This window comes from Lygodium microphyllum, chromosome 8, assembly GCF_053477565.2.
Source record: "Lygodium microphyllum isolate KBCC chromosome 8, Lygodium_microphyllum_v1.1.10, whole genome shotgun sequence".
Lineage (NCBI taxonomy): Eukaryota > Viridiplantae > Streptophyta > Polypodiopsida > Schizaeales > Lygodiaceae > Lygodium > Lygodium microphyllum.
Window position 1 is genome coordinate 146,753,524 of NC_141142.1, and position 60,910 is coordinate 146,814,433.

Here is a 60,910-nt window from a genome sequence, read left to right on the forward strand (position 1 = left end):
TAAGTGTAAATGTGTAGACTCAACTAACCAGGCCATCTATCATCAATGTCCACACGTGTTGAGCTTGCCATCTCAACACTCTCCCTCGAGCTCAATTGTATCTTTGCAACTCCAAGTAAGCTTCAAAATTTTTTTAAGCTTCTCTACATCCAATGTCTTTGTGAAAATATCAGCTATCTGATCCTATATACTAATATATACAAAATCAATCTCTCTTACAATTACATTATCTCTCACAAAGTGGTAATGCATCTCAATGTATTTTATCCTAGTATGGAACACTAGGTTTCTAGCTAATTTTATGCTACCCATTGTCAAGATTGTGGGAGAGAAGGAATGAGTCTCACTTGTAGCTTTCTTGCTTGCACAATGGTGGAATACACATAAGGGTGGAGGCTGAAAACAGTTTTCCTCTTCTTAGTTGTGTAAGCCAAAAAGAACTCTTGTACATAGAAATAGAAGAACCCTATAAATGGGTCTCAAACCAAACCCAACTAACTAAGGTGGCATACTAACTGAGCCACGAACTAGAGTAGATAAGGATAGCTGTCATCTAGCTATTATTCATGGGCGGTGTACCAACCGCATCTGCAACTGATAAGTCGGTGACATAAATGCAAAACGGTCACCCTGGCATATCACGAGTGGAGCTCGATATCTCAACACTCCCCCTCGAGCTCAATCCCAATTCCTGCACACCAAGCAGGTCTCTGAACTTGCGCAGCTTCTCTGTGCCTAATGCCTTCGTGAATATGTCAGCTACCTGATCCTTTGTGCTGACATAAACTAGATCAATAAGACCTAGTAAAACCCTCTCCCGCACATAGTGATAATGTACCTCAATGTGCTTTGTTTTAGCATAATAGACTGGGTTATTTACCAAGTGTATACTACTCATGTTGTCACAATAAATGACAACTGGCCCATCTGTAGGCTGATGCATATCATAAAGTAGCTTATGCAACCAAACTACCTCACATGCAGCCATTGCTGCACCCCTGTACTCAGCCTCTGTGCTCGACAAGGCAACTGTAGGCTGTTTCTTGCTACTCCAAGTGACTGCAGCACTCCCAAAAGAGAACACATATCCACCGGTAGATCGTCTATCAGAAATACTACCAGCCCAATCAGCATCAGTGTATCCATCCAACTGTATCTGAACCCCAATCTCATAAAATAGTCCATACTGCAATGTGGACTTCATATATCTGAGTATGCATCTAGCCGCATCCAAATGTGGTTTCCTTAGAGCCTGCATAAACTGACTTACCAATCCAACAGCATAGCTCAAATTTGGCCTGGTAATAGTCATATAAATCAAACTTCCTACTATGCGTCTGTACATAATAGGGTCTTCCAGAAGCTCACCTGCATCTGCGCGCTCAGCTTCACATTCTGCTCCAAAGGAACTGAAATAGGCTTACAGCCTATCATCCCATATTTGGACAGCATGTCCAATCCATACTGCCTCTGTAAGAGCCATATCCCACTTGGTGATCTAATCACCTCAATGCCCAAGAAATAACACAGCTCTCTCAAATCCTTCATCTTAAACTTCTACTTTAATAGCATTTTCACATGAAGGATATCTTCATCACTGTCACTTGTGATAATCAAATCATCAACATAAATGACAAGCAGCATAATACCTTTCTCTATTTTTCTCACATAAAGTGAGAAATCTGCCTTGGAAATCTGAAAGCTAATAGTGACAAGATACTGTCCTATCTTGTCAGACCATGCTCTAGGTGCTTGCTTCAAGCCATACAATGCTTTCTTCAACGTGCAAACAAACTGAGGATGAACAACATGCACATAACCTGGTGGTTGCTCCATATATACCTCTTCTTGCAAATCACCATGCAAGAAGGCATTCTTTACATCCATCTGATGTAAAGACCATTCCTTTGATGTAGCCATAGCAATGACTGCTCTTACGGTTGCCATCCTTGCAACCGGACTAAATGTTTCTTCATAATCAATGCCATATGTTTGTGCATACCCCTTGACTACTAATCTTGCCTTGTATCTGTTCACAGAACCATCTGCATTGTGCTTCACCTTATAAACCCACTTACAGCCAATTGCATTCTTACCTTTAGGCAAAGGTACAAATTCCCATGTAGCATTTGCTTCCAAGGTATCCATTTCTTCATCCATGGCTTTCTCCCATTTTTCTTTTCCCATGGCTTGCTCAAAAGAGGTGGGTTCTAGTTCTTGTATCACTTTGACCATATAGGCATAGTGAATGGCTGTAAATCCATCATATTTCAGCCCATCCATAGGATACCTAGCTCTGGTAGACCTGCGTAAAGTAGGTTCACTCCCAGGTGCTCTCAAAACATCCATGTTCTTCCTTACTCCAGGTATAATAATAGAAGGAATACCCAACTCATCATCAATGCTCTGTTCTGAGCCACTGGATTCACCATCCACATAAGAGTGACCTGCATTCACATCAAACATGGGCTGATCTACCTTCTCTTTTCGTTTTCGTGATACTCGAATACCACTATTTGCATTGCTTTGAGAAGATTCTCCTGATCTCAATCTGCCTGTCCATGGTGAAGAATGTGAACCACTACTAGAGGACGTTCCAGGTCCACTAATATTTTGTGACTACTGCTGTGAATTCTGTGCAGCATTACGATTTTGTGCATCTACATCATCAATCACATTTATTGGTTTATACCAGCTACTCATCTCATCAAAAACATCTCTGCTCACTGTAAACTTACGACTAGAAGGGTTATAGCATCTATACCCTTTCTGCTGCAAAGAGTAACCAATAAAGATGCACTTCTCAACTTTTGGATCCAACTTGGATCTCAACTCATGTGGCACATGAACATAGGCAATGCAACCAAAAATCTTCAAATGAGAAATATCTGGTTTCCTACCAGTATACCTCTCCTCTGGAGTCATCCCATGTATTGCTGCAATGGGAGTCCTGTTCATTATGTAGACTGCTGTAGCAACTGCTTCAACCCAGTAAAAATCTGGCAAGTCTTTTTCGTTGAGCATGGCACGAGATACCTCTCCAATATGCATGTTTTTCATTTCTGCAATTCCATTTTGTTGTGGGGTATGACTACATGAATATTGCTACTTTATGCCATGCTCCTGCAGGAACCTTGCAAACTCATTTGAGAGGTACTCTCCCCCTCCATTTGACCTTAGGCATTTTATTTGCAAGCCTGTTTCTTTTTCAACCATAGCTTTAAGAGTTTTGAAATGCCCAAAAACTTCACTTTTCTTTTTCATAAAATACACCCAAACTTTTCTGCTATAGTCATCAATAAAAGTGACAAAATAATGATAGCCTCCAAGAGATGCAGCTTTAGTAGTCCACACATCAGAGTGGATTAATTCCAATGGCTTCTTACTCTCTTGAACATGTCTAGGAAATGGTTTCCTTGCCTGTTTTCCAAATTGGCAGGCTTCACATACCTTATGCATTTCTGCAACCTTGAATTTAGGCAATCCTACAACAATATTTTGGGCATGCATTGATTTAAGTCGATGTACATTAACATGACCAATGCGTTTATGCCAGATATCAATATCTGCAACTACACCGGTCCCATGTGCAAACATTGATGCACTCAATTCAGACATGTCTGCATTCAACGTAAACATTCTGCCCTTCTTCTTCCCTTTTGCTATCAAGCGACCTTTATTTTTCATATCCTCAACAAAGCATCCATGAGGATTAAATCTGACCTGCAAGCCCTGCTCAACCATTTGACCAACAGAAACCAGATTCTTGGTGATGTTCGGGACATGAAATACATCGGATAGGTATTTCTTTTTCCCATCCTGCATAGATTAATGAATTTTTCCAATCTGCACAATAGGATGTGCAGTATCATCACCAGTCTCCACAAATCCTGGTTTTTTCATTTTCCTTGCATCCTCCATCCATTCTACATGACCTGTCATATGGTTTGATGCACCTGAGTCAACATACCATACATCGTTGCTTTCTTCTGCACTTGTCACAGAATTGTTCATGTGCTGTACTATAAACAAATGCTCATTTCTGTCATCACCCTGTCTACTAGAAGATGCATAATTTCCTTGTTGCAATTTTTCATTCATGATGTCATTCTGCTTTTTATAGCAGTCCTTAGCCATATGACCCATTTTACCACAGTAGTAGCATTCAACATTGCTGTTTGCATTTTGGCCTCTTTGCCATCCACCACGACCTCTTTGGCTCCCCCTGCCTCTAGAGTTACCACGTCCTCCTCCATAGGACTGGTTTTCTTGAGTTTGCTACATATTCTGATTTCTACCACGGTCTCTACATCGGCCTCCTCTACCTCTGCCTCTACCTCTTCCAGCATTTGAGTAGAAAACAGCTTCTTTTGAAGTTCCACCTGAAGAAGATGCACTACCATTTCTCTGCTCCTCAGAAATTAGAAGAGGAATCAACTCCTCAAAATCAGGAAATCTTTCACGGACGGAAATGGATGTTCGGAACTGTGCATAATCCTTTCCTAGACCATTCAAGGTCACAGAAACTAAATCATCATCTTCCACTGGCGACCCAATGGAAGCAAGTGCATTTGCAATCTTCTTCACCTTCATGTGGTAGTCATTGATGCTCATATTTTCTCTTTGCATATTATACAACTCTTGCTTGAGCTGCATTTTCTTGGCTTGCGTATTTGTACTATACATTTTTGACAAAGTATCCCATGCCTCCTTTGGCGTACTTGCATCTTGAATATGCACAATGATAGAGTCTGAAATGCTGATAGACAGCCAGTACATGACTTTCCTGGCTCTCTCATGCCATGCTTTAAATGCCTGCATTTGCTGTTGATTGGGAACATCAAGAAGAACTGGTTCTTCTTCATTTCCTGCAACAAATTTCCAATATCCTTTTCCCATAAGAAAATTTGTCATTCTAAACTTCCATGCTTGGAAGTTGTTCTTGTCAAGCTTTTCAATGACAATCTGTGAAAAAGAATCAGACGCCATTACAGAACACTGCAAAAAATTCTGTCACTGCAAAGAACACAGCTTCAGCCTTACAAGGGCAAATCTACAAAACTGACGAAAGTGGTATTTGACCACACAGTCACTTCCTAGTGACGATTTTGCATCAACAGGCAACAAGGTTGATTCTGTAACTCCTAATGTCTCTGCGCACAGGCATACGATGCAATTTCTACAGTAACTTTTCACCGACCTGTAGAACAGTGGTCGCACAGCATAAAACTGGGCCTTTTCTTGAGTGCGTGCGGAAAACTTCCGCCTCCAAAACAGGCCCCGAAATGGCCTCAAATCAAAAAAATTGAGCCATCGAGGGCTAAAGACCACTCCGCAACATATACTGCCCTCTTGCTACACCACGAAGGGCGTCTCAATCTGAGACAATGCACTCTTACACTTTTCGGCTGTGCTACTTGCAGAGACTTGCTCCCAAAACAGAAAAATGAAAGCAACACTGGTCCTCTTACCAGAACACCGCGAACTTGGCTTACTTTCTTGAGCTCCTTACCACGAACAAGGCTCTGATACCATGTCAAGATTGTGGGAGAGAAGGAAGGAGTCTCACTTGTAGCTTTCTTGCTTGCACAATGGGGGAATACACACAAGGGTGGAGGCTGAAAACAGTTTTCCTCTTCTTAGTTGTGTAAGCCAAAAAGAACTCTTGTACATAGAAATAGAAGAACCCTATATATGGGTCTCAAACCAAACTCAACTAACTAAGGTGGCATACTAACTGAGCCACGAACTAGAGTAGATAAGGATAGCTGTCATCTAGCTATTATTCATGGGCGGTGTACCAACCGCATCTGCAACTGACAAGTCGGTGACATAAATGCAAAACGGTCACCCTGGCATATCACGAGTGGAGCTCGATATCTCAACACCCATATTGTCATAGTGAATAAAAATTGGATTATCTCCTTGCACATCTAAATCACCCAATATCTTTTGCACCCAAACCACCTCGCGTACTACCATAGTAATACCTTCATACGTGATAAAGCAACTATAGATTGCTTTTTGCTACTCCACGTAACTACTGCACTACCAAGGAAAAACATAAATCCGTTGGCAGATATTCTATTAAACATGCTACCAACCCAATCTACATCTATATATCCAAACACCAAGGGAAAACATAAATCCAATGGTAGATCTTTTGTCAAACGTACTACCAACCCAATCTACATCTGTGAATCCAAACATTTGTATATCCTTACCTACCTAATAAAAAATCCATGATGCTAAGTGGACTTCACATACCTCAATATGCATCTAACTACATCCAAATGAGGCTTTCTAGACATCTACATAAATTGACTGACAAGCCAATAGGATAACTCAAATTTGGCCTTGTGATGGTTATGTAAGTTAGACTCCCTAACTTCTAACATTAATACTCAACTTCACATTTTGCTCCACTGGCACTGAAAGAAGCTTACATGCTATCGTACTAAGATAATATATCCATGCCATATTGCATTTGGAAATAGCCATATACGAACATTACATATGATCACCTCAATACCAAGAAAGTACCTTAGCTCACCTAAATCCTACATCTCAAACTTCTTCTTCAAAATTTTCTTGACTTCAACAATCCCATTTCCAAGGATCAAGTCATCCACATAGATGACTATGATAATCAAACCTACATCTCCCTTTCTCACATAAAGTGAGTGACTAGCATCAAAAACGTAAAATTCAATGTTGACAAGATGCTCTTTGATATTATCAGACCATACTCTAGGTGCTTGTTTCAGTCCATAGAGCACCTTATATAACATACATACATATGTGGGATTCTCTAAATCATCATAATGTATTGATTGCTCCGTATACACCTCTTCTTGCAAGTCACCATGCAAAAAGGTATTCTTTACATCCATTTGCTACAAACTCTAACCTTATTGCCAAAGCAATCACGCATCTAATAGTTGCCATCCTAGTAGAACTAAACTAAATGTTTCTTCGTAATCTATACCACATATTTAAGCATAGCCTTTTCCAACCAACCTAGCCTTATACCTACTAATAGAACCATCTACATTATGCTTTATTTTGTAGGCCCACATATAGTTAATAGCTTTCTTGCCTTAAGCAATGTACTAGATCCCAAGTCTTATTGGCCTCTAATGCAGCCATCTCCTCATCCATTGCTGCATCACAATAAGCATGACCAATAGCATCCTCAAAAAAAGTGGACTCAACATCCTCAATCACCTTTACCATATAAGCATAATGGTGAGCTATATAATCTTCAAAACAAAATCTTTTAAAAATGTATATGACCCTACTAGACATGTGTATCACTAGATCACTTAGTGGAGCCTTTACATTACCATGTGCTCTCTACACACCTAATGTTCTGATATGAGGAATACCAAGCTCATCATCCAAACACTCTAAACCACTAGAATCTCCATCAAACCCAAATGACTAGCAGATGCATCATTTCTATCTAACATTTTCTTCTTCCCTTTGTCTTTACCTACAACACTAGTAGATGTACCTGAAGATATGGGACTACTTCTTAGTCTCCCAAGTAGATGTTCCCGAAGATATGGGACTACTCCTTAGTCTCCCAAACCAAGGGCTAACTGTAGATGTAATACGAGATAATGTTTTTGGTCCACTAAGGCTCCGCGATTCTTGCTTTTCTTTTTGCATATAACTACCATGATCATCATCATCATCATCATCTAATGCATCACCACTAGATGCATACCAACTGCTCATCATTTGAAAAAATGCATCCCTACTCACTTTGAACTCGCTTGATATAGGATTATAACAATGATAATCTTTTTTCTCTAAAGAGTATTCAATAAAAATACATTTTCTAGCCTTCAGATCAAGCTTCTTTCATAGCTCATCTGGCATATGAACATATACAATACAACCAAGCAATACAACCAAACACTTTCAAGAGTGACATATCGAGCTTTTTTATTGTAAAAGATTAATAGGTATATGTATAAGATCTAGAAGGATATGAGTCTCTTAGGGATCTCTTAGGCAAAGCTTTCAAAGTTTGGATTACGTTTCTTATATTGACCTTTACCATTGCAAGGAAAGGGTGGAAGAAGTTTACACCAACTCTATTGGGTTCATGAGTGGATGTACCAATCACCTTGACGTTCATTATGAATCCAGTGTAAGAATAGCAAATACATAATCATCCATGAGGTGTTGGCTCTCCTCAAGAGGTTAAAGAAGAAGGAATATATATTCAAGATTAGCTCCATGCACCTTTAAAAGAGGTTTGGTATATGTTTGCTCTACGGGGGGTTTCTTTTTTAATACTCCAACCACATCTATCAAGATGCACATGTAATTCACGGTAGAAATATCAATGAATATTCACTTCACATAGGTTTTTAAAAAGGAAAAAAATAATAGCAAATACATTAATTGCAAGAAGTCTAAGTTAAACACCAATAAATCCTTAGCTCACACAAATGCTTTGGGGTTTCTCACAATTGATTTCTTCATGATTCAACAACCCATGAAACCTACCTTTGAACCTTGGTGAAAAACACTAGGAGAATGGTGCTTTGAGAATATTGATGTAAAGCAATAGAAGAATCTAGGTGCAGAGTGCCTAGTTCAATATTAAGAATAACAATTAGTAAAAAATCAACAATGTGTATCTCAAACATGGAAGGATGCACATGTATGCTTGGGAGTCGATCTCTACATCCCTACTCATGCTCATTTCAACATATGCCTAGCCTACATATGTATGTATGTATGTATATAAACATGTGTGTGCGTGCGCGCGCATGTGTATAACACACACCCCACCTATAGACACACACATATATATTTATGTATGTGTGCGTGTGCATGTAGAGAGAGAGAGAGAGAGAGAGAGAGAGAGAGAGAGAGAGAGAGAGAGAGAGCATTGAACACAAAATGTGTGAATCATATGTCTTATAAGTGATGGTCATAATCACTCATGCAATAAGTTTTTTTGCTTGAAGAACACCCATTGTTAACCCCCTCCTTGCCTTGTAGTATATGTTATTTATACATGTAGTAAGTTTTGGGAGACTAGGCCCACCTCATTGACTTATATGTTATTTATACATGTGCTTATCATGTTTGTTGCATACCTCATGTATTTCTAATTCACCCTTTCTCTTAGTGCATTCTTTTGTTTTGCAAGGCTAGACCTAAATATCTTGTAAGAAATGTGATAGTATCTCATTTTTTGGCTATGGGAGGCTAGACCTCATAAACTACTTGTATCCATGTTTTTTATGGTAGATAATAGGGGGTGGGTACCTATAGGGGCAAGATTCTTAACATATTTTCTTTTTGTAACCAAATTTTATATTATCCTCAATAAGCTTGTTAATGTATTGCTCAGGGTCTCGACCTGTTTTGTTGGCCGTGAGGGAGAGAGAGAGAGAGAGGAAGAGAAAGAAGAGAGGTGAGTAGAGAGAGAAGAAGAAGAAGAAGAGAGAGAGAGAGGGAGAGAGAGAGGAGAAGAAGAAGAGAAGAGGGAGAAGAAGAAAGAGGGAGAGAGAGAGAGAGGAGAAGAAGAAGAAGAAGAGGGAGAGAGAGAGAGAGGAGAAGAAGAGGGAGGGAGAGAGAGGAGAAGAAGAAGAAGAAGAAGAAGAGAGAGAGAGAGAGAGAGAGAGAGTCTCTTAGGGTTCTCCTTCCTTTCCCCTCCTTAGAGGGTGACCATACATGTTTACCCCCCTCCTATCTGCAAGCCTAACCCCTCGCATCGCAATAGAAGGAAGTCGCCCCGCACGCCATCTCTCCAACGAGAGAAGGGGAGAAGAGATTTACAAGCCAAAGTATGGCCCCAAAACGGAGAATGACACGCACCAATGGAAATCTTGCGTTCGGCAGTGGAGCCATTGGTCTGGGCGATACCATTAATTCGAATGTAACGTTGGGTATGGATAAGCCATCTTCAAATACCTAGGTATTAACTACCTTCTTCCTTATTCAGTCATAGGCTATATCACTTCGGTATGCGCATGAATTCATGCAAAAGAGTAGCTTGAACTTATTCCTATCATTATAATTTGGCATTCTGATTGTTTCTTTTAACCCAACTTAGTTGCATACGGCCTATTTCCTGAGAGCGCAATTGCAAGGAGGAACTAGTCAAGGGTTATGAACGGTATAGTCGCTAAAAGAACGACATTAGAAGATTGTGCATACAAGTGCTAGGTTAGAGCATAGTCAAGGGTTACAACTAGCATAATTGCCAAATGAATATGACATTAAGAATCGGGAATAGAAGGTTCCAGTTTAAAGTTTGGATTCTTCAAAAGTACTTAGCCTAAGAGCCCAAACATTAAGAAAAAATAGATTCTAGCTCAATGCAAGGCTCATTGAAGTTTAGTTACCTGAAATCATCTCACACTTATCTTATCAAGTATTTACACGTTAGGTCTATAACATGTTGATATATGGGAATAATTTCCCGTTGCTTCATGGCTTGACTAGCGCCTAGTACAAGAAATTAATCATAAGGATTGAAACTGAGATGTCTTAAGACCCCTCTGTTAACTACAACTTCTGTCAATCCAATGCAAGGTTGGATTATTGATTAATGTAAGTGACCTATAGAACTTACGTCGCATACAACGTTTGAGCCCTTAACATATGCCTTAGCCGAGGGAAGGAAGTGTTGCGAAACATTTTGCATAGTATCGGCCTTTGATCCTAAGGGGGAGAGCAAATGTGTTAAGGAAATGTTATCGCATCTATTCTTGCAATGTTTGGAAAGGAATACCATTGCTCTATTGGTTAATCTAACAACATGCTAAATGCTTTTACTATCAACAAATTTGTTGGATTGTGGTTTGGATGATTACTCCAAGTGCTTGTGATTGATGGTAAATTCATGGCGGGGGTTTGTGATAACAAATTGCCATGGGAAATAAACGAACGTTTTCTTGGAAGATGATATTAGGCTGATTGCCTTGATTGTACTTGAGTCTTAATTGGATTAATTAAGGAATGATATTTTGTGCAGGTGGATCATCTCCAAGGTCACGCTACATTTCAACTCAAGAGGGCATTGCTCGATTCATAGGCCGAAGGCCGAGTGGTGAAAAGGCCAACTACAGAAATTGTGTATTACTCTTAGGCCGCTTGGGGTCAGTTGGAGCTTTGGATACCCCTTGTCTAGTCTGGAACGGAGGTGAAGATTGCTGTGAGCCCAACGTCTGGAGGCGTTGGAAGATCCTATTCTAGATAATGGATGGAAATTATGGTGCCATGTGATTTGGATCGAGTACTTCTGTTGGACAGAAGGGATACATAATTTCTCTTGTATGGGCAAGAGGCAAAGAGTAACCTAAAGATAAGTTAAGGAACTTGTTTGAACTTGTTTGTCAAATTGCTTTGTATTTGTGTATGTGCCATAAATTATGCGAACGAGCCCCGTCATCTAAAAGGCCTAATTAAGAAAGTTGATTTTAAATGTCACACATAAATGCGAAAGGGCCTAATTAGATAACTAAAGAAGGCCTATTGAGGGAAGCGGGTGGGTAGAACCCTCGACGGGTTTGTCCTACGGCAGGATGGTCCCAAAGAACTGGGAGGCTTCTCACAAGGTTTTATCGTCGTTTGACCCTTAGATATGGTTAGGTTAGAACCCGATTCATGCCGTTTTAGGGGACCAGGATGGGACTATGCCCCACGGGCAAAGAGGTTGAGCGACGCATCCCTCTTGTTTCCCATTCTCTTTGAACCAAGTGTAGTATGGATTTGCTTCGGATCGGGTATCTCTGCGTAAAGTAGGATGTCCAAAACCTGATGCTAGAATGATGTCAAGAGACCTTGACCGTAGAAACCCAGATTTCAGGTTGATCGTAGTGGATTCGGCTGCGAACTTTCTGTTGTGCGAGGCGGACTTGGAAAACCCTAGGTAACAAACCTCGGAACATTTGATGGGAGTGCTGGACGGCGACACTTAGATTCGTTTCTCGATGGACCACTAAAACGTGCTTGGACAGCTGATAGGCGGGGGCACGTTACATTTAAAGCTAAAGCCTAGACAACTGATAGAAATGCAAGTTTTAGAGCCATGCCACACCTAAGTAAAATTCACTTGCACAAGTTTACATAATCAAATTTCAATACACATGATTGCTTTATTTGACTACTCTTAACTTGGTGCCAGGACTGTAGGGAGTTTATGGAGCATCTCTAGGAAATGGTGATACTCCATGAACTTGGAGAAGCCGAAAGACTTTTCATTGGTGGAAATCATCTACTCTCTCTTGCATACCTCTTTCTCTCTCCTCTAAATGGTTCTCTCTCACCTCAAATACCCTCTCTCTACTCATCGATACAAGTGGGATCCTTGCGTCTTCAATGTGTGGGTGGCCTTGGTGCTTTTTGTCACCCTTTAACTTGTTGAAGTTTGTGAACTGGTGTGGCATGGCTCTTAAGACATTTTTCAAGCAACCACCTCAAATCTCTCTCTCTCTCTCTCTCTCTCTCTCACTCTCACTGTCTCTATCTCTCTCCCTCTGCCCCCCCTACAATCAGGGTCGAGGGAAAGGTGGTGTGTTACGCGCGCTGTGAAATTCGTACGAGTTTGCGTTGAAAATCAGGGTTCTAGACAGAGAGAGAGAGAGAGAGAGAGAGAGAGAGGGAATGGGCTCCTCTTCTGCTCGCGAAGGCGATTGGAGGTGCGATGGCTGCGGGAACAGGAACTACGCATTCCGTTCCTTCTGCAATCGATGCAAAATCCCTCGCGTCTTGGTGGACTCTAAAACACCCTCGGATTCGAAATGGCTGCCCCGTATCGGCGACTGGATTTGTGCTGGTTTTCCCCCTCTCCCAACTCATCTTTCTTTTTTTCTTTGGAAAAACAAACCAAAAAAGTTTAATTCGTTTCTGTCAGAGAGATCAACTGTCCTTATGGTTGGATGCTTATAATAGCTGCCACAGCCAAGTTGCACAATGATTCTTTGTCTTGTGTCACCGTGTTTAAAAAGTTTTATTGGGAAAAAAAAATCCAATCTTGCTGTGAGACTGAGCTTTATAAATTCATATTGGACTGTGTTGGATCAACTGTCCTTTTGCTTGGATGCTTCTAATAGGCTAATTATTAGCTGACATAGCCAAATTGCATAAGGACTGTGTGTTGTGTGACTGTGTCTTTAATGTTTTCTTGGGTTAAAAAACAATCTTGTTCTTTTATAAAATCATATCGAATTGTGTTTGATCAACTGTCCTTATGCTTGGATGCTTGTGAGAGGTCAATTAGCTGATGTAGCCAAGCTACATTACGATCTTTTGGGTTGCCTGACCATGTCTTTAAAGTCTCATTTGGAAACAAAACATAGTCAAGCTACATGATGATCCTTCGAGTTTTTGTGACTATGTATTTAAAGTTATAAACAATCTTGTTGTGAGACTGAGTTTAATAACATCATAATGGAAAGAAAAATTTGTGTTTTGAGGCTGAGTTCTTTAAACTGAATCTCATTGCAATAAAACTGTGTTGTGGCTTTTTGAACCACCAAGTAAAAATTAAAAAATATTGGAATTCTCTTGTGTGGCAGTTTCTTCCCCCCCCACCCCTTTTTGAAGTAAAATTTATACACCATTGAGAGCTGCATCACGGTGTTTCTTTTGCTACATTATACATATGGGTTGTGGCATGTGATGTGTGTGTGGGATTTGGGTGTATTGGTTGTTGGTTTTGGCTCTTGTGCTTTTGCACTTCGCTGTGTGGATTTCGTATGGCGTGCGTTTGATGGGATACAAAGGTTGCAGCAACAACAACTATGCTTCACGAGAGAAGTGCAATAAATGCAGCAAGCCGAAGGAGTATGCAGCCTTGCCGGCAATGGCACTAGGGTCAACCATGGCAGCACCCGCAAGTGGACTAGGCTTGAACACAGCTCCAAACATTCCTGCAGTTCCCTTGCATCACAATCGATTGGATTGGAGTTTCAGTAATACCAATTTGGGCAGTGGCTTGCCTGATTCTGGAAGTTGGCGTTCTGGGGACTGGCTTTGCACATGTGGCTACCATAACTACTCATCTCGCACAACGGTATATATCTATATATTAAAGACTGAACTTTCATGTGTGGTGCTGTTAGCTGGTGGGTGGGTTTAAATGCTGTGTTATGTGGTTCTGAAATGCTTTTTCCAGTGCAAGCAATGCCAAGCTCCAGCATCAGCGCCGATTCCTGGCAATGTGTTAATGCAGGCTGCTGTTCAAACAGGTATTGGTTGTGAGGATTATGGATAATTTTATGTCTAGTAAAGTTTTAGCTGGATTCAGGAATGTCAACATTCTGAAATACATGTGTTTTAAATGTTAAAGGTCTTGGTGCCAAAAGATTATTGACCGATGACTTTGGGGCTGACTATGCTAACAAGCGCCTGAACACTGGCAGTGACTTTGCAACTATGTTTCAGGTAAATCTATATGACTCATTCTCTATTTTTGCTCTCTTCAGCCTAAATTTTCAAGCACGGTCTGTACAAACTTGGCTTTCACTTTTTGCAGAATCAGTCCAACATTTTCAGCTCAATTCCAGGACTTGGAGTATCTTTAGGTTATACCAATCCGGCCACTGCTCCTACATCTAATTGGTCTCAGCCAGCACCACAGCCTGTACCATCTAATCTTGTTCCTGCAATATTGGGAAAAGGGTAAATGTTATATAGTCTTTAAGTCCTAGTGAATTGTTTATCTTTTTCTAGAACAATGCTTGAAGCCTTGCTTGTAGTGAGTGGTGATAGCATGCATTTTCCAAATGTTCCTTGCAATCATTATTGCTGTCCTCCACAGAGTGTTGGTCTGCAGAATGACCATTTGTTATTGCACATTTTGTGATGGTCATCCCAAGTTTTTGCAACCATTATTTCTTTTCCTTCAGAAAGTGTTGGTCTGTGCCACTCTGAGGCGTTTGCTAGAGTTTGATATTTTTGAATCCTTTAACAATCATACTTGTGCAATATGGATTCAAAAAATATGGACAAATCATACCTTTACTAAAGTATTTCCTATTAAAGGGAAAAGCTTTAGCCTTACGCTGGACTGCTGACCTGTATTGACAAAGTATTGGGTTGAACCCAAGTACTTACAATGACTAACTGATAATGCATAAACAAACTTTGTAGCTAAGTCAGATGTGCACTGCAACCACCCCTCAAACCCTAACTCTTCAGCTTACCCTTCAACCCTAGAGAATTGACACAAGCTTCTTTTTAAAGGGAAAGGGACTTCAAGTCCAAGATCAACATATGGCTACTGGGATTGCCAACTTGTTGCATTGGCCTTAAGCAACTTCTAGATAAGTTTATTATGTTGGTAGAAGCTAGACATTGTAGCACAAATTTCTAAATTTTCTAGTAGTCTCGATTCTTGGTCACTGCAAGTACAAGGAAAGTTGCAGATGAGCATGAATATTCCTATTACCCTTGCATCGAGTATAAAGGATGTGTGAAGAAATGCTCTAAATGCAAAAAGCACAAAACCGATCATATGACAAAGCACAGACTGATAAACATAAAACATAGTTAGGGTAAGGGTAACTCAGAGACAAGGAATACAATGAATAATAAAGTAAATGAATAATGAATATACAGTGCTCATGTAGCAAACACATTATGCAGTGAATACTGAACCTTGAACTCTTGTACCTCTAGGATTAAGGCAAAGATTATGAGCTATAGAGTGTGTCATACTTCGAACGGATCTCGAATCACAACAAAGGCAACCTTAGTGTGTCAAACACCAGCAAACACAACTAGGGAAGGCTGGATTTAATGCATATGACTGTAGGAGAGAGAGAGATTAAAAAGGTAGGTATTCAAGGAGAGAAAATCTGAATGATAGCTGTTAGATGCAAACACAATAGACAAAGGTGAGAGAATGTCAAGGCGGTAGCCAGAAATTGAAAATATAGCATTCAAAGGTGAGAGAAGATTAGAGTGACAGTTCCAGGCTGATAGTGATAGTAGTAGATACTGACGTTGGCATCAAATGCAATAGCAAACTGTAGGCGACATCTCCAGGGTATTGGATGATAGCTCCAAACAGAAGGCGAAGGTTGGAATTGGGCGCTAAATGATAGCAGATGGTTGGGGGATTGTGATGTCTTCTATGAACAGGGTGTGGGCAATAGAGATACGACTCCTGAAACCTGCAAAAACGAGATTAAGAGAGAATGGTGGACTGCATGTATATTTATAGAAAGTTTGAGGCATCGAAATTAGGGTTTTGTATGTGGGACACGATAACTTTCTAGGATCACGTTTCTTTTTAAAATAAGAGGTTTTCTTCATTGATTAAGCGTGTTTTGGGGCTGTTTAAGTTAGGTAAATGCATTTTTGTTCAACACCCTCTCTTAGGCTCAAAACTGAGCCATGAGAAGTAAGTCCTTGATATGGATTTTTCTTTTACTCCTAGGTATTCCATCCCAAAGCATCCAAGGTATCAGGCAAAGGGTGCATGTTGGTTGCCTAGTGACCTATTGAGACTATAGAGGCGATGGCTATCTTACCAAGGGAGACCAAGTGCATTAGAGAGGCGATGGCATCGGACCAAGGATGCTCGTCGGCTGCCCAAGGACTTACCAAGTCCTGCAAAGGTGGATGGAATCAACAATGGACTTTTTATTTTGTTTTGTTTAAAATAAAGAGATTTTGGTGTGATTTGTTCAAAGGATTTACCATTAAGTGGCGTTTTCAAATGAATTTTTATTCCATTGAGTCATTATGCCTTGAAGTATGGGAAAATAAGGATGGATAGCCCACAACTTTCATAAAACAAGTAAAACAATCCCACACACTACTAGGATAGGTACATAGGAATTTCTAAGTGTGCGCGCAAATTATATGGAGAATATGTGGAGAGAGGGACAATATGACGAGAGTAAGTAAGACAAGCAAAGCTAACATGCAAGCATAGGAAAAATTGCCTTTGGAGTTTGCCATATGTGATGCCATGATTATGGTGGATCTAGAGTTGATCACTCCAAGGGTGATTGAAAAGGGATAAATGCTCATAGATGTATGTTAACATGAACATAATGTTGATGCATGGAGCAATGTAAATGAAGATGCAAGTTTTCATGCTCATGTAGAATGTGATGCAACGGTGCTATTTGGATAGTGTCCTCGTAGGGGAATGGTTCACTTGCCCAAGTGCCCTTTTACAATTATGTTATCTTGATAGTATAGGTGAAGTTACAAATGTCCATAATATACAATACATAATAACTAAAAATAAAAAACTATAAATATCATCATTGGCACTATCAAGAGAAAGAAACTGCCCCCTCTCAAACTAAAGAAGAAGTAAGAGGGAAGCACCCTCTCCTTGTCAATTTGGAGGAGTAGAGAAATGCGATGCAACGGTGCTATTTGGATAGGGTCCTTGTAGAGAATTGTTCACTTGTCTAAGCGCCCTTTTACAATTATGTTATCTTGACAATGTAGGTGAAGTTACAAATGTCCATAATATACAATACATAACAAATAAATGTCTCAAAGTGAAAAACTATAAACATCATCATTGGCACTATCAAGAGAAAGAAACCGCCCCCTCTCAAACTGGAAGGAGAAGTAAGAGGAAAGCACTCTGTTCCTGTCAATGTGGAGGAGTAGAGGAGGGTGTACCCTCTCCTTGTCAATTTGGAGGAGTAGAGAAGGGTGTACCCGAGCCAATCTGCAGTAGAAGATACTGTAGAACCGGCCGGTTGATCACCTTGGTCAAAATATTTGCAAAATTGTCGCTTGACAGCATAAACTCTAGGCGAATGGTGCGTAGCTTAGCCTGCTCTCTAGTGAAGTGGTAGTGAACTGCCACGTGCCGTGTCCAAGGGGTAATAGTACCAACTAGAACCATGACCATAAGTTAGTCCATAATTATGGGTACACCTTAAATATCTTAACACACAAAGTCAAGCAATCCAATGCGACATTCTAGGTACATTAAAATACTGACTAAGCAAACTAATTGAGAATGCAAGATTTGGCCTAGTATGAATCAACTAGAGTAATTTCCTTTCAACAGAAGGATAGGTATCAAAAGATTGACCTGAGGTATCCTTGTGTAGATTGTTAGAGATGTCATTCCCTAGAGAGTGCAATAGACAAGGCATGTCATCGCCACGTCAGCAGTCAGTGCAGGTGCCATGTGGTAGCTTGCAGTTAGACAGTTTAGGGTGTGCAGTCGGACAAATTTATGTCAGTTAGTTGCGACCTGGTCATTTTTGGCCTTTTCTTTACTGCTATTTATAGCAGTCCTCTAGCACATTGTGATCACTTGTATCTGACAGAGACAGCCTGTTGGTGATAGACAGCACGCGGGCTGATGGAGATCGAGGTCCTCAAGACAGAGACATATGCAGATATTCTCTTTGCACCCGTGTATATTTCTGCATTCCTATATAGCATTCTACACTGCAGATTTTCTGTGTTTCATTGTCTCCTCTCTCTCTCCTCTCTCCGTGTTCATTCTCTCTCTCTTGGTCCCATGCTTCTGCATCGCTGCACTCTGACATGGTATTAGAGCGGTGAAGACAGACTGATTGACCGAGTCAAGAACCTACATGAAGAGGAGATTCAAGCGTGACACAAGGCTGCGTTTCCAGCATTTGAGGGCGAGCGGGAGGGTTGTGCATTAGAACAAGGCTGAAGCGAGCATGGGTGTGCGAGAAAGGAGTCGAGTTGGTGAATTTGTTGCAGGTTGTTGCTGTTTGAAGGGTAGGAAGGCTGCGTTTTCGGCCTTCCATTGTAGATTTTACCTTTTCAGCTGAAGAAGGTTCGGGAAGTGGAGGAAAGAGCCCTAACAAGCTGTGTCTTCATAGTCAGAGGGGGTTGCTTTTGCGTTTGTGCAGGCATTGCAGGTGAACATGTCTACAGAGACTGACTTGGAGTTCGAGGCAATCATGGATCGAAAGGTGCCTGTCGTACTGGCTCTTCCATTAGATCAGAAGCTTGATGGTGACAATTACCACATCTGGCGCGCGATGGTGTTGGCCATTTTGAAGTCTTATGATTTGGCAGAGCTTGTGATGGAGGAGATTAACCGGCCCTCGGTGAGAGATGAGTCCAAACTCTGTTTCAATGCTCGTGCAGAGTTGACCAAGGCCCAATCTCATTGGGACAAATTGAATGCCAGGATTTGTTCTTTTCTTTTTTTGTCTTGTACTACAGCTGTGATAGCTCACATCGAGCACTTGATGGTGGCTCGAGAGATATGGCTGGAGCTCGACCAGATGTATAACCGGATAACCCTGATGAAGAGGGTTTCTTTGGAGATGCAGATGCGGACCTTGTCCGTGAATAAGTTTTCTTCGTTTCAGGAACACATCAACAAGCTTCAACAGCTTTAGATGTCGGTTAAAGATGCGGGGAAGCCTATTTCCTCCGAAGACATGGCGATCACTTTATTGTCCCAGTTATCGCCACGATTTGGTACTTTTTATTCTGCTCTTATTACATCAGGGCTGGAGTTGACTCTTCGATGGGAAGAGTTGGTTCCTATGGTCTTGGACCAAGAGGAATAGTTGAAGAGACAGAATGCTTCCAAATTGGAGGCATTGATTGGTCAAGCCTCTCAGAAGAAGGGGAAGGACCAAAAGAAGATGGAGGACAACAAATCCAAGAAGGATAAGGTGAAGGAATCGACCTGCCATATTTGTGGTAAGACCGGTCATTGGAAGAAGGATTGCCCCGACAAGGATAAGAAGGACACCAAGAAGAAGGACCTGAAGGATTTTGGAGCGATGGTTGCACCCTCATCAGTTGCTTTTCTACACTTAACGGTCATTGAGGACCCTACATCAAAGACTTCTAATGCTGCGATGATAGCTCCCCAGGCTCGAGAGTGAATCGTGGATAGTGGTGCCTCACGACACATGACTCCTCCCGTTGGTATTGCCTATTTGCGACCTTTGAGTGGGCAGATTCTCATTCGAGACAGCTCTTCTGTGTCTATTGTTGCACAGGGTGAGATGCAGCTGATTCCAGATGGATGTGGTGGTATCCAAATTTCCGAGGTGTTGCATGTGCTAGGTTTAGGGTATCATTTGCTTTCGGTCCATAAGATTTGTTCTCTTGGCCTCTTGATGGAGTTTGACAGTAATGCTGTTTGAGTTCTTGATCGTGGATTGAGGAAGGTTCTCTCTTCAAGGTATGAGGAGAACGACATTTACAAATTGAAGTCTTCTACAACTCTTACCTCTCTTTTTCTTACCTCTCACTCACAGTCCGAGCTATGGCGTGCTCGGTTTGGCCACCTGAATTATGAGTATCTTCGAAAGGCGTTGTGAGGATCGTTTGTTTGAGGTTTGCCGAACATAGTGGTGAGCCAACAACCATGTGTCTCCTGCATTCGTGGGAAACTGTATCGGGATGTGATTCCCAACAAAGCTTCGAGGCGGTCTACTTTCCCTGTGGAGCTTGTATCTACGAATCTTCGTGGCTCGATGAGGATCGAGTCCTTGAAGGGGAGCTTGTACTTCATGTTGATTGTAGATGACTACAGTAGGATGACATGGGTCTATTTCTTGACGTTGAAGTTGGAGGCTTTCTCCCACTTCAAGGATTGGCTTCTCTTCGAGGAGAACCGATCTGGCCGGAGACTGAAGACCTTGCGCTCAGACAAGGGTGGTGAATTTGTGTCTAATGAGTTTGCTCGTTTTTGTGCAGATAGGGGCATTCACCAGGAGTTTGCTAACACCAACACTCCTCAAGAGAATGGCATTTTGGAGCAGAAGAACCGAAGTGTGATCGAGATGAGACACGCATCATGATGGAGCACCGACAGACACCTCCGTTTCTGTGGGCTGAGGCAGTGGCTACTGCCGTTCACATCCTCACTTGATCTCCCACTTCGACCGTTGACAGGATGACGCCTTTTGAGGCTTACTTTGGGACTAAGCTTGATGTCTCCTTATTTTAGGATCTTTGGGTGTGACGCCTATGTGCACATCCCGAAGATGCAACGTGATAAGTTTGAGACGGCTTCCCGATGACAGGTTTTTGTTGGTTACAGCTCCTAGTCCCAAGGTTATCGGTTGTTTGATCTCATAAAGTGGGATGTCTACACGAGCTGAGATATGTGGTTCGTGGAAGTTCCGACCACAGGGGGGGGTGAGGAGCACCTTGTCCTTGGAGGTCCAGGGGAGAGTTGGGGTCGCGAGACAGTTCTTTTGGAGCTAGAGCCTCTTCTTTTGATTCAGAGTCTTCCCTTCCACTGGCCACCCCTGTGGAGCTTCCGCTGGTAGATATACCGGAGTCTTCAGTAGATGGAGAGCGACGAGGAGAGATCCGGCCTCCTCCTTGTTGGGCCTGTCACACGCTCCGAGATTTAGGGATCGGGGGGGGGGGGGTCCCTAAGGAGTGGGAATCAGGTCCATTCTACGGAGCTTGTTTGCTCTAACTATTGTTTGATGACTTGTGTTATGCAGGATCGAGAGCCCACTTCTGTGAAGGAGGCTTTGCAGTCTGACTATTGGCGGAAAGCTATGGAAGCCGAGTTGGAGGCTATTGAGAGGAATGACACTTGGTACCTTGTGCCTCGTCCCTCTCACAAGAAGGTGATTGGCGTCAAGTGGATCTTCAAGATCAAGTACCTTAGCGATGGTTCTTTGAACAAGCACAAGGCTCGCCTTATTGCTAAAGGTTTTGCTAAGCGCCGAGGCATTGACTTCCATGATACTTTTGCTCCCACTGCTCGTATGGCGACTATTCGAGTTGTTCTTGCCTTGGCTAGCCATAGGAGATGGCCTGTCTATCAGTTGGATGTGAACTCGGCCTTTCTCAATGGTGACTTGAAGGAGGAGATTTATGTAGAGCAGCCTCTTGGATTTGGATCCTCCGATGGGAAAGTATACAGGTTGAAGAAGACCTTGTATGGCCTAAAGCAGGCTCCGCATGCATGGAATGAGAAGATTAACTCGTTTCTTTAGTCAAAGTTGGGATATTGGCGCTCCAAGGCCGATCCGCAGCTTATGTGCACACTTTTGAGGTTGGTCGTGTGTTGTTTGTGTTGTATGTTGATGATTTGATTCTTACAAGTGACCATGCACAGAAAGTCCAAGAGACAAAGACAGCTTTACATCACACATTCGAGATGATGGACTTGGGGCTTCTTCATTTCTTCTTGGGTCACGAGATTTATCAGTCTCAGAGGGGGATTTTCTTCTCTTAGCAGAGATACATTCAAGAGCTCTTGGTGACTTTTGAGATGGAGACTTGTCAGTCCATTTCTACTGCTATGGATCTGAACTGGAAGGCCACTTCACACTCAGCTTCTTCCTTGATGGATGCTTCCTGCTACCGTCAGTTGATTGGCTCCTTGATTTGGCTATTCAACACTCGTGTTGATCTTTGTTTTGTCGTGGGTCTTTTGGTGGGGTTCATGAGTGAACCCAAACATGTGCATTGGCAGGCTGCCTTGGGGATTCTTCGGTATTTGCGGGGGACCTTTGACTTAGGGATTTCTTATCTTGCAGGTACAGATGTTTCAGATCTTGTTCTTGTAGGTTGGAGCGACTCAGATTGGGCTAGCGATGTGGACCACCGGTGGTCTACTATAGGCTATTGTTTTACCTTGGGTTTAGGCGTTATCTCATGGAGTAGCAAGAAGCAGCCCATGGTAGCCCTTTCTTCTATTGAGGTGGAGTATTGGGCCGTGTCTTCCACTACATGTGAGGTTGTGTGGCTTCGGCGATTGTTGGAGGAGCTTGGTTGCCCCTAGACTCGTCCTACTCTTTTGCGGTGTGACAATGAAAGTTGCATTGCCTTGGTATGGAATCCTGTATTCCATGCCCAGACAAAGCACATTGAGATCCAGTATCACTTTCATTTGGGAGAAGCTTCTGGATGGGACCATTGATGTGGAGTACTGCAAGACGGAGGATAACCTTGCAGTTTTGTTCACGAAAGCGCTTCCCCAGGCTCTTCTTCGGAGACATGCCAGATCCCTTAGTCTTTTGACTTGTCTAGGATCTGAGAGGGGGTGTTAGAGATGTCATTCCCTGGACAGTGCAGTAGGCATGACACATCATCGCCACGTCAGCTGGATACGTCAGCAGTCAGCGCAGGTGCCACGTGGCAGCCTGCAGTCGGACAGTTCAGGCTGTGCAGTCGGACAGATTTATGTCAGTCGGCTGCATTTAATGGAGCCGACCTGGTCATTTTTGGCCTTTTCTTTTCTGCTATTTATAGCAGTCCTCCAGCACATTGTGATCACTTGTATCTGAGAGAGACAGCCTGCTGGTGACAGACAGCACACGGGCTGACGGAGATTGAGGTCATCAAGGCGGAGACATACGCATATATTCTCTTTGCACCCGTGTATATTTCTGCATTCCTATACAACATTCTACACTACAGATTTTTTGCGTTTCACTGTCTCCTCTCTCTCTCTCTCTCTCTCTCTCTCCTCTCCGTGTTCACTCTCTCTCAGTCTTGGTCCCACGCTTCCGCAACGCTGCACTCTGACACAGATGGCCAGTGAGATTTAGAGGTGTGGCCATTGGCTGTGTCTTATCAGTGCAATACTAGTCCACCAGCTGTAGGGCGTACTTCTGATGATGGAAAGATACTTTTCCCTCGGATCTAACAATCTACATTCCTAAAAAATAAAACAACAATCCTATGTTTGTCATCTCAATCGTAGTGCAAAGCTGTGTCTTAATTTTTGCGTGAGCCACAGAATTTGAGCCAATAAGTAATATGTCATCAACATATAGTAGGATATAGTTGGCCCCCGCGCTAGTGATGCGCACGTAGAGATTTGAATCATAGGGGGTAGGATGGTATCCATGAGTCCGTAAAAACTTGTCCATCTTGTGGTACCAAGACCTTGGCACTTGCTTTAGCCCATAAAGAGCTTTCCGCAAGCGAAATACTTGGTTAAGCCGGTCAACGGAAGAAAAGTTGGGAGGTTGCTCTATATAGACTTTTTGCTCCAAACAACCATTCAGAAAGGCACTTTTGATGTCCATCTGATAGATTGGCCAACCGTGGTGAGCGGTGAGTGCAACCAGCAGACAAATGATGTCAATCAAGCAATAGGTGCGAATGTTTCTTCATAGTCAATGTCGTGCTTTTGCTTGAAACCTTACACTACAAGGCGAGCCTTGTATTTGCCTAAAGTATCATCAACCTTTGACTTAGCCCTAAAAATCCACTTGATCTTGATAATTGGCTTGTGACGAGGACGATCCATCAATGTCCAAGTCCCATTGTGATCAATACTATCTAGTTTCTTCTCCATGGCCTCATGCAACAGAGGGTCCTAGAGAGCCTCTTGCTAACTGTTTGGCTCAGAATGTGCAATGTAATTTGTTGTAAACAACGATGCATATGAAGCATGAGAGGCTAGCTAAGTAGACCTTCTAGGGCCTTCCAGAGTGAAATTTGGTGGAAGGATCCTTGAATCCCATATAGTTTGTTGGTATGAATGAGGTAACGGGCCTCGTGGAGAAGGCCTGGGAGCTGAAGTATTTGTAGGAAGATTAGGAGTGGGAAGTAGACCCGGCTCAATAGGCATGATCTCAAATGATGTGAGCGAAGGGGAGGATGAAGAGTCTAGCGCAAAATAATGCACGATGTCCCTCTCATCAAAGATGATATCCCTACTAACAATCACCTTGTTTATCTAAGGATCGAACAAACGATAGACTTTCGCTTCGGAAGAATAGCCCAAAAAATTCAAGAGATCAGCTCGCGGGGTGAGCTTTTCTATCTTGTCATTAGGAGTATGCGTATAAGTACGATTACCGAGAACTCTAAAGTGAGAAATAATGGACCGAGAGCCAAAAAATGCCTCGTACAGAGTCTGTTTAGGGACCACCACAGTTGGGCATCAGTTGAGGATGTACATTGAAGTGTTAACAACCTTGACCCCAAAAGTGCTCAGGGAGCTCTGTTGCGAACATCATAGAGCGTGCCATATTCAAGGCCGTTCAGTTTGATGCTCTACGACTCCATTTTGTGAAGGGAAGTTGGTAGAGGTGAGCTGATGTGCTATGCCCTGCGCTTGTAGAAACACAGAAAACTCGTGGGAGATAAACTCGCCACCAGAATCACTCCTTATAGTGTCCACGCGACGGCCAATCTGGTTATGGATCAACAGTACCCAAGCACTGAAATAAGTGAAAGCATCGGGCTTGTGCTTGAGGAAGTGTATCCACATGTATCAAGAGAAATCATATATGATAAAAAGAGAAGTTTAGTGCACCATTTAAGGCGGCAGAGGATGTGGGACCACAAAGATCTACATGAATGAGCCTAAGGGATTCCGCAGCATGAGTGATAGACTATTAAGGAAAAGGCATACCCATCACACAAAACTAAAGATCTTGCAAGGGTTCAGGAGTCATGTGATGGGTAGCTCCATTGTCCACAAGCCAAATAGGTACTAACGTGCTCGGCTGTGACCAGTGGGTCTCTGCAAGCACCTCATCTGGAGGCAACTCGCAGATGTGAACTAGACTCGCATACGATGTCTCTAAAGAGATGAAGTGGCCATTTGCAAACTTGTTAGACAAATCCTTTGGAGTTGTAGACTATGATGACTAACCAATGGCAGTGTGGGTTTGGCCTTGCCATTGCTCTTGCAGAGGGTTACTACACCTTGCTTCCCCTGTTGGGGGTTACTTGATTGGGGTGTAGGCCCTAGGGGTTTGATTCTTGGATTTTGGATGTGTGCCTCTTGCCTTTGACGACAAGATGGCCAGTCTTTTGACAATGTTGACGATACTTATTTTTTTAAGGTACATTTTGCCATCCAGGTTTAATTGTAGATTGATTGGTTCTTTGGGATCCACTAGTCCTATTGTGATTTTGATTTTGATTTTGATTCGAGTTTTATGTGCGGTTGTCCTATTATCCCCTTTGAGAAGATGCAACTAGAGCCCCCTCTATTGAGGGTGTGTTATGATTCTGTTTGTCCATTAAATGCATTAGATAAAGATGCACTTACTCCGTATTGACCATGAGAAATAAAATCATTTGAAGGAAAAGGAGGGTTAAGAATACTTACAAGTTCTTCTTTTAGCTTCTTACCTAGTTTTGAGTTCATGAAGAAATACATGTCTTCCTTATTATTCACAAATCAAAGCTTGTTTTGAAGAGTCCCTTCTTGATGAGCATCTCCTGATTCAACAAAAGTTACAAAATCAGTTGGCATAGAATTTGAAATAATAGGGTTCGTACGTGGCATTGGAGAAAAGAAGTGACGTGGAAGTGATGAGTAATCTGAGCCAAAGTTCTACTTGTGACGGTCCATAGTGGAGATTTTGAAGGTCTTGCAAGATCATTAGTTCTGTGCACGGAATCTAAAGGAGAAGACTCATCTTCAACCTCTTGTTGAGCCCTATGCATAAGGATGAGGTCTTACTCAGTGGCAGAAATTTGATATGATCTGTGGACTCCATGGTAGTCCGATGGTTCTCCGGCTATGTTAGATCAAGTAGTAGCAAGCTGAGAGGCCCACTCCTGATTGTTTCTGTCCATGTTTGGCTGTGGAGATTGGAGTGGTGTTGTGAATGTGTTCGAAGTTATTTGACTTTTCTGTTGTTCTTGCTTTCGCGAATAATTTTTCTAATCAAAGGCCAAGGTTTCTCAGAGAGTACCTAGCTCTGATACCATGTGAAGAAATGCTCTAAATGCAAAAAACATAAAACCAATTGTTCGACAAAGCACTGAGACTGATAAAAATAGAATACAGTTAGGGTTAGGGTTGGGGTAACTCAGAGACAGTGAACACAATGAATAATAAAGTGAATGAATAATGAATATATAGTGCTCATGCAGCAAACACACTATGCAGTGAATATTGAACCTCGAACACTCGTATCTCTAGGATCAAGGCAGAGGTTATGAGTTACAGAGTGTGTCGTACTTTGAACAAATCCCAAATCGCAGCAAAGGTAGCCTCTATGTCGAACACTGACAAACGCAGCCAAGGAAGGTTGGATTTGATGTAGATGACAGTGTAGGAGAGAGAAAGGCTAAAAACGTAGGTACATGAGGAAAGAAAATCTGAATGACAGTTGTTAGGTGCAAACGCAGCAAACATAGGTAAGGGAATGTCAAGGTGGCAGCTAGAAACTGAAAACGCAAGATTCAGACGAGAGAGAAGATCAAGGCGACAGTTCTAGGCTGATGGCTACAACACTAGATGCTGACGTCAACATTAAACGCATCAGCAAACTGTAGGCAAGAGCTCCAAGGTACCAGGCGACAGCTGCAAATAGGAGGCGAAGGCTGGAATTAGGTGGTAGATGGTAGCAGATGGTTGGACCATGATGTCCTCCATGAGCGGGGTGTGGGAAGTAGAGATATGGCTCTTGAGACTTGCAAAAACGAGATTAAGGGAGAGTGGTGGGTTGCATGTCTATTTATAGAAAGTTTGGGCACCCAAATTAGGGTTTTGCATGTGGGACATAGTAACTTTCTAGGATTACGTTTCTTTTTAAAATAAGAGGTTTTCTTCATTAATTAAGCATGTTTTGGGGCTATTTAAGTTAGGCTAATACTTTTTTAGCCCAATAGGATGATGAGAAGAAGAAAATGATAATAAACCATTGTTTGGGTCGATGGTAAGAGATGACATCTCACTTGAAGCTGTGGACATGACTACTTCCTTGACATTTTATGAGTGTCAATCACGAATGTAGTTGAGTTCATTGGATATTTTTCTTGGAGTTATGGAGCTCTAGGCTCCTCCTTGGACTATCTTGGAGATTGATGAGCTACTTGTGTTTTTCATGCTATGCTTTGATCTTTTGCTGCTAAAGACTTCACACTCGTCATTCTATCTTGTACTCTTCGATCGTTCTTTGGAAACTAGTTAGGCTCTTGTGTTGGTTCCTGCCAATCTTGTAAAAACTTTTTGGTGGGTCACTTTAAGGCAACTTTTATATCTTTCAATTCTTAGTCAAACTATTTCACACTTGTGCTTATTTCCCTCGTGTTATGCTTTACCTTGCATTGTTTCTAACCTTGTTCACGACTTCATGTTCTTATGATGATGTTGTGCACATGTACTTTCACCGTGGGCTCTAGATGGATGTACTACATGGTACCAACATATAGTATAGCTTAGATGCACTTACCATATGGCTTAGCCATGCCTAAACGTATTCATGATGGATATCACTATGATAGACATAAAGAGAAATTAGATCTCACTAATAGCACCACTTGGCATAATATGGCATTTACAAATACAATCTCCTCTATCTTTTTGAGGATGACTTTATTATTAGACTAGGATACATGGACTTGGATATGTCATTTAGGATGAGATATACCATAGGCATGATATAACCTGCTCTCACACTAGCTCCATGTTGACACGTGGAGATGCTCTAGAGAGGCTAAGAAGGACAAGATATGTGAAATGTGCTAGTTGGAGGGAGATAGAACTTTGTAATAGGGGATGGTTGTCTTGAATAGATCTATTGAAAGGGATGCAAAAATGGGATGGGGGACGTTCCCAATAGCTGCCCCTTATCCCAAGTGTCCCCTTGTTAGGGGACTGCTTTTTTCTTTTTTTGGGCTTGAGTTTTCAGCCTTGTTCTTCTAGGTAGTTCAATATGTTAGTTAACATTGTTTCTCCCTTTTATCACATTATACACCTATAAAATTTGCATAGTCCTGTGCAAAGCCATACTCGCATGCACATGCACACGTTGTGTGATAAAACACATTCATTGGCACCTCCACCCACCCCACCACACACATGCATTTGATATGTATGAAATCTAAAATTGTGTTCATGTATGCCATCCATCTACACCTCCTCCCCTTGGCTTAATCCCCATTGCCATTCCTATCCCTGTCCCTTACTTTTGGCTGTCCCCCATCCGATGTTACTATGAGATAGGAACACCACATATGTAGATGCCTTCCTTAATGTGAAATAAATGCTCTTGTCATTGCCTTTTCCAAGAGGGATTTAGACCTATACATGAGTTGTGGCATTTTGTTACGACCCTTAGTAATTCTAGCAATAATTTTCTAGGTTTCTCATTGTAAAACTTGGCCTTAACCTTGGTAGCTTAGGCGTGAAAGGGAATATGGGTAGTATAAATGGCATTAGTGGAAAATAATGTTTGGGAACAATTCACTTTTATAATGTTTCGGATTTCTAAGTACGTGATAATTATGTGTGGATTTTGTGCATGGGTTATGTGTAAATCCTTGGGCAGTCCCATGTGAGATTTTTCTTTGAAAAGGTAAAGTTGTTTATTCTTTTCTTTAATCTTGTTTAAAAATAAAAAAACTTAAATATACTACTTTTTTCTTTTTCAAAAAAATAGTATTATTAATTTTTCATAAGAAATAAATTTGCTAGTTTTCTCTCTCTTGACATTTTTGGAATGAGGAGCTAATCCCGCTTTGTGTGAAGAAACAACCCATCATGAACCTGGATGTCAATCCTAGCTCTAGGATTTCAAAACTTGCTAGACTTTAGTCGATGCATTAGGAAAGTCTCTCTTGGAACCTGTGCACATGTATACATGTATAGATGAGGCTTACTGGCCCCATCTCACCACCCTCTCACTCTCTCTTTGGCCCTAGAGGGTTGTGAGAGATGATTGCATCACATGTACTAGAAAGTAGCAGGAGGGGTTGCCAAGCCCTTCCCTCGATCAAAAGAAAAGGACCCCTCTCGCTCCTTGGCCTTTGCCTTGGTCGCTTGAGGATCTGAGTTGGAGTTGGAGGTGTCAAAAGATGACGTACCAGCGAGAGAGTAGGGTTTGTGGGGAGGAACATGGAGTGAACTCGGCAAACATGGAGAAGAGAAGAGAAGAGAAGAGAAGAGAGAAGAAACTCCGATGAATGGAATGATGAAGTTCTGAATCATGGAGTGAATGTGATACAAGGGAACAAGGGTGCGGTAGCACAAGATGATGAAGATAGCCACGAACCACGAACCATGTCCTCTAACTGAATGAATTAGCCTCAAGGAATGTATGAGAGAGAAGCCACTAGCTTTGTGACTCCATGCTAGAAAACAAAGGCCTAGTTGCTGCTGAAGACCCAAGGGCCCCGATCTAGGTAGATCCTCTAGATCCTCGGTATGAGTAGAGGAAATGACTGCTCAAAGGAGAGCCATTCCTTGAAAGTGAAAGGTGGTGGTGTGTGAAAAACTTCATTGCACATAGGGTCCCTCTCTCAATCGGAAGGAGAAGTAGGAGTCCCCTCTGAAGCCGAAGAAGAACTGGAAGTCCCCTTTGAGGGCGAAGTAAGAAAATCTCCCTCTGAATCCCAATCTGAGAGAGAAAGGGAATCCAACCACTCATGGCTCACGAATTGGAAGCATCTGATGACAAAGGAAGTGGCGTCGGTTGTGTTGAAGAAGGTATCTGAGGCGCGGAAGAAGAATTTGGAAAGCACCTAGAAGTGGCCTCTTGAACTTGAGTGGAAGAGGGCGGAGAAGGAGGCTCAGGATGAGCCAAGGGTGGAGAATAGTCACGGGCTCTTAGGAGAGTGGATTGTGGAGGAGATACGGGCCGTGGAAGCCATTGTACCTGGAAGTGAGTGGGGGAAACCTCCACGCAGTGGGGTGGTCTCCAAGAGGGCTTATTGTCTTGGAAGGTCTTAGAGCCTACGTGTGCTCGAAAGGACTTAGTGCGCATCGGGTGCGGCTTATTGCCTTGAGCATAATAGTGTGATAGCTGATGCAGAACGATCTTTGTGGCCCAAAAAGGAGAGATGGCACAAGGAGTGCCTGGTGGAAGATACGTATACTCTGGAGGGGTGGGGAGCAGATGTTGATGTCGACAATCATCGGTGGAATGACCGTTCTTGCCACAATAGTAGCACCCAGTAGTTTGGTCATCTGTTGGTAAAGAAGCCATGGGTACCAGTGTGCCTTGCTGAAGAAGGAAGAGGTTAGCTACAAACCACAAATTACAATGTCCGCCTCAAGGGGTGTGAGGGCAGTGTGAAGCACGAACCGCAATTTTCGTTGCAAGGGATGGGAGGGCAGTGGAAGGGTTGGAAGTGAGCTGCAAGTGGGAGAAGGATGCTATCAACAGTGAGAGGTTGCAACTAGTAGAAAAATGCAGGTGAGGAGAGAGAAAGACTAAAAACGCAGGAAAAACCAGCAGTAGCAGTTCGTATGCTAAAATCAGCTCCGAACATTGTGTGATAGGCTGGAAACATGCACCAGACTGTTGTAGACAACAATGGCTAGCTTGGATGGCGATGTCCTCGCAAGCTGAAATACGTGAAATTTGCAAAAACGAGATTGTTTTCTAAATGGAGAGTAATCAGCAACAATTGCTTTGCTGTAAACAGCTGCAAACTGCGGGAGGCTGGAAACAAGCGCTAGACTGTAGATGATGGCAAGGGATAGTTGAGACTGCGATGTCCTCTGTGAAAGGGGTGTGGGTAGCAAGATGAAAGCACCTGAAACCTGCAAAAACGAGATTTTGATCCAGCGGAAGAAGAGAAGTGGATGTCGAACCCACCACCGGTCTTTGTCGTCACTGGAGTGGAGGATCTTTGCCACTGTTTGAGCAGATCCGGCTCTGATACCATGTCAAAAGATGACATACCAGCGAGATAGTAGGGTTTGCGGGGAGGAACACGGAGTGAACTCGGCAAACATGGAGAAGAGAAGAGAAGAGAGAAGAAACTCTGATGAATGGAATGATGAAGTTCTGAATCATGGAGTGAATGTGATACAAGGGAACAAGGGTGCCGTAGCACAAGGAAGATGATGAAGACAACCACGAACCATGAACTGCAATGTCCTCTTGCAGGGGTGTGAGGGCAGTGGAAAGGCTAGAGAGAAGAGGTGACAGATTGAATGAATCAATCGTAAGGAATGAATGAGAGAGTGGCCTATAAATAGGCACAGTGAGTCTAGGATGGCGCCCCTTTTTGGGGCTGCAAATCCTAAACGCAAAACGCAAAAACGCAAATTGCGGGTGAAGGGTTTCTCAATAGGAGGATGACTCGACGAAGGAGTCCGTATCTTGCTTCTTCTTCTTCTTCTCCTTCTTCTTCCTGGAAGTTACTAACTCCTTACAATCCTTGTGCAAATGTCCCTTCTTACCACAATGATAACATTGGGCCTTCTATTTTTTCTTCTTGTCAACCCTCTTTGAAGCTACAAATGCCTCATCTTGACCACCATGCCGGGATGGAAGCCTTCCTTGTAACTGCAAAGATGCCTCATGTTCAAGCAGCATTGAGGATATATGTGTAAAGCTTACCGGCATCAGTAGAACAATAGGGAGGAGCCATTTAGAGAGGATAGGAAGGGAAGATAAAGAATAGAGAGAGAGTACAGCCAAACACAACTCAGGCTGCATGGATGACAAGTTCACATGCAGGGTCAAGAGAAGCATTAGTTTATTACTGCAAAATCTGAGATAATCAAGGTGAAAAACAGTCAAAAACATTGTCAAAAGGTTGAAAACCTTGTCACCCAGCCCGCATAAACATTAAATGCAGAAATCCAGCAGCTACAGATCAAAATGCAGATAGGTAAGGCATTATATGCAGTCTGCAGCATTAAATTAATGGTAAAATGCAGGCTTTAGGGGCAGAAAATCAGGCTGATTTGCAGCAGGGACAGGTTGTCTGTGCTGCAGCAAACAGTAGGAGGCTGATCAGCAGAAAAATAGGGTGAGGGCAGACTGTCCACAACAAAAACAGCACCCAGAGCCCAAACATGGACATTTGATACCATGTCAAAAGTGGGAGCACCGATGGGAGAGTATAAGATTGCTGTAATAGACTTCACAACACAAAAGAAAATAGAAAACAAAAGAACACTACAAAGGGAGAACTTAAAGATATATGATTGGGAAATGGAATCCATACACCCAGTCACATACAATAATGAGTCACTGACTGGTGGGTATTGGCACTGGCTTTCTCTCTCCAATAAGACCTGTAGTGGGAATTTGCAAGTGGATGATGATGTTACAGATGAGGAGGGAGTTGAATGTATAGGCATAAAATAATGCCAGCAAATAACACGTCGGCCAGCATAAATATGTAGTCAGCCAGCAATAAATGATCCAAATCATCAAAATGATGACAATAAAAAATACATAAAATATTCTACAATATTGAGCCCATAGTTGGTAATATGTCCCCCTAGGATCCAACTTGTATACGATGTTGAGATATTTGCAATCACACTTAATGTAGCCTCTTTGTATGAGGCAGTTTGGGTTGAAGACATGCAGGCTGCAGCAATCCCATATGCACAAAGAGGGAAAACTGTAGCCATCCAACAACTATAAAGCATTGTACTTGACTACCACTTTTGATATGGAATGAATACAATGTCATGATGCTTTGTACTTTCAGTTAAGTGTCTTGTCTTTGTCAGTCCTACACAAGATTGTGTTTATGAGTCCAAGCTGCCATCTTGGAACCTAATTCACTTGTGTAGCAGTTGAGTTCAGTCCTTGGTCAATGTCATCATGAGTTCATTCTTCTTCTTTCATCCACTATAGCTCATTGCCATGTCCTAGATCCCGCACATTTCCACATGATATCAGAGCCCAATTGGGCATGGCACTGCTTCTTGAGCCTCTCTTGGTTCCTCTCAATCTCTGCCCAGCTTGCATCCAACTCAAGATCAGTGTATGACTTCATTTCTTCAACTTCATGTTTAGTGCACCTTGTGGCAGCCATAGCCAATCTGCATCATGTCTCCTTTGAGCCCTTGGATCTCTTCATAGAGGCCATTTTAGCTCACGATTCCTTTTGAAGAAACATTCCTCTACTCCTGGTGAAGCTTCTTGGTACATCACAGTCAAACATTCGTGATTACTCAAGCCAGCATTACGTGATTTCGCCATCGTTGCCTGTTTTGCGCCATCTTTGCGTCGTACAGTCTGCGCCATACATAAAGTACACAATGTCGATGCTGATCATGGGGCATTCAAAGCCTAACCTATGAGCTATCCTCTCACCAAATATCAGCTCAAATGGTTATCGGATCAAGCTGCTAGCATTGTTTTTATCAGATGGGTTTGAAACCCTAACACAGTCCTCCATAGCTTTTGAACTCAAGCTCATAAAAAAATCATCATTTTCTTCATTTTCTCTCTCCTGTCACTTGGACTAAGACATTGCCACTCTGATTCAGTGACTTACTCAGTGATAAACATCAAGGTGCAGACATTTGTGGAGTTTTTGGAAGACTTGGAATATTCAATCATATCATCATCAAGGTCCTCTTCCATCTCACTCTTCTCATTCCATTGAAAGGTTTTGCCACTCTGATCTGAGCTCCCATCTCAGTTTCCAGCAGGGATTCAAGTAAAATTTATCCATCACATCAGCAAGGAGGGGACTCAAGTTGAAGGACAAGACAAGCATCGAGAATCAAGTCAACTCAAGCAACAAGAATCATCATTTGCAAAACCATAGTATCTTTTGATACTATATAGTGGGATTGACACTGCCCCATCACTTGTGCTTGTTAGCACATTCAAGAATCAACTCACTACTGATTTACCTTAGATTTGAAGCTAATACTCAATGACCAAAATGAAGTTTTTCATATGGACACATACTATCAAGGGTAACACAACTACTCTTGTTACTCACTTGTACTACGCAGAAGATGTTTTCACTCTATTTGTAGGAGGAAATGGAGTTGCTCACACCACTCAAGTGCAATACCATGATCTGATGGTACTGTTGGATTGAAAGATCCAAGTGCAATACCATTTGATCCTAGCGATCCATTGTAAGGCCCTCCGCATATTGGACACGATAAACTTGGTTAGTAGGTATCATGTGGAGTTGCAGTTCTTGCACAAGCGAGAAGAAATAAAATTATTAGTAGAATCATTATTGAATAAAATTTTAACCTCTTGGCTTTTTATATGCCCAATGACCTTTAGAAGATCATGTGGATTAAAAACAGTTTTACTAATGGGACTATTGTTGCTATTGCTAGCATTAACAAAACGTTGTTTGAATAAAGTTTTAGAAGAAATACCTAGAGCTTCAAGAGTATTTATCGAAGACTTAGGAGCAGACTTTGTCTTTTTGTTCTGGGGACACTCGTGATCATTACGAAACGACAACCTTTCAAGCGATTCTCATTGCGAGTGACCTTACCTTGCCGTCCTTTTTCTTTTGTAACTCTGAAGACTGTTGACAAGTTGCTGCCAGGGTAGACAACTTCTTTGACTTAAAGATTGAGATTGCTTGATGGGAATCCTAGTAGACTGGTTGCCTCTACTTGCAGCCAAAGTATTATCAATTTCTTTTGTATACCTGTAGATATCCTTAAGTGAATGGAGAGGATTGCGGACCACCTCATTTTGGTGGTATGGCGGCAATCCAAAAAGGTATCTCATATAGAGCAGCGCTTGAGGTGGTCTCTATCCTACACAATTTCTTGTATGTCTTTAGGAACTTACCACATAACCTATGATCATTTTTGTGGCAAACAAGTGTACATATTGATTTTGGCCACATTATGTCAAAAGTGGTGCAACAATGGAAGCATAGAGAAGTGCTGAAATAAAGTATTGAATACAAGACAGAAGAGAAGGAAAACAAAAGAACAATGCAGAAGAAGAGAACTCAGAGATGTGCTTGGAAAATGAAATCCATATATTAAACATGAGAGAGTTGTGTACAACAGTGAGTCATTGGTTGCATGGGCATTGGCACCGGCTCCTCTCTCCGACGGAAGACCACTTGAAGAATGATGGAAGAGGAGCAGGCCCAAAATAAATATGCCTAAAGTAAGCCAAATATGATAGTTGGTTGGCCAACATTAAATGCTGGTCGACTAGCATAAAATGCCAAAAGTGAGTTTGAAGAAGAGGATGACTCATTGGAGGAGTCCACATCTTGCTTCTTCTCCTCCTACTCCTTTTGTAAGGCTGCTAACTCCTTGTAGTCATTCCGCAAGTGGCACTTTTTACCACAGTGATAAGATTGGGCCTTCGACTTCTTTTTCTTGTCACCCCTCTTTGAAGTTCTAAAGGCCTCATTGTAACCTCCATAATGAGATGGAAGCCTCCCTTGTAAACGCAAAGATGCCTCATGCTTAAGTAGCATCGAGAGGACATGTGTAAAGCTCATAGGTATAGATGATGTGTGCGCTCGCAAAGCATTGGTCACTCTATTAAACTCCAAGGGGAGTTTGTAGAGTAACATTCCCACGAGATGTGCCTCTAGAAGGGTAGGTTGCATGTGTCGAAGCTAGTCTTGTATTTGTGTAACATGGAGCAAAAAGAATTGAATGGTATCCTTTGGCTCAAACTTCATTTGCTGAAGTAGGCCATAAAGGTGTTAGCATTAGAGTCATCCCCTGGATAGGATGTGTTAGGGTTTCTCCATAGTTAGGGTTTGGTACAACAGACAGATTATAGAGCCACGTCAGCAGCAGACAGAGTACCGTGCCACATCAGCAGCCAGCCACATTAGCAGACTGCGTAGGTGCCACGTGGCAGCCTACAGTGCAGTCGGATAGTATTTGGCATTATTTTGTTGCAGTCGGCTGCATTTAATGCAGCCGACTTGTTTATTTTATGCCTTTTATTTTTGCTTTATACACATTGTTGGTCGATTATTCAGTGATTTCAAATTCTGATCTTGAGATCTGTTGGCTGAGACAGACAGTGCTCAGGCTGACGGAGATCGAGGTCATCAAGTCGGATACATACGCAGATATTTCCTTTGCCCCCTTGTGTATTTTTGCACTCTTATATAGCATACTACACTGCAGATTTTCTGCGTTTACACTGTCTCCTTTTCTCTCTCTTCTCTCTGTGTTCACTCTCTCTCTGTCTTTGTCCTACGCTTCCGCATCGGTGCGCTCTGACATGGTATCAGAGCGATGAAGATGGACCGACTGAGGGCTGAACCTATTTGAAGAGGAGATTTCAGCGCGACACAAGGCTGTGTTTCCAGGATTCGAGGGCGAACGGGAGGGCTGTGCATTGGATCAAGGCTGAAGCGAGCATGGGCATGCCGGAAAAGAGTCTAATCGGTGAATTTTCTGCAAGTTATTGCTGTTCGAAGGGGGGGGAAGGCTGCGTTTGAGGCCTTCCATTGCAGATTTTACCTTTTTATCGCCTCCGGCGGTGAAAGAAGGTTCGGAAAGTGGAGGAAAGAGCCCTAACAGGTTGCATCTTCATAGTCAGAGGGGGTTGCTTTTGCGTCTGTGTAGGCATTGTAGGTGAACATGTCTACAGAGACCTACTTGGAGTTCCAGGCGATCATGGATCGGAAGGTGCCTGTTCTACTAGCTCTTCCATCAGATCAGAAGCTTGATGGTGACAATTACCGCATCTGGTGTGCGATGATGTTGGCTATTTTGGATCTTATGATTTGGCGGAGCTTCTGATGGAGGAGATTAATCGGCTCTCAGTGAGAGATGAGCCCAAACTCTCTTTCAATGCTTGTGTAGAGTTGACCAAGGCCCAATCTCATTGGGACAAATTGAATGCCAGGATTCGTCCTTTTCTTTTTCTGTCTTGTACTACAGCCGTGATAGCTCACATCAAGCACTTGATGGTGGCTCGAGAGATATGGCTGGAGCTCGACCAGATGTATAACCGGATGACCCTGATGAAGAGGGTTTCTTTGGAGGTGCAGATGCGGACCTTGTCCATGAATAAGTCTTCTTCGCTTCAGGAACACATCAACAAGCTTCAACAGCTTTAGATGTCGGTTCAAAATGCAGGGAAGCCTATTTCCTCTGAAGACATGGCGATCACTTTATTGTCCCAGTTATCGCCACGATTTGGTACTTTTTATTCTGCTCTTATTGCATCAGGGCCGGAGTCAACTCTTCGATGGGAAGAGTTGGTTCTTATGGTCTCGGACCAAGAGGAATAATTGAAGGGACAAAATGCTTCCAAATCGGAGGCATTGGTTGGTCAAGCCTCTCAGAAGAAGGGGAAGGACCAAAAGAAGATGAAGGAGGACAACAAATCCAAGAAGGACAAGGTGAAGGAATCGACCTGCCATATTTCTGGAAAGACCGGTCATTGGAAGAAGGATTGCCCCGACAAAGACAAGAAGGATACCAAGAAGAAGGACACGAAGGATTCTAGAGTGGTGGCTGCACCCTCATTAGTTGCTTTTCTACACTTAGCAGTCATTGAAGACTCTACAACGAAGACTTCTGATGCTGCGATGACATCTCCCCAGGCTCGAGAGTGGATCGTGGATAGTGGTGCCTCCCGACACATGACTCCTTCCTCCCTTGGTGTTACCCATTGCGACCTTTGCGTGGGCAGATTTTCATTGGAGACAGCTCTTCTATGTCTATTGCTGCGCGGGGTGAGATGCAGCTTATTCCAGATGGACATGGTGGTACCCACACCTCTGAGGTGTTGCATGTGCCAAGATTGGGGTATCATTTACTTTTGGTTAATAAGATTTGTGCTCTTGGCCTCTTGGTGGAGTTTGACAGTGATACTGTTCTAGTCCTTGATCGTGGATTGAAAAAGGTTCTCTCTGCAAGGCATGAGGAGAACGGCGTCTACAAATTGAAGTCTTCTTCAGCTCTTACGTCTCTTCTTCTTACTTCTCAGACACAGTCCGAGCTATGGTATGCTCGGTTTGGCCACTTGAACTACGAGTACCTTCGGAAGGCGTCGCGAGGGTCGTTTGTTCGAGGCTTGCCGGACATAGTGGTGAGCTATCAGCCATGTGTCTCCTGCATTCGTGGGAAACTGCATCGGGCTGCGATTCCCAACAAAGCTTCTAGGCGGTCTACTTCACCTATGGAGCTTGTATCTATGGATCTTTGTGGCCCGATGAGGACCGAGTCCCTGAAGGGGAGCTTGTACTCCATGTTGATCGTAGATGACTACAGCCGAATGACTTGGGTCTATTTCTTGACTTTGAAGTCGGAGGCTTTCCCTCATTTCAAGGATTGGCTTCTCTTTGAGGAGAACCGTTCTGTCTGGCGACTGAAGACCTTGCGTCCAAACAAGGGAGGTGAATTTATGTCTAATGAGTTTGCTCGTTTTTGTGCAGATAGGGGCATTCACCAGGAGTTTGCGAACACCAACACTCCCCAAGAGAGTGGCATTTGGAGCGGACGAACCGAAGTGTGATCGAGATGGCACGCACCATGAGGGAGCATCGATAGACACTTCAGTTTCTGTGAGCCGAGGCAATGGCTACCGCAATTCACATTCTCAATCAATCTCCCACTTCGGCCATTGACAGGATGACACCTTTTGAGGCTTACTTCGGGACTAAGCTTGATGTCTCTTATTTCAGGATCTTTGGGTGTGGCGCTTATATGCACATTCCGAAGACGCAGCGTGATAAGTTCGAGGCGGCTTTCCGACGACAGGTTTTTGTTAGCTATAGCTCCCAGTCCCAAGGTTATCGTTTGTTTGACCCCGTCAAGCGGGATGTCTACACGAGCCGAGATGTGCGGTTCGTGGAAGTTCCGGCCACAAAGGGGAGTGAGGAACATCCTGTCCTTGGAGATCCAGGGGAGAGTTGGGCTCCCGAGACAGTTCCTTTGGGGTCGGAGCCTCTTGATGGAGATTCTTCTTCTGATTCAGAGTCATCTCTTCCACCGGCAACCCCCGAGGAGCTTCCGCACATGGATGTTCCTGAGTCTTCAACAGATGGAGAGCGACGGGGAGAGGTTCTTGTCCTCCTCCTCGTTGGGCCCGTAACACATTCTGAGATTCAGGGATCGAGGGGGTCCCTGAGGAGTGGAAAACCGTAGGATGAACCGCGTAGGTCACGGCGGAACCAGGCACATTCTTCGGAGCTTGTTTGCTCCAACTATTGTTTGCTGACTAGTGTTATGCAGGATTGAGAGCCCACATCAGTGAAGGAGGCTTTGTAGTCTGACCATTGGCGGAAAGCTATGGAAGCCGAGTTGGAGGCTATTGAGAGGAATGACACTTGGTACCTTGTGCCTCGTCCCTCTCACAAGAAGGTGATTGGTGTTAAGTGGGTCTTCAAGACCAAGTACCTTAGCGATGGTTCTTTGGACAAGCACAAGGCTCGTCTTGTTACTAAAGGTTTTGCTCAACGCCCAAGCATTGATTTCCATGATACTTTTTCCCCCACTGCTTGTATGGTGACTATTCGAGTTGTTCTTGCCTTGGTTGGCTATAGGAGATGGCCTGTTTATCAGTTGGATGTGAAGTCGGCCTTTCTTAATGGTAACTTGCCGGAGGAGATCTATGTTGAGTAGCCTCCTGGCTTTGGATCCTCGAATGGGAAAGTTAATAGGTTGAAGAAGGCCTTGTATGGTCTCAAGCAAACTCTGCGTGCATGGAACGAGAAGATTGACTCGTTTTTTCAGTCGGAGTTGGAATATCGGCGCTCCAAGGCCGATCCGCAGCTTTATGTGCATACTTCCGAGGTTGGTCGTGTGTTGTTTGTATTATATGTTGATGATTTGATTTTGATAGGGGATCATGCACAGAAGGTCTGAGAGACCAAGACAGCTTTACATTAGGCATTCGAGATGACGGATTTGGGGCTTCTTCATTTCCTCTTGGGTCACGAGATTTATCAGTCTCAGAGGGGGATTTTCATCTCTCAGCAAAGGTACATTAAGGAGCTCGTGGTGACTTTTGAGATGGAGACTTGTCGGCCCATTACTACTCCTATGGATCCGAATTGGAAGGCCACTTCACACTCTGATTCTCCCATAATGGATGCTTCACGCTATCGTCAATTGATTGGATCCTTGATTTGGCTTCTCAACACTCGTGTTGATCTTTGTTTTTCTGTGGGTCTTTTGGCAGGGTTCATGACGGAACCCAAATAGGTGCATTGGCAGGTTGCCTTGAGGATTTTTCGGTATTTGAGGGGGACCTCTGACTTAGGGATTTCTTATCCTGCAGGTACAGATGTTTCAGATCTTGTTCTTGCAGGTTGGAGTGACTCGGATTGGGCTGGCGATATGGGCCACCGGCGGTCTACTATAGACTATTGTTTTACCTTGGGTTCAGGTGTTATCTCATGGAGTAGCAAGAAGCAGCCCACGGTAGCCCTTTCTTCTACTGAGACGGAGTATCGGGCTGCCTCTTCCACCACATGTGAGGTTGTGTGGCTTCGGAGATTGTTGGAGGAGCTTGGCTGCCCTCAATCTCGTCCTACTCTTTTGCGGTGCGACAATGAGAGTTGCATTGCCTTGGTACGGAATCCAGTAGTCCATGCCTGGATGAAGCACATTGAGATCCAGTATCACTTCATTCGAGAGAAGCTTTTGGATGGGACCATTGATGTGGAATATTGCAAGACGGAGGATAATCTTGCAGCTTTGTTTACGAAGGCACTTCCCCAGGCTCTTCTTCGGCAGCATTCCAGATCCCTCAGTTTGATACCTCGTCCAGGATCTGAGAGGGGGTGTTAGCATTAGAGTCATCCCCTAGACAGGTTGTGTTAGGGCTTCTGCACAGTTAGGGTTTGGTATAATAGAGAGATTACAAAGCCACGTCAGTAGCAGACAAAGTACAGTGCCACGTCAGCAGCCAGCCACGTCAGCAGACTGCGCAAGTGCCATGTGGCAGCCTACAGTGCAGTCAGACAGTATTTGGCATTATTTTATTGTAGTTGGCTGCATTTAATGCAGTCGACCTGTTTATTTTATGCCTTTTATTTCTGCTTTATATAGCAATCCTCCAGCACATTGTTGGTCGATTATTCAGTGATTTCAGATTCTAATCTTGAGATCTGTTGGCTGAGATAGACTGTGCTCGGGCTGACGGAGATTGAGATCATCAAGTGGGATACATACGCAGATATTTCCTCTGCCCCCTTGTGTATTTCTGCACTCTTATACAGCATACTACACCGCGGATTTTCTGCGTTTACAGTGTCTCCTTTTCTCTCTCTCTCTCTTCTCTCTGTGTTCACTCTCTCTCAATCTTTGTCCTACGCTTCGGCATTGCTTCACTCTGACAAAAGGGTCACTCCACGCATGGTGGAAGGTGCCTTGTACAATATTTGAAGCTTCTCCCATACTTTGGGAGATGTCGTGCAGGAGGTAACCATCAGTAGAACTTCTTTAGAAATACACCGAAGCAGTGGAGAATACGCACGTGCATCGTTTGAATCCCATGAAAGCGCAGCTTCCTCATGGTTGCCCTCATCAAAATCATTGGGAAGAGGAAAAGGATGCTGAGGCTGAAAAATTGCTCCACTAACAATGTACCGAATGTGCTTTTGCACAAACCAATAAGAAGAGAAGATAGAGAATAGAAGGTATATAGAGAGAGAATACAACCAAACCAAAAGCAAAGACATCACAAAATGAGAGTTCACATGCAATGTAACAAAAAATTTGATTAGAAATGAAGGGCAGTTGTTGCAAAATGAGGAAAACCCAATCAAAAACTGCCAGAAACAGCAAAAACAAGAAGGAAAACAAAAGAACACTACAAAAGAAGAGAGAACTCAGAGATGTGCTCAAGAAATGGAATCCATATACCAAACACAAGACGGACTCATACAACAGTGAGTCGCTGGTTGTGTGGGCACTGGCACTGGCTCCTCTCTCCAATAGAAGGCCACTTGAAGAATGATGATGACCATGGAAGAGGAGGAGCCCCGTAATAAATATGCCCCATGCCCAAAATAGGCCAAATATGGAAGCTCGTCGGCCACCATTAAATGCTGGCCCACTCTTGTAAAATGCCAAAAGCCACATCAAATGAACACTATAAAATGCCTAAAAACCATACAAATGTGCCTAGTCCATCAAGCATGCATAGACTCACATATGAGCTAACAATCCGGCGAACACATTAGTCTATAAGTCCCTTGATTTCAAGGTAATAGTTGGTTACTTTTCTCAATTTTTAAAACTAATAGAATCTAAGGTCTTTGTAGCACATTATTTTTGGATTCAAGTTAAATTCTATTTCTTTATTAGGGGTCATAGTAAAATGGGATTGTTTGCTATGGGGCGCTTTGAAGACTTTTTTGTTTTTGGCCATTTGCAAGCCAATAAGACAATTACTCAAGCATAAACCTTGCGTATACTAACTTGATACTCAAAGCAAATTGCAAGCAAATAAATGATCGGAGACCTTTTTATGCAACAGATCTTTAAATTCTTGACTCATCTCCTTCGGGCTTCAGGATGTTGCATGTACGTGTGTTCGGGTTCAGACTGTTGGGTTTAAAGGCCCCTTATGCTCTCCCGTGTGTATATTACTTTACACATGTGAACTCACCCTTGCAGGTGTAAGTGTACCATACCCTAAGTATAAATACACTCTTTTATTCTTTGTGTGTACCTCATTGGTACACACCTATTTGTTGACTCTCACTCACACTCACTCACTGTTCACTAAACTCCTGATGCACCTCGATTGACGTGCGTACTCTCTTTGCTTCTGCTCAAGTCTTCAAACTGGTATCAGAGCACGATGGTCCAAGCAAGCAGATGATAGCCGCAATGTCTGCTACAGACAGTAGTTGTAGGTGACAGGTACAGGCAGTAGGTGCAGGCTGCAGGTGACAGCCACAAGCTCCAGGTCAGCACGCGACCAGGTTCTGTTGGGCGACGGGGTTGACCAGCATGCGACCACGTTCTGTCGGGCGATGGGGCTCTGACTAGCACACGACTAGCAGACCAGCATGACAAGTCGACGGGGCCAGGGCCAGGCAGCAGACGGGCAGCGTGTGACGCACGTGACCAGGTCGACGGGGCCAGCGACATGCTTCAGACGAGCGACGGGGCTGACCAGCACGCGGCGTCAGATGGGTGACGGGGCCAGGCGGGAGACAGGCAGATTTGGTGCTGGACACACATAACAGTGACAGTTGACTCATAAATTGCAGACATTGGCTGCACAAGCCTTGAAAATTTTGGGGCTTTTCATGTGTAAGTGAAATTTTGCTCAGTTGAGCCAAGTTCATTGAAATTTGTGGACTCTTGAACCTTGAAATGTGGGGCTTTTGCAGAATTCATAAAATTTCTGCAACATTTGCCCGGATTTGATGCTCAGGAAGATGTATTGATGCAATTGGGGCAGATTTACTATAAAAATTTTGGGGCTTTCCACATTGGTGATGCATTTTGAGTTGATTTGAGGCTTGACAATGAAATAACATTTGGGTTATTGCATTTGGGCATTATGGTGATGTATCATTGAAGTGGGAGTTGTCATTAATGCAAATGTATCAGATTTGATTCGTGTACATGCCGTAATCAGTACTTGAGATTAAAATTGCAACTAAACATTTGCTTCTTGGATACCTTGGAAGTACAAGTGTGTGCAGTTGCTGTTACATTCAGCAACCTTGCTATTGGCTGAAAACATTCATCACTTTATTGCAGTTTTTTATTAGTGATGATGGCTAGCAGTGCATCTACATCTGACACAAAGAATTTCTTTGAGATTCGTAATTTTGATGGCAATTGCTTTGATCTTTGGAAAGATCGTATGCATGGTATACTCTTTCTAAAGGATTGTGATGATGCTTTGGTAGAACATATGCCTGTTGCTTTGCCAGATGATGATTGGGCTAAAATGAATAAAAAGGCCATTACTTACATTAAAATGGTAGTCACAGATGATATCTTGGTTGACATAAAGGGACTTGATACTACTGCCTATGTAGTTTGGGAGAAACTTGAGGCTACTTATGAGAATACAACTCTTCTCAATCAGGTATATCTCATGCGAAAGTTGGTCAACTTGAAGCTTGGTGAGTCTAAGTCTGCCTCAGAGCATTTGAATCCTTTCACTGGTATTTTGAGTCAGTTACAGGATGCAGCCTTGCTAGCTTTTGATCTTAAATTGAGGGCTATCTTCTTGCTCATGACTTTGCCCGATTCATGGGAAGCATTGGTTGTGTCATTGAGCAATAGCCCCAACTTGACATTTGATGGTGTGCGTGGTTCTATTCTCAATGAAGAGATTAGATGCAAGGCAAGTGGGAAAAACAGTGGATAGGACTACAATGTAAGGGGAAGATTTGAAAAAAGATCAAATGCTGCAAATAAGAACAAATATTGCAGCAAAAGCAAGGAAAAATAGCAAGATGTAACTTGTTATTAATGTGGTTGCAATGGGCATAACAAGCCTGATTGTAGGTACTTCAAAAGGGAACAAGAACGCAGGAAGCATGTTAATGTGCAAAAGGAAAAAAGAATGAAAAGGATGGCAGCTCTACCCCTAAAGAGACAGAAAAAGCAAATGTGGTATCTAGTGTTGTTATCGAGGAGATAGAAGAGAATAAAGATGTTGATTTGCTAGTTGCATTTTCAGATCCATATGCTATGACAATGGAGGACATGTATATCACTAAAACGGATGTGATAGATGCTTTGTTGTCGGCTCATGATGGTTTGTCATAATCGTGGATTGTTGATAGCGGTGCTTCATTTTATGTAACTCCATCTTTGGAGTGTTTTTTTTCTTATGTAGAAGGTAATCTTGGAAAAGTCTACCTAGGCAACAATGCTTCTGATATTGAAGGAATGGGCACCATACACTTGGCTCTTGAAAACGGTTAGGAATTGATCCTTCATGATGTTAGGTATGTACTTGGCATCAAGAAGACCTTGCTTTCAGTTAGGCAGCTAGACAACAAAGGTTACTTCACTACTTTTGGTGGTGGAATGTGGAAGATACAGAAAGGGTCTATGCTAGTTACTAGGGGTGGTAAAAAGGAGACTCTATATTATCTTTACTGCAAGGCACTTCCTGGAAAGTTTGTTGCAGTTGTTGAAGTGCAATCACACATGGAGTTATGACACAAGTGTCTTGGACACATGAGCCAAAAGGGTTTGCAATAACTTTTGTCACTAGGAAAAGTTGATGTGAAAAACTCAAAACTTGACTTTTGTGATGACTGTGTTTTGGGTAAACATGTAAAGAGTCCATATTCTCATGGAGCCTCTAGGAAGGCATGTATCTTGGATTTAGTCCATTTTGATGTATGTATCATGCTGTATGTACCATCAATAAAAACTCATAGTGGTTTTCGTTATTTTGTGTCTTTTATTGATGACCATTCTAGAAAGCTATGGATCAAAAGGTTTTAAAATTAAAATGCTTAAGAACAGATAACAAGGGAGAGTATGTATCTAAAGAATTCAATAAATTTTGTGATACTGATGGGATCAAAAGGGAGCTTACGGCTCCGTATAATCCATCATCTAATGGTGTGGCTGAGCGAATGAATCACACATGTGAGAAGATACAGTGCATGCTATCCACAACTAATCTTCCACAATCGTTTTGGGGAGAGGCACTTAAAACCATGGTGCATATTTGCAACCGATTTTCACATTGTGCACTTAATGTGGCATTCTTGAAGAGATTTAGTCTGGCAAACTTGCTTCATATGACCACTTAGTCTTTGGTTGCGAATGCTATGTACATGTATCTGTTGATAGTGGGATCAAACTTGACATGAAATCTCACGGAGGTATCTTCATGGGTTATGGAGATGAGGGTGAAATTGGCTATAGAAATTGGGTTCCAAGCATAAAAAAGATGCTATGCGGTTGGGATGTGGTATTTAATGAGTCAAAGCTGCTGAAAAATGTCACATCTAATGACTCAGACAAAAAAGAAAGTGAAGTTTCAGCATGATCAGCCTCTTGAACAGCCATCAGCCACTGAAAATTCAGCTCCATTTGATGCTGATTGTGATAATCAGCATATCATCATTGAGCCAGATGAAAATGGGCAGTAAGGGGATGCTGAAAATCAACTAAGGCAACAAAATCAGTACGCTGAAAATGAATTATAGCAGCCTGAAATTGTATTACAACAACCTGAACATGCAGTTCAGCAGCCAAATAATGAGGTCATTGACATTCCTTTGGATGCGGATCCATTACCTGATAACATAGATCATTGGGTAAGAAGGTCTACACGTGTCAGAAGACCTATACAAAGGTTTGATCCCTCTTTGGACTGCATTTTTCTCACAGACGAAGGTGAGCCTCTTACGTATAAAGAGCCTTTATCATGTGAATTAAAAAAAAAGTGGAAGCTAGCTATGTAGGAAGAAATGAAGTCATTGTATCAGAATGATACTTGGGATTTGGTTTCATTACCCAAGGATAGGAAAGTCATTCCTAACAAATAGGTCTATAAAATCAAATGTGCGACTCCCCACTCTCACACTCACTCACTGTTCACTAAACTCCTGCTACACCTTAATTGACGTGTGTACTCTCTTTGCTTGTGCTCAACTCTTCACGGACGAGCATCCTCCATGTGCTGAAGTTCAGTAGAATTGGTCGCATCAAAGGGAGATACTCCGTGAGAAGATATGGTATTGATAGGAGGAGAGATTTTGCAATAGATAGAGAGAAGTGATAATTTAGAGCTCAAGGAGTGTGAGAGAGAAGAGCAGAAGAAGCAAAAATAGCTTGCATTTAATGGAGAATTGGATTTTTCTTTTTTGGTTATTTTGGGTGGAGAAAAAAGTAGGGGGTTTGCTTCTTTGAATAGTTAAAGTTCTAACTGGAACATTTTAAGAAGAATATGAAGATGCTTATTGAGTGAAACTAGAGAAATCAAAATTGGACAAGATTTAGTCCACGTGTGCAAAGAAGGATAGATTTTTATTTAACTATTTACTTAGTTATTGGGCCCGTGCAGCCATGCAGCCCCACGATCACCTTTCGGTGGGCCACATGGGTTGTACACGTTCAGTGTCAGCCTTCACCGCACATGGGAGTGCCAAGTCATCGCCTCTTCTAGCTGTCATGGCCAAACTGCCTTGCCTAGGCCACCAACTCTTAGGTCGCCACCCAGAAGTTTGCAGTTGTCATTTGATGACCTGGGGTGGATGTGCACAACACAAGGTTCTCTCTCTCCATTACTATTATCCAGTCGCTCTCATTTTGTCTCTCCACAATTATCAATAGTCATCTTCTCTCTCCTCGATGCCCAACGTTCACTACAATATTAACATAACATTAATCTTAATGTTAAAATTAAAATCAATGCTAACATAACTATAACATTTAATGTGGTATTACCATTAAAATTAAGAATAACATTAACATGACATATTAAATTAACAGCAAGTACTTTTAATGAACAATTTGATGCCTATCTAGGTTACAAGATTTGGGCCTCTTGATGAGGCTTGCCGTAGCCCTGGAGTGGTAGATCCTTGGACTCTCGCAATCAAAAAATACCAAAAAATCTTATGCACAAGCATCGCCTCAACACAAAACTCGAGCATGGGTATGAAATGAAAAACTTACCTTGCTTTTGTACCTACCACCCGCAACACGTGTCCCATGTGCATGCCCCTCCCACCAGTAGTGTCCCATACCACCCCTAACGAAATGAACACGTACTTGTCAGGTGTGAATGGTCATGGTTCCATGTAGCAAAAGCGGTTTTATGCACGTCATCGAATCTCACATGGAATTGCAGGTTGATGCTCTGATACCAATAATACATTCCCCTAGGATTCAACGTGGAGCCAAATAGGCTCACCTTAAGCCTGGGAGCTAGTAGCACTTCGGATCATGACCGCATCCCAAGGGTTGGTGTCCCATACCACCAGCCTACACCATCCCAGTGTACAGATGCATTGCCAACAGGCCAAGAGTCCAAGAGTGGTGATCACACAATGAATGTGCAATAGAGCCTTGAGTCCTATAAATAGGACTCAGGTGCCCTAAACTTGAAGTGCCCTCAGTGGATTCGCACGAAGTCACTTCGTGACCATTGTGACCAATGCTACTAATGCCCATCCGGATGTCTAGGAACATAACAAGTGCACATGCCCAGATTTACTCATGAGCTGGCTAATTTGCTAACATGTGTACAAAATAAGGGGATGAGCAGCAATTGCGTGTGACAATGCACTCACTTGCCTAATTGGTCTAACAACTTTGAGTCTTTGATAATTTATTAGTAGTAGTACACTAAGACCTTTGATCCTGATCGAATTTTCTCTCTTCAAAGTTGAGTTTTAATGTATCTTGAGATATAAACTCCCGCTCCGTCATGTCAAAAGGATTCACTATGATGTACCGGTCATTTGCAATATTATCCATTATTTATCAGCAGGGGCTAAAGCCATGCTGTGGATGCAGGCTTGCATTTAATAAATCCGTTATAATTTTCATACTCAGTTCTATCATGCTTGAAAGCAGCTTATAGACTGCAAGCATCAAAGAGGTCTTGTACCTTTTATTAACTCTTGCACACAACCTCCTTTGGAAAATCTTAGCCATGTCTTGCTTTTAAACAGCTGGCAGGTTTCTCTTTCAAGTTGGCCCAAAAGGCATGAGCAAACATCACCTTTTCCAGCCAGTATTTGTGGGCTATGCTTCTGTAACTATATTACATCTGTTTGCATATGTAGCATATAATTCCCCCCCTATACATTTCCTGCATGTGTTCAGGCTAAATGCCTTCTTCATTACATCCTCAACCTCATTATTATCTTTTCAGCAACGCCCTTGTAATGCATGCCTCATTTGTATGCTCAGCCCCCACACTCCTGAGATGTGGAGATTTAGGAAGTGGATACATAACCAATCCAATTTACTTTGTTAAGAGGCTGCCCGGGTCGCCTTTCCTTTTTTGGGGTGTCTGCAACTGCCCTCACCTTCTATCCCTTATGTTTTCTGTTGCTTGCGCGTTTGCAAGATTTCAACAAATGACATTGGCTGTTGATTTGTGTATATTTATTCATTTGAAGTAACATTTGCAGCCTTTTTGATAGCTTTTTTCTTAGCAATTTGTTCTTCTCTTGTGGTCCATCGACTAATCCGTTTTGCTGACACGTTCTGCTTGTGGAGCATTGCTGCTGGAGAAGGTTGATGCAAAGTGCTAGGCAAAATTATTATGCATTTCGGCCTGATTTAACTCTAAGAAAACAGCCCCAAAAAGAATTCTTTAAAGAAAAGACATGTTAGTTGGTGGTAGGGTAAATGCCCAAAAATCTTCAAAAAAGGACATGTTGTCATTCCTATTTATTCACTGACTCTCACTCTGATTGTCCAGTTCCCTCAAATTCAGTGGTAGCTTATTACTTTACTCATCAGCTGCCCCATAATTGGCTGCTCCCCTTCCTTGGAGGACAGCCATCCAGCCAGCTGGTGGCTCTGCCCTACCCAGTCGACTGCCACCCCTGCTGGAGCTGCTGCCTTGCCCTAGAGGAGCTGTCACCAGCCCTGACAGCCTGTCGCTCGTTGCCCAACCACGTCATCACCATTTGGAACTGCTGCTGCCTATGTTTTCAGATGTGCAGGCTGCGTTTACAGCAGCTAGGAGGACAGCTGACATCATCTCTTTGCCATCATCTATGTCAGATTGGGCTGTGTTTCAGCCAGCATACTTGTACCTCCTGCTCACATAGTTGACATTGGTTGATTGCTGCTCTCTTGCACTCCCCCTCATCTCGCTCCCACAAGAGAGTGGCTGTTGCATAGTGTCCACTCCTTCAGCTCCCCTGTATTTCATTCATCATTATTCATTCATTGTCCAAGTTTCTGATTTTTTGTGATTGTTAGTTGTTGTTGTACATGTATGTGTTTCCCTATGTATAATCTATCATTTCCTCATCCGCCTCTAATCTCAAGAGATTCTGCATCAGTTCCAAATGTTAGGTTTTTTTGGGGTAGGAATATGTGTCCCATGAATGGCAGAAACCAAGCGATAGCATCAGTCACCTTGGCTGACATATCACTTCCCTAGAGATGCTGTTATGCCAGGTCAGTCTGTGCCAAGCCTTCTGAAAGTTTACTACCACTACCAACACTGGAGGTTTTTGTTTTATTGAACCGTCATACCAACACTGGAGGTTTTTGATTTATAAAAGATAGTCCTTGGTTAAATGCGCGCACATGCACGCTTGCGCACGCATGCACACACATACACACATGCATGTGTGCGCACGCACACACACACTCTGCACACATCATGGCAGTATGCATATTGGTTTTACATGTCACCTTCATTGGTGGTAACAAAAGGGTGCAAGAGTCTCATCAAAGGATGTGTGCCCTAAACTGACTTGAAGTTTTAATGTATAAGTTCTATGCAATGCTGCATATCCTTACTAGGATCTGGTATGTTGGTTTCAGTGCAAAACACTGGCGCTCTGGAGACTGGATGTGCACTGGTTGCAACAACCATAATTATGCATCCCGGGCCACGTGCAATAGGTAACTTCTAGGATGTTAATTCTTTCTCTTTTTTTGGGGGGTGGGGGGTGGTGAAATGCAGTTTGTCCTAATTTCCAATCAAGAAAAGACTTACCTTGTGTGATCATGATCATGGCTTTTATCTCCAGATGTTTGGTAGAGGTGCTGTGCGTTCCTTGATTTGACTGCAGTACTGTGTAATGCGTTGATATGTCTTGCCGGATGATGCAGGTGTGGTGGGTCAAAGGAGAGGATGGCTCAGGTTTTACCTGTAGCGTGATACAATGACCACCTACCGAAGACTCACGACTGAAGGTTCAATTTCTACTTATCCAAAATGAACACAACTTATCAGTGTCACGGGTTTGCTGTTTAGTCCTTGTTTTGATCTGATTGCACTGCAGCATCTGTTTGATGCATTTCATGTGTCTGGCTGGATGATGCAGGTGTGGTGGGTCAAAGGAGAAGATGGCTCAGGTTTTACCTATAGCCTGACACAATGACCAACTATAGAAGACTTGTTACTGAAGGTTCAATTTCTACTTGTTTAAAATCAATGGCAACTTGTCAGTCTGTTGGGTCCTGCCAGTTGTGTCCAAATCTTTTGTGTTGAGTCCTACACAAGGTGACTATCTTTACAATCTTTGCATGCAAATGCTAAAATCTAGCACAGATGCTTGAATTCTCCCTTTTGTGGATCAGTTTTGTACATCTGTCAGATCAAACTTTTCTTTTTATGCAGATATACCAATACATACACTAATTTCATCCTGAGGTTATTATGGCAATGCCTGTGGCAGTTTGTGATTCTTTTCTTATCTGCAGGTCAAATGATATGCGGTATTATGAATGATGCTTAAATCTTCAATTGGCAAGGCAGTATTTCTGTTTCTTTTGCATGTGTACAATAATCCTTCGACTGAGCAGTGCCCAACCGGCAAACAGAGGAATGCCTGGGGTAATGTTTCTAGGTAGCTGACCAGAGCTTTTGTCGTGGAAATGCTTGACCGAGTGATGAGTTAACTGTGTGATAAGTTCCTTCGCTGAGCATAGTGCTTGGAATCAAGTATTGCCTTGGATAAAGTCTCTACATATCTTTGCAATGGTTAGACAAATGTTTGTGACTCAGGTGATATGTGAGTGGAGTATATTCCACATTTAATTTTGGCTTGGGAAAACATTTTTACTAGGTGGATTCGTAAGTCGTTTCTGTCGGACTAGTGGAAATGCATCAATCAAAAAGTTGTGTAATAAACAAAGGTGGTATGTACTAAGATTCAACCAGCGTTCTTGCTGGTAAAACAGCATTGCATTTCGTGCAGCTGTATACAAGACAGGACATCCAAATTTCTGCTTTCGATTCTGCTGCTTCAACATATTGCCAATGTGTTCAATTGTAACACAACTTTATTTGGAATAAGATTGGAAGGAGTACCAACATCAGGAAGCCATGAGGCTTGAAGTGTACCAGTTCTAATAAGTATGCCCCTTTTCAATACTGAAGCACATGGATTTGGATCAGACGATGACTCACAGGCACATCAGTAAAAGCCACTTGAGTGTGCTTTCCCCTTACGCTATCTACGAGAAGTGGGCATGTGCCTGTGTGACATCATTTAAAGCATCCATGGAGCTGTTCCTCTATAAAACAAGGTGAGATGTGCTACTAGCGTTTTTGAATGCCAATCTGCACTTCTACAAATATGGGGATTTTCTAATAGATGTCCTGTAAAAGGCCTCCCATTTGGACTATGGATGTAACTTGCCATAAACTTTTGCATAAGCTATGCCTGTTCACAAAGTGAACCATGATATGGTGTCTGCAGTAAGAGATGAAAATGGGAAATGGACATTACAATTTATTTTGATTGACTTTTACCTTGTTAGTAGAGATTGCAATAAAGACAAGAAGTACATTAACATATGTCAATGAAGCACTTTCATGTGTATGCACACATGCACATGAGCGCTATACATGTGTATGGATGGAGGCATATACATGTATACACATAGGTGTATGTAACTTATGAAGTAGTCCAGGTACCTTGTAATAGCAATTTAAATTTAAAATATATGCGCATCAGAGGATTGTCACTCCACATCTATGGAAATATATATACATCAGAGGATTGTTGCTCCATATCAATGAGAGTGACAAGGACATGAAAAAGGTAAAAGGCCAAGAGATCTGGTATGGAAGACATGGTTTGTCCCTACCCAGGTTAGAATTGTCTTTAGAGCAAGTCATTAGGACAAATGCCAAACATTCAAAATTGTTTGGTAAAGCAGGGAGTTGTCTTGGAAAGTGCACTGTTTAGTCAAAGCAAATGTGATATGCTACTCTACCAAGGGAGATGTCGATCTATCATGAACTTTGTAATGTAGGCAATATTGTACTAAGTGAGGAATACCCAACTACGTTTAGAGCATCGTGAGGCATGTTTGGCTTCCGTATGAACCACATCTCAGGTACAACAGCTAGTAGAGTGAAAACAAACTGCAAGCCTTTTTAAAGTATTAAGGGCTTTCAATTCCACTACATTTCAAAGGGCAGCAAGCTAGCCTAGATAGTGATGCTGAGAATTTTCTTTAAGCAGTAGTTGTGATGGTTTGAGAGGAGATGCATCATAAAAATTTTGAGTTGCCCTTGGGATGAGGGAAAACATGTCATCATATGGATCAATCAAAATCTCTGATAGAAAACTCCATTCGATGAGCTTGAGCTCTCTAGAAGGGTTGCAAAAGGTTTTACCCTTTTTGGGGGGTGAGGGGTTCACTTCATTGTCCACCATGACCTCTACCTTGCTTCTTCACAGTTTACACGTGTACCAATTTAAGTCTCAACTATTGCCTTAGAAGATGGAATTCACATTGTTGCAATGATAACTATCGATGGCTAAATTGTTGCATAATAATGTGCTTTCTTGGGTTTAAAAGCAATTGAATGTTGGGTATGTTAGGCAATCTCGCATTTCAGCAATAATTTAAATTATTCAAGTAGGAATACTTGTTAACCACAACAATTCTACTAATTTTGACATATTTTAGAATGTACACTGATCATTTAGTAACAATTAGGAAACCCCATTGTTAAGCTATCTAAGTGACTAACATCTTCCAACTCAAAAATTGCACATTTACCTTTGAGCAAAGGACTTATTATGCTATATGCTTTGTTTTTTGTAGTTGGAATGAGTCATGAGCAAACAATTCAAATCTCTCTCGATCATCACCTTAGATGGTGGAGGAGAAGATGTAAAGGATTTAGCATAGATGTAAATGCTCGATCAAGTTTACTTTTGATCTTTGTTTAAGATTGTAAGTCCTCATAGAGGTAATGTATTACTCATTGCATATTAAGGTGACACTTCCGTTTCTAATGTAATTGGCATTTTAAGCAACAAATAACACCTTACATTTTGGAATACAATTTCTCAATGCATTGAATATAATTAAGCATAAGGCCTTTTCCAAGCTAATATTAAGTTTTCATATTAGAAGCTAACAACAATACATGAATTAAGAAACTTTTGAAATTTTGTGAGGTTATATCATTAGTCTTTGGTTGGGTGAAAGCTAATGGAGATGTATTCCACTTGTTAGATATGTGGAATATATGCATGGTGAGGGTGTGGGTGTAGATGGTTATATTAGATCATAATAGTTTTTGTATACACTATTTATGTTTAAATGTGTATAATGCCTTCATGCACATATGCAATGTGTGTGTGTGTGTGTGTGTGTGTGTGTGTGCATGTGCTTACAAGGTATATATGTAGAAAAGTGTATTCTCATGTATGCATATTTGTGTTTACTAATATCTAGTGTAAGAAAAGCTAGAAAACACCTATGAGAAACTGAAGAGTTGAACACAGAGAAAGGGTTTGAGAGATTAGCATCCTTTAGTAGACGTTATATACATATAGGACAAAGACTACATGACATAAAAAAATCCATGTACAATCCATTTATAGGTGCTAAAAGCATAGAGCTAATCTAAAGAATAAATTACATCCTATTGACACTCCAGCTTATTGCTTTGTTTTTCACCACCCTCGGTGTTCTAGCTTCTTATGGATTGTGGAGAATTTTGAGCATTCGTACTTCTTGGTGTAAGAAAGGGAAAATTTGAGATCAATAACATAGAAGCCTTGAAAAGGAAGTGCAAGAGCTAGTACATTTATAAAAGCTATGCTTGATTATTGAAGCTCTTGCACTTCCTTGTGGAAGCCTTTATAAAGCTTGAGCATAATATGTAAACCAAGTATCTATTTGCAAAATAATTAAAACATACCAAAAGAGACCTTAGGGGGGTGCATAAAACTTTTGGATGAGAGTCTTGTTTGGATGGTATATGGCCTACTTGCCATTCTTCTAAGTTGCTTTTATCTTCGTGATTACTCTAGACTTCTCCATGAGCTAATTGATGTGTTTACTTGCAATCCACATCGTGGTGCCCTTGAGTTTGTTACCTTATGTTAAAAATTGATTTTACTAGTGTCCACAAAAAACTAGCTTGTCTTCATGCTTCCCCTGTGTATGAATCTTTAGTGACTCTAAAATGCACAAGCACCCATAGTGAAGCATCATTGACCTTGGTATTGATAATAAAATTTAATGTGTTCATCTTGGAACTTAGTAATATGTAGACTCCTCTTTAGCTTCATGTCATCCTCGAAGAAGAGCTTCAACCCAAACTTGTGACTCAATCTATTTTTAGAGCTCATGTTTCTTAATGAATTGCACCATGGGATCTAGTATCACTACACAGGATGCATGTTTCTTAGTTTATTGTTGTACCACCTTGATTGCATTCTTGATGACTACTACTTTTGTGGAAGCTTTAGGAGTATTCACTTGGGTTGCACCATTATTGATGGTTGGTTTGACGATCACCAACCAATGGGCTACTTTCTCCATCCACCACTTGAGTTGGGTATTTGCTATTGAAGTCTATGTAGTTTAGATTAAATGTTGTCGTTCTTTGATTATTGCCAAATTCTATATGGCTTCCTAGCCAAGGTTGTGCAAGGTCTTCTTGTTGGAAGACATAGAACCTATCCACTTATTGTTGGAAGTGAGATAAATACATTGGTAGACATAGAACCTATCCACTTGTTGATGATATTGGGGAAATGCCTTGCATGTTGCTACATCCATAAGAGGGGAAAGGTAGGACACCTATTAATGGGGAAGTTGTAAACTTGTTGCTTGCATGTTGTAAAATAAGGGTTTTTTTTTTTGTGGGAGGGGGGCTCACATTCCTAAGGGGCAACTCATAATGTCTACATGTGCATTGCTCCCCCCTTCTCCCTAGGTGTATGAATGTTTGGAGAGAGAGAGAGAGAGAGAGAGAGAGAGAGAGAGAGAGAGAGAGAGAGAGAGAGAGAGAGAAAGTTATATTAACGTCTTCTAAAGACCAAAACTGGCCTATGAGACAAACTGTGATACAACTGATGAGGTCCAGCTATCCAAAATAAAAGTGCTGAATGAAAAGCTAAAAATTGGAAACTGAAAATACGGTGATGAGAGTGTGATAAGTGTCGTGTATGTGTATGTGCGTATGTAGCTCTGGTACTCCAGATAATGGCTACAAAAGGGGAACAAATGTCGGCTGTGATACCCCGGGGGAACAACTGTCGGCTGTGATAAAGTGGTGCGATGTGTATATGTAACAGATGCAGGGAGATATACTATCCGGGGATGTAGTAGCAGTCGTCGAAGTCGCTAATAGCAGGTGATCCCTCCTGGATGCAGGATGTGGTACGAAAAAAAAAGAGAGATTTTATTTGCTATTGGGGACTATTAGATAGAGTGGTTATGATTGTAATGTTGCACAGAAAAGAGAGGTGCAATTTTGTTGAATAGGGAGGTTAGGAATCTTATGTGATTACATTGTTAGGCAATAATGCTAGATGGAGAGAGTGGTTAGGGTCATGCTAGCACTCTCACATAAGACTTTAAGAGGAGGAAGATTTGGGATCCACAATGAAGAATGAGGCATGCTATTGTAGTGGTCCACAATATAGAGAGTTGCTACAATTCTTGGATGGAGATAGTGGCTATCATTGTGCTATGATTGTATTGCTAGATGATTATGCTATCCTTAGCACTATTTCACATAGGCATTTAAGAGGAGGTAGAGTTAGGATTCATGGTGAAGAGTGATGCATGTTTTTTGGGTAAATCATAAATGTTCATTAAATTTTCCATTTTGCAAGTAATCTAGGGCATATGTGTAAACTAGATTCATTTGTAAACTAGAACTATGAAAAAATTTTAAATAAGTTTGAAGTAGCTTCTCTAGCAATTGTATCTTGTGTGCATTGTGATGGTTGAAATTTTGAACACTCAAGTTGAGATAATCGGTTTGAATCTTGAGTTTTTTGTTTGGATCACTTTAAAAAGTTCTCAGTTTCTTCCAAGTCTAACATTCTCTGCAATACATTTGAACTTCAAGTTTTCAATGCCTTTAGAATAGAACAAGAAAAGCTATCTAGGTTTAGCCAAATCAAACAAGACATGTAGTCTCAAAAATAGAGGCATAAGAGTAAACAAGTTTAAAGTGTCTTGTTTAGTAATTGTATTGTGTGTGTAATGTAATGGTTAAAATCCTACACCCTAAAGTTGCGGTCACTAGTTCCAACATTGAGCTTTTTCCTTAGCTCACTTAGAAAGCTCTCACTTTCTACCCCAAAACATTTTGTAGAATAAGTTTGAACTTTAAATTTTCAATACCTTTGAGAATAAGCTTTGATAGGGGATTTGAACTTGTGACCACATATTTATAGCATAAAAATCTATCCACTCGAACACTTTTTTTAAATAAATTTATAGTAGATACTTTTGACCTTTTGTTGTTGCATCTCTTTCTCTTGAAGATCGTATTTATTTTCCTAGTTGCTATCATGTCCTCGTTTACTTTGACACCCTAGTTTACTTGCATGTCCTAGTTTACCCATAAACATATAGACAAGATTAAATTCCTAATTCCCTACTCCCCCCTCTTTAATACTCATGTGAGGTGATCTCGAGGCTATGCTATGACTGTATTGCTTGTGTGGGCGTGCATCACGCACAAACACACACATTAACATATGCAAATTAAAAGTATTGAAAGAAAGAAGATGTGGTATTTGCTCATCCCTAGATCCCTCCATAGTGTGCTATATCACATCTACTCCAATATAAGGATTGAGGTATCTCAATAGGCATCTCTTGTGGTGGGTAGTATGACTTGTATTGAGAGAGAGAGAGAGAGAGAGAATTCTAAACTATCTTAAAGATGCCAAGTGACAAAGATAATCATTCACTTATTAAATGGTTCCAACATTCAATCGATAAAAATTTCCCTCTTTAAAAAATGTGTCATTCTCCAAATTAGTTTTAGTATTGTAAGGGGTGCATTCATACTGGCCAAAGTGAGATTTTAAAAGGTTGTACATGCATACATGTAAGAAAGCAACATGAGTTATCATCAAATGCTAGTTTTCACACTTTTCCTTGTGTTCTACTTTCCCTAGCATGTGCATTATATTATAGAAGATGTGATTACCATATCTACTCTCCTATACCTTTTTATTCTAGTGGAACATTAGTAGAAGATGATTTGAAACTTTAAAACCTTTATTCTGGTGAAGTATTTTGTTGCCACAAAAAGATGCAACATATATTATTATTTTAGCAATCATGTATAAATAGCAATCATTAGTTTAGCAACATATATTATTTATAACTTACTAAATGATCTCTATTGGCACTTTGTAATTTGTGAAAATAAATGGTTTGAAATTTTTGATAAGGACAAATACTTTATCTTGTGAAGATAAGCCTTCTAACTTCATCGAAGATTAAAGCTTCACAATTTTACTCCTACCAAAATCATGTATAAGTAGCAATCATTAGTTTAGCAACATATATTATTAATAACTTACTAAATAATCTCTATTGGAACTTTGTAATTTATGAAAATAAATGGTTCGAATTTTTTTATAAGGATACAAAACCATTGACTAGATCAAAGCACGGTCCAAATTTTGATTGCATAGTCTATTGCTTTTTTTCAAGTTAAATCATCTACAATATTTTATGGAATTGTATCCAATTATCAAGTCTTGTCCAATAATGTGATCTATAATGTTATAATGCTAGTTGCAGCTAGGGTTGTTGTGCATGTTCTCCAACCACACAATAAAATTCACCTATCCCAACTAAAGTTTTAGCTAGACTTGTAAAAATGAGTTGTATATCTTGGGATGAAAAAGTTTTACATTTTCCATATAGGAAAGGCATTATCCATATATGGATGCAAATCTAGTTCATTACGATATATGGATTGAAATTCAAGTCTCCATTTGCAACCAATATCCAACATTTCTTTCCTATTAGAATATGCCCCATGTGGCAACAAAGACCGTTGAAAAACTAAAAAACATGAAACCAACAAACCTTTCATACTTAGCACTATTAACCTAATCTTCCAATACAAACATCTCCATGAAGAACATTGAAGTTGCACAACAATCTTGCACTTGTATTGTTAACACAAATTATGTATGTTGAGCCCCTCAACAATATTGACTAGTCCAATGAAATGTACCGCTGTGTAAAACCATAGTGCTACATATAAGGGTAGTAGGCTAAGAGTAAGCATGCAATGTGCATAGGAAGACATAACTAGAGCTAGGATCATGTTATAAGAACATCTAAAATTGGCATTTCTGAACATTTACAAGATGAACAAGGAATATGGAAAAAATAGGGCCATAGTAAGCCAACTACAAAGGAATAGAGTAACCATGCGAGATGTATAGTCATAGGGAAGATAAGTAGGGGGTCAAATGGTGTAACCTTATTGGCTTGGAGAGTAGTTTTTGTCTTGTAAGAAGGAGCTAATCTTGCTTATTTTGACAGCAAAATTTGTAAGGGTTAAATGGAGTTACCTTACTGGCAACAAGGAGAAACTTATTTTCCTCTAAGAGGGAGCTTGTTCAATGCTCTCTCCAACTCATTCACACTTTATCAAAATGCAACTTACAGAACACATCGTAATGAAAATATTTATTGAATTGCAAGGCACACATAAGGTTTTCATTGATATTCTCTAAAAAACATAAGAAATACTTAAAAGTTTTCTATTGATGATTAATCATATAGCACCTCTCAAAAACATTACATTGAAGCCTCTTTAAAAACTACAGTCATTCATACTAATTTGGAAAATCTCAACTCCGGAAAGCTATTAGGTTTTGCCTCAAATCTTCATTTTTTTTCAGGACAGCCTTACAACAATTCCAAGTGTTCTCTCACAAGACACAGTATTTACCCAAAATGCTTGCACTTATGTATTGGAAAGAACGTTTGGACTTCTGTGCAAGATCGCAAGACACAATATATTGGAGCTTCTGTGAAAGAACTTCTGCATAGATCACAAGGGAGCCCAATACCTAATTTGCAATACAAAGGGTACCAAATTCCAAATGTAAAGGCAAGTAACCTACACACACCTACAAATGCAAATGCAAGACACTAACTATATAAAGAGGGCCAATAAGGCCACGTTTAAGGCAAGTGAGTAAGAGAATAGAACAAGCACACACAAATGGAAAGACAACTGTAAAATGCAAGGCAGGCCAGGCCAACTAGAGCAAAGTCACAAGCTAGGTCCTCTTTCCATCCCAACTCCCAAGGGTATATAAATAGCCTCCTGCAAATTGCAAGCTAAACCGACAGTAGGTCACCACGCACACGAAAACATACCTAGGGGTGCTTGTGAGATTTGTTCATCAAGAGAAAAACTGAAGACCTGACTTTTTGTCTAAATGATACAAGTGCAAA

The 60,910-nt window shown here is 41.7% G+C and overlaps 1 protein-coding gene across 3 annotated transcripts; it reads left to right on the forward strand.

The window, feature by feature from the left end:
• The first annotated feature begins 12,408 nt into the window (after window positions 1–12,408).
• On the forward strand, window positions 12,409–52,984 carry LOC148032981 (zinc finger (Ran-binding) family protein). Of its 3 annotated transcripts, none has more exons than XR_015691700.1 (9): window positions 12,409–12,811; window positions 13,761–14,050; window positions 14,153–14,225; window positions 14,327–14,421; window positions 14,513–14,658; window positions 51,014–51,094; window positions 51,305–51,388; window positions 51,520–51,603; window positions 51,899–52,984. XR_015691700.1 is itself a non-coding variant. In XM_087683682.1 (8 exons), the coding sequence occupies exons 1-7, from the start codon at window positions 12,640–12,642 to the stop codon at window positions 51,351–51,353; spliced, it is 906 nt and encodes a 301-aa protein (XP_087539808.1). In that variant the 5' UTR covers window positions 12,409–12,639; the 3' UTR covers window positions 51,354–51,388; window positions 51,520–51,861. The 3 variants fall into 3 exon arrangements, 1 of the variants encoding a protein (XP_087539808.1); XR_015691699.1 differs by having other exon boundaries at window positions 51,520–51,698; window positions 51,899–52,983; XM_087683682.1 differs by lacking the exon at window positions 51,899–52,984 and having other exon boundaries at window positions 51,520–51,861.
• Window positions 52,985–60,910: the final 7,926 nt, after the last annotated feature.

Bases quoted from the DNA above. Each gene is read 5' to 3' on its own strand.
- LOC148032981 (XM_087683682.1), top strand. From the start codon at position 12,640: ATGGGCTCCTCTTCTGCTCGCGAAGGCGATTGGAGGTGCGATGGCTGC. The intron at 14,226-14,326 runs GTATTGGTTGTG...TAAATGTTAAAG, and splicing joins GCAGGCTGCTGTTCAAACAG to GTCTTGGTGCCAAAAGATTA. The intron at 14,659-51,013 runs GTAAATGTTATA...TGTTGGTTTCAG, and splicing joins CCTGCAATATTGGGAAAAGG to TGCAAAACACTGGCGCTCTG.